The 72089-nt window shown below is 35.3% G+C and overlaps 1 protein-coding gene across 3 annotated transcripts; it reads left to right on the plus strand.

The window, feature by feature from the left end:
- The first annotated feature begins 3045 nt into the window (after window positions 1-3045).
- On the plus strand, window positions 3046-54470 carry DYNC1I2 (dynein cytoplasmic 1 intermediate chain 2). 3 transcript variants are annotated; one of them, XM_046659165.1, is made up of 17 exons: window positions 3046-3203; window positions 4523-4639; window positions 7159-7276; window positions 17172-17262; window positions 22743-22802; window positions 24981-25096; window positions 35549-35644; window positions 35858-36020; window positions 36127-36226; window positions 36715-36840; window positions 37736-37882; window positions 38232-38345; window positions 38651-38784; window positions 39973-40117; window positions 50843-50983; window positions 52435-52560; window positions 53830-54470. In XM_046659165.1, exons 2-17 carry the CDS (start codon window positions 4532-4534, stop codon window positions 53941-53943), a joined length of 1899 nt encoding a protein of 632 aa, XP_046515121.1. In that variant the 5' UTR covers window positions 3046-3203; window positions 4523-4531; the 3' UTR covers window positions 53944-54470. The 3 variants fall into 3 exon arrangements, with proteins under 3 accessions (XP_046515121.1, XP_046515123.1, XP_046515122.1); XM_046659166.1 differs by lacking the exon at window positions 3046-3203 and adding an exon at window positions 3315-3451; XM_046659167.1 differs by lacking the exon at window positions 22743-22802 and having other exon boundaries at window positions 3047-3203.
- The last annotated feature ends 17619 nt before the right edge of the window (window positions 54471-72089 follow it).

Consider the following 72089-nt stretch of genomic DNA (forward strand, 5'->3'; position numbering starts at 1 on the left):
AGTACATGACAAGTTTGGGACAATTTTGAACCAAATTTCCATCCAGGCACTGAAATCTCAGACTGAAAATCCACGTGATGGCCCATTTGTAATTGCACATTCTCAGAGGAGATTTGCCTCTTCATTAGCATCCCACTCAGTACCAAAGTTGCTAGGCACTTTTCAAGGAGTGGAGGTGGATTTCTTACGTCAAGGATGTACTGGGATGTTTCCATTTAAAATCCCAGTCTAGAGTAGGCCTTGGGCTTTTTCTCTTGTGATGTGACCCCTACAAGGCTGTGAACATTTAGCAAGTTAGGCAAATGCCCTCTAGGTTCCCACTTTCTTTTGTCCTAAGTATTCCTTACTTTCTTGCCAGCTCAGCGAAGCAAGAAGGAAGGTGTTTTTTCCTGCATCTTTAGTTTTCAGTGGGAAGGTCAGTTGGGGTACCTAGTCTGCTTTATTGCTGTGAAAGTCTTACACAATCTTAACATTTCTCCAATCTATCTATTTTGCTTAATTCTGACTGCTACCATCGGCTCATGCACATGTAATTTCTGGCTCCATCCAAAAGCCTTCCAATTGCATTCCCTGCTTCCAGTTTCTACCCTGTCTTTTCTCTCTATCTCCCATCCTTCCAACCAAGCTGTATCAATAAGGGTCTCAGCAGGAAACAAAATTCACCCATATAGCTCAAATGAAGATACTTTAATGAAAGGACCAGTTACAAAAGGGCTAGCAGAGGTAGGGGAGCAAATAAAAAGTTGATGAGGCTATCTACAGAGGAGATGCTAAAGAGACAAAGGGAGAAAATAAAGTTTCTAGAGCCCAGGGAATGGTAAAACCATGGAGGGGGAGCCACCTGGCAGGAGCTGTAGAGATGGAGGGATGAAGCTCCTGCTGGAGATGCAACATCAAAAGAGTGAAGGAATGGGGAAGAGATGCCCAATTTCACTTTCTACCTGCCTTGTAATAACCTTGCCTAAGCCTCTTTTGGGTCAAACCCAACCATTAGGCAGTCCTCAAAGAAGCTGAAGCCAATCCCCAGAGGCTCAGAGCTTGGCAGAGAGGGGCAGGAAATGAATCTGAGGGCCAAAGAGAAAATACCAACACATCAGCCTTTCTTCAGACCATGTTGAAATGTCAACTGTCTAATATGTTAGCTAACCTTATTATACCATCCTTCTACTTAAAATCTGTCAGTGGATTTACATCATCTTCGGGACTGAATCTAAATTATGATACATGATTTCATCTCTGCTTATGGCCTCATTCTCCAGTTCCTGTCATAGCCTCCAGCCATTCTCAATTATTTCCAGATTCTCCAGTTGTCTATGCTCTCACATGTCTGTACACTGGCCATATTCTTTCCTTTTCCTAAGGCAATTTTCTGCACCTCCTTTGCTTGGTTAACTTCTATTCAATCTTCTAGAATCAAAGACTTAGCTCTGGAATCATTTCCCCCCTGAAAGTTTTCTTTTCTAGAGTGTTCCATCACTTCCCTACTTAATCCCATCATAATATTTAGTTGAACTGAGTGTCCTGACTGACTTCCCGGCTTGAGAACAGAGATAATACATTTTAGCTCCTACTTACAGCACCCAGCACCATTCCTGACACATAGCAGGCAATCAATAACAATTTTTCAAATTAATAAATAGAAACAATTAGGAAAGAAGAAGGAAGGCAAAAAGGTAGTCTAGTTATAAAGCTCTGAATTTTAGGTTATAGGAAAAGTCTTAGAATTTGAAGGATTTTTCTTTCTCAAATTTATTTACGAGATATTTATCTTGTATATAGGCAGAGCAAGATAAGGAAAAGACTAGACACAGGTCCAAGGACTTAGAATTGAATCCTAAGGGTTAATCCTAGTCTTGGGCACTGTCCTTCTAGAATATAAGAAAGACATTGCTTTGATGTTAGCTTAATTCTTGCCAAATAATGCTTTAACTTATTTAAATAAAAATTTGTAAAAGTGTGTATCCACCTATAAATTTATCGTAAATTCATATTCCAATAATTTTTGCTTTCTTTGTATGTTAAAAAATCTAACAATTGTGGAAACCATTCTTGCTTGGTTTATATTTCAATAGTATAAAATGCTTTCTTTTCAAAAATTCTTTGAGAGAAAACCAAAAAGCTATCTACTACATTGCAACAAAATACTGGAGAATTATTTGCTATGCTGATTGACATATTCTTATTTATTTATTTATTGTAACAGTAATTATTTTATTTATAGGCTCAAATGAATATTCCATGATGAAATTTAAGAGATATAGGAATCAGAAGTTTTTATCATTAATTTTCATAACTGTAACACTCCAGCTAAGTTTACAACCACAAATTCTAGTAAAAAGTGAGTAAAGATTGGGGGCTGGCCCCGTGGCCGAGCGGTCGCGCTCCGCTGCAGGCGGCCCAGTGTTTCCTTGGTTCGAATCCTGGGCGCGGACATGACACTGCTCGTCGAATCACGCTGAGGCAGCGTCCCACATGCCACAACTAGAAGAACCCACAACAAAGAATATACAACTATGTACCGGGGGGCTTTGGGGAGAAAAAGGAAAAAATAAAATCTTTAAAAAAAAAAAGTGAGTAAAGATTTACAAATGTTTTTCTAATTAAAGACGATTTCTCAGATTTTTTGACAGAATGGTGTTACACTACATTTTCAAAATTTAGATTTTGTATTTTAGATTTTGCCTAAGATGGCCCATGAAACCTCTATAACACAATTTTTTCTAAAACTGACATATAGTCTAAAAAATACTCTTCATCAAATGTGCAGTGTAACACATAGGTTCACCACTGGAAAATAATTCTTAAAATTCGGCCAATGTAATAACACATACAACATGGTGAGTACTGAACAACGGACGAGAATACATTAAACAGAAGGGCTGAAATCTTCTGGTTGGAATCTTGAAGGAAGAGGGCCTCAAAGTGGGAAACCGTAATACTAGGATACACTACATGTCCCAGCATACCTTGCGAGTACAATTGACCACGACTCCCAGAATGCCTTGGTCTCCGCACGAAGGTTTCCTCGGAGCTGGGGCTTGTAGTTCTCCGTGGTCGTGTCAGTCTCTACGGCGAGGGCGGTGGTTGCTTATCCAGCCCGAGATATTAGGCGTAGTCTTCCAGTGTGGGGCAAAGCAGAAACACTTCGGGCTTCGGGTCTGGTTGGAGTTTTTGTCTCATCTCTTGGCTTCTGCTTTACACAGGTAAGTCACGGGGGGGGGCTATAATTTCCCGCCCCAGGACCCCATCCTTTCTTTCTGGGAGCGAACTCGTTCTGGTGAAGCTATTTGTCCCTAAGCTGTCGCCGTAGCAGCCGCCGCCCATCCCTCTTTGTGTGCTTCGGGAAGCCGCGGCACTAGTGGCGGCGACTGTTGGTGTTGGGGGCGAAGGAGAGGGACGTTACCGGCAAGTTGCGGGCGGGCGGACTCTTCTCCATCCCGTCACCTGACAGGTGCGTTGACTCTTTCTGCTCTGTCTCATGTCGGGACTCAAAGGACACCTTGGCAGTTTCTGCTGACTGCGCCGCCCTTCCCGGCTCGGGGAAGGAGTGGCGGGGAGAGCCGGGTGCAGTGGCTCTGGAAGGCCGGGGAGACGAGTCCACTCCCTTCCCTTCTTGACCCTCGGGAGGGGGCCCGAGGACCCTCGAGGCTTGTTCGGCGCCCGCTGGCCTCGGCTCCTGGGCGCCCTATCCTAGACCGCGCCCTCTTGGCCGTGACCCCAGAGGAGAAGGGACTCCTTTTCGCCTTGCTCCATTTCATAAATAAGAGTCGTTACTGCTTGTGTAGACAGTGTTTTCCCCTCACCGCGTGTATGCTGGGAAGTGCCCCAGCGCGGAGGTTGTAGCACAGAATTCCAGAGACTTTCCCTTCCATGGAGTTTTAAGAGACCATGTCAGTCAGGGAGCCTCCGGCCTCAGTGAGGATGAGCGGGCCGGGCAGCTGTGTGTAGTTCAGCCGGTCAGACTTTGTTGTTGGACTTTGACCCAAAATATGCTTAAACTTAGTATATTTGACAGTTAATGCTGGTGATTTTTGTGTTTTGCTTGTCCTTAATATAACGTAAATTAATGTAAATTACGGTTACATGGCAGTTTTCGAATTTACAAGAATTTTCTGCCTGACCGCATGTTGTTTCTATCAAATTTCTGGGAATGAATGCAAAACTCTGGGAATAGATTAGATCTGTGTTATTTAGCTTAAGAGCTTCTTAGTGCCAAACGGTGTCCTCTGTTTTAAGAGCCAGAGATATTGTGTTAAATTTAGGCATGTGAACATTAGAGAGTTTACTGTGTGCTAGCTACTGTGCTCAATTCTGAATATTTATTTCTTATATACCTTTGTTTATAATGTTTTTCAAGTCTTAGTAATATATATGCTTCCATTATTTTAAAGTAGTTTATATCTTTAGATGGCATTGAACTACATGGTCTCTTGAGACAATTCTCTTCTTGAAGACTAATTTTTTTAAAGAGTGCTGCTTTACCAGTATAATAATAATTATAAATGATTATATGCTTCTTCAGATCACAAACATGTCGGACAAAAGTGAATTAAAGGCAGAGTTGGAACGTAAGAAGCAGCGGTTGGCCCAAATCAGAGAGGAAAAGAAGAGAAAAGAAGAAGAAAGGAAGAAAAAGGAGGTACGTTTGATTTTTTCAAATAAACTTGATATAAAACAATTGGAAGTTATTTCAAGTACTTATACTTCTATGTAGTACTTTTAGAATACTTAAAAATCCAGCAGTTGTGACTGCAAATATAGCACTATAGGTGAATCTTACTGTAAAGAAACCAGGTATGTGAAAATGACAAAGCTAATAACTAAAATAAGATTTTTTTAATACTGAATAAAAATATCTCATATAGGTTGTGTTTCCAGGATTTGATTTATAAAAGTTCAGTTTACATATTTAGTCTTCTAGGAATATGTTTATTATATAAAGTAGGGAACATCTGCCTTGTAATAGCTCATAAAACATGGCATATAGATCATAAATTAGTTTGGATTTTTCACTTATTTATCTGAATATTTTACTAGTCTGAACTGAACAATAATTTGTCAGAATAGATAATGGCAAAGAGATATATATAATAGATTATCTAATTGATTAGAGGATTTGTTTTTATCTCCTTTATCATGAGTCAGTCATTGAAATATTTTTACTGCGTTTGGTACTACCATAAAGGTGGACAAGATACTTATGTCTTCTGATTTTTGGCATCACCATTTCATCATGTATGGCAAATATGCATTGACCTGAGCTGGAGATATTTTACTTGCTCCTGTCCTTATGAAAACTCTGTAGACAGATTTGTATTCTTTTACCACAGATACGTTTTAAATGGTCAGTGTAAGATAGTTTTGTCTTAAGCATGACATTAGTAACAAGTTTTTCTATGTGGTAACTTAAACAATAGCCAAGACTTCTAGAAATCTCTTAGAGAAAAAAAAATCACTAGCAAAAAAAGTTGAAGGTACAATTTATATGCAACATTACTATGATGCTGTAAAAGACTGTAATTGAAGGATTTTCTAGTTTATTCTGAACATTTCTGTGATACATTATTACAAGAGGGTTAGAGCTTTAAGTTTGCTCTTTGATTAAAAGCTAACTGATAGAGTCAAGGGTCAGACTGGCAGAGCCATTTTAAAGCCAAAGTAGTTTCCATAGCCCTAAATCTTTCAGTGCTGAGAGCAAATTTGATTTTGTTTTCTGAAGATGGCCATAAGTGGCCTCTAAGGGATATCTGTTACATCTAGTAATATCTAGTTTACAGTTTATGAAACATTGTAAGAGTAGTTTAATAGTACTAATGAGTCTACTAATATATTGTTATATATAGGTAAAGTGTGAACTTGATAATATAGCCTGTTTGGCTATTTTGATAAAATTTTCTGATGATTTCTTTAAGTTAAAATGGTATCATAGAATATTATGACTGACAAAATTCACTGCAGACAATTTTACGAGTAATAGTTGTCTAGTCGAAATAGGCATTTGAGGTGTGTATATAAAACTTTTCCCTTCAAGGCTTAAATTTCTCTTGAGAAGTTTGGGAGAGTATTGAGGCTAAGCTAGTTTAACTGGAAGATTTTTGCTAAAACTATAAATGGCTGAAATAAAAACTGACAGAAATTTCGATAACAAAAAATATTTTGTGCTACACCAAAGTGAATTTTAATTTTCCAAACCCAACCATGTTTTTATTATCATAAAAAAGACCTATAATTTAAAAAATAAAAATGAAAACCTTTCTCCAGATGAATTTTTGACAAACATCCTCTACATAAAGTTGCATAAATACAATGAAGACTTCATGTAGAAGTTTGAGGTACTTAAATTTTTTCAACAAATCAAATTGTCCATTTACTTAAACTTTGTTACCTCTTAACTAATTCCACCTTATTTTTTTCATAGTGTTGTGATATTTATATCTAAGCCTTTGTGCCACTGAGGGAGATGTCCACAATTCCTGACTGTGGATAGTAATTTCATGCTGTAGATAATTAGAAGTTGACGCTACTTTCTGAATTTATCTGTTAGGAAAATTTTTGTGGAAATTCCTTGATTACATATAAAAATGGATCAATTTAATACATATCATTTGGAGATTACTTAGTAGAACTCTATTGAGAATGATTTTCATTTGATGAGTATAATGTGTATTCAAAACTAAGTCCATCCCCCAAAATATATAGTGTTAGCAAATTATTTAAAATACGTTTATTTTGCTCCATTGAAAATTATATTAGCTGTGGGTTTGTCATATATGGCCTTTATTATGCTGAGGTATTTTCCTTCTATACCCAATTTATTCAGAGTTTTTATCATAAATGGATGCTGTATCTTGTCAAATGCTTTCTCTGCATCTATTGAGATGATCATGTGATTTTTATTCTTCATTTTGTTGATGTGGTGTATCACATTGATTGATTTGCGGATGTTGAACCATCCCTGGAATAAACCCCACTTGATCATGGTGTATGATCTTTTTAATGTATTGTTGTATTTGATTTGCTTGTATTTTGTTGAGGATTTTTGCATCGATGTTCATCAGTGATATTCACCTGTAATTTTCTTTTTTAAAATAGATTTATTTTGCAATTAGAAATGTTCATACCATATATAAACTTAAGTTTTTAACTTAAAAAATTTAGACTGATCAGAAGAAGGAAGCAGTCGCTCCTGTGCAAGAAGAATCAGATCTTGAAAAAAAAAGAAGAGAAGCTGAAGCATTGCTTCAAAGCATGGGGCTAACTCCAGAATCCCCCATTGGTAAGGATAAGAATATATCCATTGATAAGAGATAGGTGTATATTCTTTGCAGCTCAGATGTACCTGAGATGAGTGAGTTGACTTAATATACTTTGTATATTTTTCTTATTTGTGTCTCTTAAAAGTCATTAATCTTATAATTTATTTGGAATTATCTTGTTTCAGATGTGCTAAGACATGGTTATTTTGTTCAAAAGAGCTGCAAGATTAATTATATTTATTAACATATACTAAACAGCCAGTTGACTTTCTTGTTAAATCAGTAATTTATTTCAACAAACATTTGTTGAGCAAATTTTCTGTGCCATACTGTGTTAAGCTCAAAGTTGACTGTGATTCCTGATCTTAACTCTATATTCCTTTCTGTAGGTTAAAGAGCAGTATGATGAATCACAGTTCTAACAGTATATTAGCATTCAAAGGTATAGGAGTGGAAGGAGAAGCTTATTGCCTTCTGCTCTCAATGCTAATAAGGGAAATAGTATTGGTAGCTTATTTTGGCAGTAATTTGACTTAATTTTCTTCTTTTTCTGGGCTCTTCATTTTGATAGCAGTGCTAGACCAAAAAGCTGAAAAGTAGAGGTACTGAGAACAATCTAGTTACATATCAGAAAGCATTCAATGCTTACTTAAAATAATTCTGAGCTGGGTGCTGTTACATAGCATTTTAGTTTGACATGGCCTTTGTCATTTAGGGACCTAAAATTTCAAGGTTAGTTTGTGGGTTAATTCCATCTAGTCCAGGGGACAAATACTGGACATAGTAACTGCTATATGCCTGTTGTTGTGAAACTGCAACGTAACTGTTTTTCGAGCTGATGTTTCTAAAAGGTTTCACGATGAAAAAGCTGGTTAATGTCATGGTCTGCTTCATTGTTATGTCTTTCAGCTCATTTGCCTTTTCCTTATTGGTATAATTTGAAGCTTGAAATAATTAATTTTTATGTCCTTTTTTAAATAAGCTTATGTTGCATATTGCAATTTTAAAGGTAAATGAATCAGAATACTTTTGTTTAAAAAAAATATGCTAGTAACTAAACCAAGTTGCTTGTTAGTTGTATAGTTTTTGAGTGATCGTTTTTCCTGTGCCTTTGGCTTTTGTCTTTCTCCTGTAGGCTTTTTTTCCTTTTCTATTTTTTTTAGGGCTTTGGTTTCCCTGAATTCACTTGCTCATGTTTCTCAATTCATGGCCCACCTCCATCACTGGTTCTTGAAAGACTGTTCTTTATTTGTATGTGTATGTTTCTCCCTCATTCCCCATTTCCAGTTCCATCCTCCTTCCCAGTCTTGCATTAAGTACCCATTCTTGCATTTTTAATGTATGTCCTTTTGATCTGTCCTTCATGTGTTTACATTTTTCAAGGTTTCATATATCTTTGTGTATATGCTTTGTACACATAAATGGCGTGCTGTGTATCTCATTCTGTGTATTCCTTTTTGTCAAGCAGCATTGCATTTGAGATCTACCCATGTTGCTACTTATAGATCTAGTTATTTTTGACTGATTTATAATATTCCATCATATACCATATTTTACTTATCCATTCGCCAGTGATAGGCACTTAGATTGCTTCTCTCTCTGCTTTGCTATTGAAAGCAACACTGCAAAGAATATGTTCTTTCCCCTTGAGGACTGTGGAAAAGTTTCTCTGGGGTGCATTCCCAAAAATTGACTTACTGTGTTATTGTGTATAGGTTTACTTACATTTATTAGGTTCTACATACCACTCTCAAGAATGACTATAAAAGTTTACTCTCCTACTACCAGTGCATGAGAAAGTAACTATTTTGTGATATCCACATCATAACTTGATATTATCTAACTTTCTAATTTTTGCCAACTTGATGAATATAAAGTGATATGTCACAGTGTTTTGATATACATTAATCTGTTCACAGCAAGGTTGACTGTTTCTTCATATATCTATTAGCCATTTATATTTTCCCTTCTGTGAATTCTATATTCATATTCTTTGCCTATTTACTATTGGGGTTCTTTATCTTGCTGTAGGATTCCTTGTATATTTTAGGGAGGATTTCTTTGTGTGTTTTAGTCTTTTTTTTTTTTTTTTTTTTTTAGTGAGGAAGATTGGCCCTGAGCTAACATCTGTGCCAGTCTTCCTCTGTTTTGTATGTGGGGTGCCACCATAGCGTGGCTTGATGAGTGACATGTAGGTCTGTGCCTGGGATCTGAACCTGTGAACCCCGGGCTGCCAAAGCAGAATGTATGAACTTAACCACTATGCCAGCAGGCTGGGCCCTGTCTTAGTCTTTTTAAAAATACCTTCTCCCAGTCTATTACCTGTTAACTCTGTTTATAGTATCCTTCATTGAACAGAATCCTTCATTTTGATATGTTCAAATCCTTCATTTTGATAATGGTGATCTCTAGCAATTATAACCCTTTTTTTGTGTGTGCTTTTTGGTTTCTGAAAGAAATCCTTTCCTACTTTGAGGACACAAATATATTCTCCTACATTTTTTCTATTAGGTTTTATAGTTTTAGCCTTCGCCTTTAGATATTTGGGTTATATTTTTGAACACAGTGTGAAGTAGGCTTCCAATGTAATTTTTCTCCATGTAGTTAGCTAATTTTCTCAGTACCATTTATTAAGTAGTCCGCCTTTTCCCCCACTGATATCTGATGTCAACTTTGTCATACAATCAGTTCCCGTATATTCATGGGCGTTTCTGGGCGCTGTGTTTTCACTGTTGATCTATTTGTCTGATTCTATGCTGTTAACCGACAGTTTAATCACCATGGCTTTGTGTTATATCCTAATTTCTGATGTAGAAAATCACCCCCTTTTTCAAAATAGCCCTAGCTTCACAAAATTTTTCTTCTCCTCAAAAAGAAAATTAGTTTATCCCTCCAAAATCTTGTAGCACCATACATTGCTTTAGTTATATGATTTTAGTCTAAGTCTGGAAAATTGTCCGTACATACTACTTTTGCCCTTTATTATGGACTTGCTGAAGAGAGTGGGCCAGTTGGTCTCTAGAATGTCCCACTTCCTGGCTTTGTCTGATGGTTTTCTTACATTTAGCTTTTGTTCCTCTGACCCTTGTGTTTCCTTTAAACTGGAAATTAGATTGAGAAAGCTTGATTAGCTTCAGGTTGAACATCTTTGACAGGAATATCTCACAGATGATTCTGTGTACTTCATGTTGCGTCACATCAGTAGCACACGTGTCAGGTTGTTGAGCTGTTAGTGACGCCAAGATTGATTACTGTGTTCTGATTGTGACAGCCAGCTTTCTCCAACATAATTACAAGTTTTTTCTTCTTAACAATTAGCAAGTAATATCTGGAGGTGATACTTTGGCATCACATGAATATTTATTTCTCCATCAACTTTTCACCAAATAGCTTTAATACATATTTATTGATGTTCCTCATCTTAATCAGTTATTTAATTAAGAAAATTGTTTTTGTAATTCCATCATTCCTTCTACATTTATTGGCTGGAATTCTGTAAAGGGGAGCTTTTCCTAGCAACTAGGCTATTTGGTTACCCTAAATGCATTTCTTTTTAGAAAAGCAGAAGACATACATAATTTTTTTCACTTTAATTATTAATAGTCCTGTCCAGGGGTGGCAGATGTTTTTTTTGTGGGTATTTTTAAAGTAGATTAGCTAATAATTTATTTAGGATATTTGTATATGTACTCAAAAGTGAAATTTGCCTGTAATTTTCTTGTACTCTCCATGTTCAGTGACAGTCGTGGTTGTGGTTTAAAGATAAACTGGACAGTTTTCCCTTTTGCTATTTTGTAGAACAGCTTGTGAAAGATAGGTGTTATCTGTTCTTTAAAAACTTGGTAGGGTTCAACTGTAAAACTCCGGGGATTATGATTTTTTTTTCCCCAGGAAATGGTGGAAAGCAGAGGTTATTCATCATTTCAGGTTTTTTAAAAAACTACTCAGGTTTTCTATTTCTTCTTGTATCAGTTTTATGTTTTTTAAGCAATAATAAACATTTATCTCTCACAGTTTCTGCTGGTCAGGAATTTGGTAGTGGCTTAACTGAGTGATTCTGGCTCTGTTCTCTTATGGAGTTGAAGTCAAGATGTCAGTCAGAGCTGTAGTCCTCTGAAGGCTTGATAGAGCTAGCAGGTTTGCTTTCAAGGTGGCTCATTCACATGGCTGGCAGGTTGGTGTTGGTTGGTAGTAGGAGGCCTTAGTTCCTATCCACATGGGCCCCTCCACGGAACTGCTTGAGTATTCTTGCAGCATGTCAGCTGGGTTTTCCCAGAGTGAGCAATCTGAGAGAAAGAGAGTCAGCAGGAAGCTATCCTTTTTATGACTTAAGCATTGAAAATCACAGAGCATCACTTCAGCCACATTCTGTCAATTGGAAGAGAGTCTTTAAGTCCAGCCCACATTCACAAAGGATTTGAACATTCTTTAAAACTACTAAAATATTTACAGCAAACTTACAGATCTCTTCATATCTTGAGATGAACATTTGTGTTTTTTTTTCCTTTTAATGTATTAACATGATTTATATTGGTAGGTTTTTTAATGTAAAAGCATGCTTACCTTCTGGAATAAATTCAAGTTAATTATGAGCTAATGTTTTTCTCATACATTGCTGGATTTGTTTGCTGATATTTTATTTAGGAATTCTTCATCTATACTCATAAAAGAGTCAGGCCTGTAATGTTTTTTCCTTTTACTATGTCTTGTCTGGTTTTATTGTAGTGGTTATATTAGCCTCATTAAACGAGTTGTGTGGTTTTCCACCATCTTCTGTTCTGATAGATGCCTAAAGATCTTTCCAGGATTTATTTAAAATTAGGCCTGAAGGATACAAGATACAGATGAGGGCAGTGGCTGTCAAAATTTCTTGAATGTAACCCATAATAAAAAATACGTTTTATATTATGACCCAGGATGGATACTTGTTTTTTATTTCACTACAGAATGTATTTATTAAACATTTTTAAATTGTAGAAGTATAAAAACACTGCTAGAATATTAAAGAGGATTTATTAAAAACATCAATCTATTGTTTTCCTAAAATGGACTTTTTTCTTTTTTTTATTCTACTGAAAAGAATTTGTCTTTTAAAAAAGATATAGCTAGTAAAACCTCTCTTGGCTTCTCTTTGCTGGTAGATTATTTGGTCATTTGACTGCTTTTTATCAGAGTTGCTTGAGAGCAGGGACAATATATTACATTTTTATCCCTGGTGCCCAGCAAAGGTTAGACACTTAAATGTTTGTTCAATGATTATTAGGTCATATGTCTTTCTACCTGGTAAGGCCAAATAAAAGCCATATGCTTTAAAAGCAACAACAACAAAATCTGATCTTTAGATTTTAGGAAATATGTAGTGGAAATTGAAATGTGAATATTTCATAAAAGAGGTATGGCTTGATTTCTTTTTTTTTTAAACTAAATTTATGTGGCCAGTCTTAAGAAAGTTAATTTTAGGCACAACTTCAAGACATGTTACATCAAATATGGAGTTCCTAAACACTGATGATAAAAAAAAAGTGAATTTCGTTTTGTATGTCTAACTACTGCTTTAACCATCTTGTAGAGAGATGAAAACAGATATTACCAATTACTCTGTAGCATAAGTCTGTATCATTAGGGTAACAGTACCTTGATTAGTGTGGTAGTTTATTACCTGGATTTTCTTTTATTAGGAAGAAACAAAAGAAATTTGCTAGTCCAAATAAGTATTGCTTTACTTATTTCACACTCTCTCCTGATAACTTTTGAATATTTTAAATCTGATTTTTTTCCAGTTTTACTGAGAAATAATTGACATACATCACTATAAATTTAAGGTGTACAGCATGATAGTTTGATTTACATATATTATGAAATGATTACCATAGTAGGTTTAGTTAACATCCATCATCTCATATAGATACAATAAAAAGAAAAGAAAAAAATTTCCTCCTTGTGATGAGAACTCTTAGGATCTACTCTCTTAACAACTTTGCTGTATATCACACAGCAGTGTTAACTCTAGTTGTCATGTTGTACATTACATTCCTAGTACTTTCTTATAACTGGTGAATCTGGTTTTTAGATAGAATGCTTTCCCTATCCAAGTCATTTTTTCAGTTTTGCCTAATTTAAAACAGTCGTTCCTTATAGTATTTTAATACTACAAAATTTTATTTTTATTTAATAATTTCATTAAAAAAATTTATCTGGTACTCTGAATTACACTGAAGAGAGTAAAGGAAATGAAACAATTAGGGGAGATTAGTAGAGGATATTTGAACTTCATTATCAGGAGAAGGGGCCATAGAAAAGGAAGAAATTAGTATTTCAGAGAGTTAAGGTTTAAAGCAACACCTTTCAGGACAAAAAGAGTAAGGTATGAAAAACGAGTATTTAAATATTAATATTCCAAACTAGGAGCACTTGTATCCACAAGGGGGCATTATTGTAACACAGACTGTGTTGAAGGACCAAGTATCATAATTGAGCTAGAAGAGGCCTCACAACTTTGGGTTATCTTAGGAGCTCACTCCTTCCATTTCGATCACTTCTACCAACATTCCCACTCCCTACATACACTTTCCTTGGCTGTGCGCTTTTTCTAGGTCCTTCCGGGTAAAAAAAAGCCCCTTCTTGCTGGAGGTTTTCTTCTACATGAAAAATAATTGGGCTGTGTGCCAATCCTTCATCTCAGACTTCTGTATAGTCTCGAGTGGTTGACTTGAACTTAATTCTAATTCTAAATCTAGGTCCATTCCCATGTCCTTTGCAGCTTAAAAACATTCTGTTTTTTTCTTCACAGGCCAAAAGGCGGCAATGTTAGTTTTATATCCTTGGAAGGCCAAGATCTAAGCTGGCAGGAAGGGCCTTCTTGATTGGCCTTTTATCCTATAGAATGAGAGTCACAGCCTCTCAGTATTACTTACATGATCAGTGAATGCTCTGGGTATATTTGTTTGTCAGTTTACTTGATATTTTTCTCCCTTGGTTCTCAAAGAAGGAAATAGCTATCTTTGCTCTAAACTTCTAAAAAGCTTAAATTCGTTCACATACTCACATGTTTGTATTAAATCTTTTATCTTTGTACTATTTAAAGCCTTGTTTTAGGCTATTTTATATACAGAACTGTGGAGTAAAGATAATCTGATTGAATTGCTGTTCTTAGTAAGCAAATAATATCTCACTTACTTGACGGAAGCGAATTAGTAACAGCTTATGTTATTTTCAAAGTTGATTGGACTCTTAAACCATCTTTAAAAATGAATTCTAGAATTGAGTCTTTTCTGAGATTGTGAGAGGGTATGAGTTCAGTTTTTTTAACCTCCCTGAATGCATGCATTTATTTGTTCTTGGTGGTCATTTGTTAGAGTCTGGGAGTATAGTGGCATTGCCTTTGTGTGCAGTTACTGTATTCTTTCATTTTTCTAGACTAACTGGGTTAAAATATGGTAGTCACCAAATAATGTCACCATTCCCTTTTTTCCTATTAACATTTCTCCTTTTTCAGTGATAGTAATTTTCTTATTCCAGGTTTGTCCCTTCTGTGGTATACATTATTTATTATTGTAAGATGAAGTTGGTGGGCGAGATAATAATTTTGAGTCTTTTGTGAGTCCTCTCCATCAGCTGGCTTGAAAACTGTCTTTTGGCAGGAAGAATATAGCTCTGGGATGGAGATTTTTATCTAATTATAAATTTGAAGTCATAGTGATTTATTTTGCTTCTGGCTGAGAAACTGTGATAATTTGGTAGAATCACTCTGTGATTTATTTTTTATTTCTGAAACTTTTATTTCAGAAATGGCTATGTTAGTGTATTTACTTATGTATGTATAATTACTGTTTAACCTATTTCCGTGAAGAATTTGAGGTAACATTTTTTTTAAATGTAGTCTTAACCAAGTAAGATACTCTTGAACTTGAGTGGGATCATTGATAGTTCAAATGACCAGAAAGGGGAATAAAGGTATTAAACTGGAAAAGGATTTTATAGTTCACCATGAATTAATTAGATGTGTAGAAATATTACTATTTTCCTCTAATATTTCTAATATTATGTACTGAGAAAAATTATTTTCCTAAGCATGAAGTATGTAATTTAAAGAATATAAAATTTCTTCTTTGAAAATTTTTCATGTGAAAGTAGTGTAGTCCCTCACTATAATTTAAGAAACACATATTTCTGCTTACAGCACAATAGGCAAACCACGGTTAGATGTTACTTGTTATTCTTCTATTACTTGGCACTTAGGCTAGGGGAAGGCTCACAGTGAGAGGTGGACAAAAAGATGTGGAAGTGTAGCCTAAGAGAAGTTAGGAGACATTCATGTTCTTTCACTTCACATACAAGTCATGTTTAGCTACTTTGAGTTACACACGCAGCACGTAGCACAGGCCTATGCACTTGAGAACTGTATGAAGGTGATCTGGTTTTGTCATTGTTTCTGAGAGTTTAATCACAAAATTAGAAACACTGGATTATGTTTTTATAGTCCTTTGGAATTTAAGCAAGAATTAACCACTGTATCTCAGGAGACAAACATCCTAGCTATGGTTTTTTTTCTTCTAAGCTTATTATTGGTTACCAGTAGAATTTGCCATTGAAAAAATAAGGATGATCAGTTTCATACCTGTGTTTAAGATGTAATTCATCATATTATACCTTTACATTTTGTTAGATTAGCAAGCCCACTGTTTTTACTGTAGTGTGTATAATCATTTAAACATAATTATAAGGGTTCAGTGAATGTGACTTCCAAAGACACAGGCTTTTAATTAAATACATACTTCTTTCGATTAGTTCTTCTATAACTAGGAACTTAACCTTTTTTTCAGTAGACTAGTAAAAGAAGGGCTTGCAGCTCAACATAAAATATATTGGTCACTTAATATTGTACATTAAAAAAATTATTTTAAAAAGATACTTGGGATTGGGGACATTTATGGTAAAGTTTAACCAGAAGATGGCAGTGATGCTCCTCCTATACTCCCTGCAATGGTAATCAAAAAGTTTTACAAATGTAATAGCATGAAATATGCATGATCAACTGTTAGTATATAATATTAAAAGTGACGATTTAGGAGAAAGCATTTGCTGTTTGTTTTATATACTATGAAAAATGTGTATTTTTCTATAAGAAGGGATTAAGAATATTTTGGGTGTCTGTATCTTTGTCTGTACACTTCAGTTTTTTCTGAATACTGGGGTAAGGAAGTTACCATAAGTCTTGCCTTATTTAAGTTGCATGCATCACTTTATGTTATGCATCATGTCTAGAAGGCATGCCGTTTTATGGACTGTTTGCATTTTTCACCCAAATTGCTGGAAACTAATGGCATTTTAAAGGAGTCATTCCTTTAACTACAAATATTTCTCTAAATTGGCCCCTTTTTGGTGGGAGGAAAATGAAATCATTGAAGATATAATTTTTGAAAGAAAAAATTGTTAGACAAAAGTTAACATTTTAAAATAAATCTCGGACAGTCAGAGAGTACATGACTTTTGAAGCATATTTCAGAATTTTGATTTTGACAGCAATTATAAATAATACTTACAATCAAGTGATCTTAAAAGTGAGAAGTTAGAAAGGGGAGAAGGAATGCTCTCCTTTAAAGATTAGTACCCACATTTGGTGTTGGCTGAGATGAAGATGCATCCTTCCATAATCTTGCTTTTTTTTTTTTTTTAAATATAAAGCCCAAGTGCATTTTGCCAGAGAAATTGCATGAATCGTCAGCATGCATTGTTAACTTTGTCTTTCTCCTCTTCTTTCTACTGTTCATTTTCATTCATGTATTTTTGTTTTTTGGTTTGCCATTATTTTTTCTTTTTTGTTAATTACTTCATGTTAAATTACTTTTGAAACGTCATAAGCTGAGCAACCTCTCCGTGTAGTAACAGCGGATACCTGTCTATTTCACTATTTAGTCCCTCCTCCTATGTCTCCATCCTCCAAATCTGTGAGCACCCCAAGCGAAGCTGGAAGCCAAGACTCTGGAGATGGTGCAGTGGGATCTAGGTACCGTAATTTTCTTTTAATATTTTAATGATAGAATGTATTTAGTGCCCAGATACTGTTGATGCTTTAGAGGGACTCCATATAGTTATGCTGAGTTAGTTCTAACATTTTGAAATCTAAATGGCATAGAAGTTCTTTGTTGTAAATGGGGGGAAATTGTTTTGCTTTGTTTTGTTTTACAGTATTTTATCTGTCACATTTGATTAACTTAGTATCGAATAGTTAACTGATTTTATGCTAATTAATTTATATTAAAAATAGAGGTGTTAGTTCATTTAAATTTTTTCTGTTTATATAAATTTCATACTGGTTATTAAGTGAATGTTTTGGGTATAAATAGTGTAAAAAACTTCTCTGTGGTGCTTATTTCCCCATGCAGTAGTTGAAAACCTAAACAATTCAGTTGAACAGCCCAATTGTGCCCTATTAAGTCACTTGTTCTAATTAAGATAGAAAAGAATAATGCATAAAGTATCAAGAATAAGGAATAATTGCGGAGGAAATGTTACGAATACTTACTGCCTCCAGGGCGTTATACAAAGTGAAATAAGTCAGACAGAGAAAGACAAATACTGTATGATCTCACTTATATGTGGAAACTGAAAAAAAGCAAGCTCATAAATGCAGACAACAGATTGGTGGTTGCCAGAGGTGGGGGTTTGGGGGTGGGCTAAATGGGTGAAGGGGGTCAAAAGGTACAAACTTTCAGTTATAAAATAAGTCATGGGGATGTAATGTACAGCATGGTGACTATAGTTAATACTACTTGATTGCATATTTGAAAGTTGCTAAGAGAGTAGATCTTAAAAGTTCTCATTACAAGAAAAAAATCTATAACTGTGTAGTGATGGATGTTAACTAGGCGTATCGTGGTGATCGTTTCAAAATATATACAAATATCGAATCATTATGTTGTACACCTGAAACTAATATAATATTATATGTCAGTTATGCCACAATTAAAAGAACGGTAATACTTAGTGCCAAGTTTTCCTGAACTCGCATCTTCTTTATAAAACTGTATTTCACGTTTGTTTTAGGATACTGTACACATGTTGGGACTTGCTTTTCAAAAGTTTATTAGGGTTTCAGGTTCTTCCCGAAGATTGTATTGGGAAAAGTATTATTACTTATTCTTTTTGTCATACCTTCACGCAATAATCCGAAGTCTTGATTTAACAGGATCAGTTTTTGACTTCTTGTGACAGTTGAATGAGATTAAACATAATTAGTTAAAATCTTTATTCAGAATCCTTACTTTGGTCCAGGACGTTAAATGTCCTCCTCTGGAAGATCACTTAACACACTTTTTAAAAAGAAATACACTGAGAAGTCTTATCTTCTTTGTGCCTGAACCCCTCTCATTGAAGTGACAAGGAAGTAATGAGTATCTAAAAGGCAGGGCAATAAAAAAGAAGCAAGGGAGATAGAGAATCTATAAACTCACTGCTTTAATCGGTTCCTGAATAATCAGGTCCTCGTTAACAATTAGAAGGCACAAAAGGCTCACCAGTTTGAATTCAAGTTGTGCTTTCCAAAACTTTTCTGTATATAGAACCAAATTGCACATCTCAGCAATACTGTCGTTTAAAGTAAATGACATAACTCTATCATTTAAGAAAAATCAGAACTTTCTTTTTAGAAATCATGCTACCTTATAAAATAGTATGTATTATAGATTAAGGCTAAATTCATTTAATCTAAATTTATTTTTAACATTAAACTTACTTGTTTCATACTTCCTACTTCCGTATTTTTATACAAATATGTTAAATATTCCTTTGCTAATAAGCAAGTAGTATTTTCAGGAGAAGGGTTTTTTCTTCCTACAGTATTACCATAGTAAAAATATTTCCCAAAATAAAAAAGTATTATATTTATTAAATTTCTTTATTTGATGATATATATTATTCTTATGTAGACTCTATACTGTATTTATTCCAAACTCAGTGTTCTTGATTTCGAATAGGAGAGATTGTTTTAATTCAGTGCCAGTAAGTTTGCTTTCAAAAATACTATGTACTACCTGCTTGGTTTTTTAAATTAATATGAATTAAAACATGTCCTCCTGAGTTTCATTGGAAAATCTAGAGATTCTTAGAGATGCATTGGAATATTGTAAATTGGTACAGGGAGTAAATACTGTAAAGAAAAATATTTATATATAGAACACTTATCTATTGAATTGCCAATTTAATGTTAAATACTATAGATTACCACAGAAAATAAAAGGTTCCTGATCCTTTATGGAACTTACATTCTAGTAATTACGTGATTAATTTGAAGATACTCATTGTATTGAAAAGTTCTAAGCATAATGTGCTAACTTGTGTTTAAAGTGTAGATTTTTAATGAAAAGTTGTAAAACAAGAAAACAGGTATTTAAATATCTTTAGGAGTGTTTGTTCTTATTGGAGAATGAATACAAAATTGGTTTCCTCTAAGTTTAACAGGAGAGGAAAAAATCCTCTCTTTGAATGAGATGACCTTATTATATCTTTTTAATCTTACATTTAATCTACATTGTCTTCTTTGAGACTTTTTTTTTTTTTTTAAAGATTGGCACCTGAGCTAACATCTGTTCCCAATCTCTTTTTTTCTCTTCTTCTTCTTCTCCCCAAAGCCCCCCAGTACATAGTTGTATATTCTAATTGTAGGTCCCTCTAGTTCTGCCATGTGGGATGCCATCCCAGCATGGCTTGATGAGCAGTGCTAGGTCTGTACCCAGGATCTGAACTGGCGAAACCCTGAGCCGCCAAAGCAGAGTGTGCGAACTCAACCACTTGGCTATGGGGCTGGCCCCCACAGACTCATTTTTAATCATTAATTTTCAAGAGGGCTGAGTATGTTCATTTATATACAGACACACACACATATACACATAATAAGAGTAGGAAACCATGAATCCTACTTAATCATCTCCAAATTCCATAGTGAAGAGATAATTAATATTGTTGATTAATTGGTGCTGTTGGCAGTGAAAAACAGCATTGCTGAATATATGGCTTTTTAAAAAGAATGCTGGAGGGCTGCCCCAGTGGCATAGTTGTTGAGTTCGCATGCTCCACTTCAGCGGCCCAGGGTTCGCAGGTTCAGATCCCAGACGTGGACCTAGCAGCCCTCATCAAGCCATGTAGTGGCAGCATCTCACACATAATGGAGGGAGACTGGCACAGATGTTAGCTCAGCAACAATCTTCCTCAAGCAAGAAGAGGAAGATTGGCAACAGATGTTAGCTCAGGGCCAATCTTCCTCACACATACAAAAAGAATGCTGAGGTCCGAGAATGAAACAGAATGAACTGTGAAATGAGCAGACATGGTCATAATGAAAGAATAAAGAGAAAAAGAAGTATCACAGGAAAATCTGTGTAGATGTGTGAGATGTATGAACCTATACACTCAACTTCATTAGTTGGCCAAGACAGTCTAAGATTAGTACACTCTGGGAGTAGGAAAAGATATATAGACATTACCAAATAGGATCTCAAAACATGTCTGAATCACTATTTCCTTTCCTTTTATTTTATTTTAATTTTTTGTGAGGGAAATTGGCCCTGAGTTAACATCTCTTGCCAATCTTCCCCTTTTTGCTTGAGGAAGATTGTTGCTGAGCTAACATCTGTGCCAGTCTTCCTCCATTTTGTGTGAGATGCTGCCACAGTGTGGCTTGATGAGTAGTGCTAGGTCTGCCATTCGGGATCCAAACCTGTGAATGCTGGGCCACCAAAGCGGAGCACAGGAACTTAACCACTACGCCACCGGGCCAGCCCCTGAATCACTATTTCTAAATGCCAAAAATTTATGTTAGGCCTGGTGGTAATTTATGAGTAAATATCAAAAGCCATGAAAAGTGATATTTCTCTAATTTTGCAGATTATAAAGTTGCATTTCATTAAGTTTCTAGTTCACTTTCTCAGTCACTTCTGTTATCTCTAAAATTTAGGTGACAGTTGCTTAATTGGGTAATCCATGCCTCTTGTTCCTTTTTTCCGTTCTTGATCAGTTTATCTCTCAGGGTTTTGGATTACATTGGAATTTTACTTTATATGTCTGCAGATGCTTTTAATAAATATAATCCCATATGTTGTGCAATGGATTTTCAGTACTGGCTGTATTTTGAGGTAAAATTTTATTTGATTTTAGACTAAAATGACATCCTCAACAAGGAGCTCTATGTCACTGATAACAGCTAGAGCTCTCATAATGTAAAGGCTGTGGACAGAACGTTCCTTGGAGAGCATCTCGTAAGAACTGCTTCTGGTTTAACAAAGCCTAAGTTTGTTGCTGTTCATTGCTTAGTACAAAGTAAATCTTCACTATGGCCTCATCTTTATTTACATGCGCACAATCTTGTTAAGCCCTGAGATCTTTCTTTATATTTTTAAAGTGAAGGATTTCTCTCGTTCAATTCCTCTGATTGTTTTTGCTGATAAATTGTACAGGCAAGTAAAGTATAGAAATCATTTGTTTTATTTAAATATTACAGCAGTTTTAGTGTTGTACATTATAACTTATGTGTAATATAAGTGAAAAACAAATACATTTGACAAAAATGGTAGCACTGAATATATTGTGCATAACTTTGTAATAGGGACTATGAACATCATGTAGTACTGTACATAATTATCTTATATATTGCTAACCTCCAAGAATGCCGGTGCGATAAAGTACCTTTTGTTCTAGTAATGACTAGACTTGGCTTAAATGGAAAAGATCCCATGTAAATTATTTACCCAGGAGGCAAGTCTAAAACACACTGAATATTTATTTGGGATTGCTATTCTCCAAAAGTTTAGTTAGTTTAGGCAAATCCTTTGAACATAAAATATTTTTCCTGGGAAAAATCTATTTTTTCTAGAGACAGAAATCTTTAGTTGTTCTCAAACAGATTACATGTGAGCCCAGGGCAGTGCTTAACCTATAAATTACGTAAGGGTCACATTTTGGAAACTTTAGCTATTTTGTATCCCAGTGGAATAGTCTTTGGTTTTCTTACCAAAAGGCTTATGTGTTGACTCATTTCCTTTACCAATATGACAATTTCCTGCACATATTCATTGCTTTGGGCAAGATTATAATATGTTAACCAAGATGTTTTTACTAATGTTTTTTTATTAGGAAACTGAAAATTTTAACTACTTTTATAGCTTAGCTTGTTATCATCCAGAAATAATGTATTATTTGAATTGTTGGATGCTTTGGCTGTTCTTAGCTATTATTAAGCTGTATTACTTTCCCATAACCTGAAAATACTGTCTGTTAACTATTCTGGGTTGTATGTTTGCATCTTTAACCATTTTATGCTTATTGCATGCACTAGAGCATTGAGTGATGATACTTGTTTTTTTCATACTAACCAGAACATGTGGTTTTTAATTGTGAACAGTACTTTAGCTTTAGCTATTCATAGAATGTATTTGCTTGACTAACTTATGACCTTTTTTGCTAATGCTTCATGGTTGTCCTACAACCATTTAGGACGCTGCATTGGGATACAGATCCATCAGTTCTTCAGCTTCACTCAGATTCCGATTTGGGGTATTGAATAGATTTATTATCTTCCCTCTTTTATAATTAATCTGATTCTTTGTGAAACTGTACTGATTTTATTTTCCTTAAATTTCTAATACACAGTATTTAGTTAGGAAAAGAGTTATATTTTGCTGTGACACCTCATTTATCCTCTATCATTAGTGAAAGAAATACTCTATGTATCTGATAATCTAGGTACCCTAAGTCTACCCATTTAAGTGTCCAAATTCCTTTTATTATTTCTGTGTTTTTGATGTAGGTTTTTCTAAGATGAGTTACAAACTTCCCAGACTTTTTCTAATACATACTCTACATGATACTGAACCTTTTCTGGGTTACTTGATATGAATATTAATTTGTTTCCCTATATTAAAATTCACTGATGATTTCTAAGGTTTTGAGAGGAACAGAGCTGTTGGTCTCTACACTGTGGCCCCAGATAGCTATTGATTTATTCATTAATTCATTTATTCACTCATTTATTCTAGTCTCCAATGCACATTATGTTTGCTGCTGCCATCGTACTTGACTTAGATAGCTCTTTTCTCGTGATATTTTGCAGCTCCTAAAACATATGATAGCTACCTTTTGAAATTATGTCTACAGTAAGAGTAAATAAGCCTTGAGTTAGGGCATTTAAGAAAAGTATATGAGCTTCTTGTACATTAACTGGAAGGCCTCTCAATTGGCTGCCCTGAGGCTCCTCTGACCCCGAACTGCTTCCTTATTCTCAGTAAAAGTGGCTTTTGGATAAGTGAGGTATTACTTCTCTACCCTTCTACCTCTGAATCTTGGAATATTTCGTTTATTTGTTCTAATATTGTGATTTTTATCTGTTAGAACCTATATTCACTCAAGTTAGTAACTTGTTCCTAATGTTGTTGGCTTGACCTTTTTTTTCCAGATATGAGTGATTTACTTTTCATATGATTTACATCTTAAAAATCAGAAAATAAAGTTTCTTATTTCAAATTTTATTCTTTGAATACTAGATTACTTCATATGTACTTAAGTTTTTTCATTTAATTCTTTGATTTTTTTTTAAGGCTAAATATTCTTAAAGTGGAAAACACATTAAAAATTTCTTATGGGCCCACATTTGGGACCTTAGAGATAATTAATTTTTTGAATTAAATTAAAAAACTAATTTTATTATACTTGTTTGTTCAAGATTTTTAAAAGGATGTTTATATTATATAAGAAAAAAATGATTGTATTATCAATGAGATATATATATATATATTTCAGATATCCTACTTGATATTCTGGAAGTTACAGCAGTGTCTTTGTTAGATAGCCTTTTAAGACAGCTTCATAATTGAGAACTTATTTGGGGGTTTGGAAGCACACTTTATTTGGTTTAGAATTTAAACATCCAATATAATAATGAAAAAAACATCCCCCAGATAGCTAATAAAAGATGTTTTTCTTTTGGTCTATTTTTTTCAGCCACAACTCTCTTCTGTTTGTCAAAAAAGAATGTATTCCCTCTATTTATAACAGAATTGAGTTCAGTAGTTTTATAGTATTCAAAAGATCTATTGCTTTAGCTTAAGTATAAAATATCTGTACTGTAGTTTGTCCACATATGAATCAAGGACAATACTGAGCTTGCAGAGATTAGAGATTTAAAAGTTAAAATTTCATTTTAAAATATAAATTGACTTTATGATTCTCAATTTCTCAAAAATATAAGTAGAGTAAAAGATTTTCAACGGAAACTTACTTTTCAGTCTTAAAGCTGAAATCTTCTGATGGTGAAGGGAACAAAACATGATCTGAGTGAGATCCAAATCTGACTCTTCAAAAAAGTCCACAATCATGTCCTTGCTAAAAACACTTCTCATTATCAGCCATAATCAGCAGTCCACTCTGAAATTCATGTCCTCTTGTTCTTTTATTACCCACACATTTGCTCTAAGAAACTAAATTATTTGTGTTTTTAAAGTGAAAATAAACACCTGGAATGATTTAGATATATCTTTTGTTTTTGCTACCTTCTAATTCTTTTGTTAAGATAAAGCCAGTTCATTGCTCATCTAAATTTCTTGAGTAAAACAGGGGTTTAAATTACAATGTTGGATACACAATGTTTAATTCTTACTTTTCCATAATAACATGGTTTGATGTAGTTAAAATGTATCATTTGTTGTATTTAAAAACATTTGTGTTCACTTTATTTAGACGAGGACCTATTAAACTCGGAATGGCTAAAATTACACAAGTTGACTTTCCTCCTCGAGAAATCGTCACATATACAAAGGAAACTCAGACTCCAGTTATGGCTCAGCCCAAAGAAGGTGAATATCTGTCCTTAATATAATTGTCATTCAACCCTCATATTAAATTACTGGATTCTTTCTTATTTTTTTTCTATCCATTTTTGTTTTTGGGCATATTCTCTTAGAGAAACATCATAAAACTAATGCTTTAGGGTTTCTGTATTTATGTATTTGTTTTTTAGAGTTTTAAAACTTTTTCTTTTAGAAGTTCAAAGTAGAAGCTGTATGTATGGTTTTTAATTTTGTTGAGGAATTTAAGTCTTTCAGTCTTCATTTTGTCATTAATATGTACTGCTTTAGAAGCAGAAAAGCTTACGAATGTTCTATTTCTTTGTCATTGAGCGTAATTCTTCCCTAAAAGAGAGTGTATCTCACAGTAAATGAAATCGTATAAATTATTTTCTGTAGAGTATACTTTATTCTGATATGCTGTTATTGTTATCCATATTAATGAACAGATCTAACTAATTCTTAAACTTTCTCTTTTATCATCTAAGAGCTCTACTATGTTGATTTTATAGTAGCCTTTAATCGGTGTGTAATGAAGAGAAGTACACCAAGCATTGTATTGAATGTGGAGTCCTTTGATTCTTAAACGAACCAGAAGGAGTTACATTGGGGACTAATTTTTAAAAATCTCATTAGATAGCTAATGTAAGGATTCAAGCATAGAGTTAATATGATAGTTCTTGTTTTTCCCAATGAAGTTAATAAATTTATGTCACACATAAAAGAGGTTTACATAAGATCTATATAACAGATCCACAGTTTTTTATCTGAACCATTTGAAGCCTTATATGTATTAGAAATCAATTTTTCATATTTCAGAAAATTAATAAAGTGTATGAACTATATGTAAACATTCCAGCAGGATCTTGGACGTTAAGATTTCGGCAGCAAAAGATATGGATATTCAAGCTAAGTGAGACAAATAATGATTATAAATAGCTTTACCTCTGGTCTTGTCAGGAATTACGACCAAATGAGTTACGGATTTTAGAGCTGTTGATATTTTGGAATTGTGGGCCCATAATAAATTATCCTTTTAGCAGTCTGTGCATAAGGAACATTTGTTCTCCTTAGCCAGGAAAACTGATTCCTATTTAATTATAGAATATCAAACATAAAAACTTGATCAAATGTTTAAATTAATTTATTTTGAAAATTTCAGTTAAATTACCATGTTTCTCCATTAAGGAAAAACAAAAGTAATATTCATTGCAGAAAACCCAGAAAATACAGGTAAAGAAAAGGAGGAAAAATCTTTGAAATCAATAGCTATTACCAAAGAAAATCTTTAAATTTTCATGTTTTGTATACCTCAGAAGAAAATTAGGATTATAACTATTTACAACTTTTTTTGACTTAGTAGTAGATCATCATATGCACTTTTTTGTATTTTTATTTATGTATTTTATGTATTTTTTTTAAAAAATTTTATTTATTTATTTTGAGAAACATTAGCTCTGAGCTAACATCTGCCACAGTCCTCCTCTTTTGCTGAGGAAGACTGGCCCTGAGCTAACATCCGTGCCCATCTTCCTCCACTTTATATGTGGGATGCCTACCACAGCATGGCTTGCCAAGCGGTGCCATATCCATACCCCGGATCCGAACCGGCCAACCCCTGGCCACTGAAGTGGAATGTACGCACTTAACCACTGCGCCACTGATCTGACCGAATCATATACGCTTTTAACAACTCTCCTTTCCCTGCCCACTAAGGAAGGAAATGGAAATAAATACCTTAAACTTTTCCTTTCACTTTCATTGTTTCCAAAAGGAATTGATATTATCATACATATGATTACCCTTTGAACAATTTGAGGAAATCAGGGTAACATTTGTATCCAAGTATTTTTTTACTTGACCATGTAAATGTTCATTTCTATGGATAGATTTTTTTCATTCCCATGTCTCCATTGCTTGGTAAGATGGCTTTCTTTCACAGCTGCAAAATCCTCATCTTGCCAGAAAAAAAGCGACTGATGGTAAACTTGTTTGAGATATAAGCAACTTAAGAAAAGTAGAAAGAAAAGATAAAGTGTTGAACTATCAGTATGGAGAACACTAATATTACAGGATTCCATACTTTCTGGAAAATAGTATTACCTGGTGTATTAATTAATTCAAATGTTATAATGTCTGTCTTTTGGGGGGTACATTATTAGATATGTTATCTCAGAAAGTGAGCAAAATAGCCAAGATGAGGGCACAATGACTCATATAAAAAATAAATTAGGCTTTTTTTCTTCATCTATTAATTTGGAGATTTATTTTTAGTTATACCATCACACTTATGAAATGCATTTTGGATTGTGTGAAATGTAAAGTGTTCTGAAGCTATTTTGGGTAATGCCTATTATAATATATCTGTAATTATATGAAGTTTAAGTGAAGAATTCCATTTTTAAAAAATTTTTCTAATTATTGTAGTGTTATATCATAGACAATTTAGAAAATACAGAGAAGATATAAAGAGGAAATGTCTCTGATACCACTGTGTAATAGCTATTGTTAATATTTTGTTTCCAGTTTTTAATGTCTTCAAAAATTCTATATACGTTTATGTATGTGTATGTATATATACACACAACACGATTTTATATCGTACTTGAAATTTGCATTTTCAGTTGCTTATTTTTGAGATGCATATAGATTTTAAAATGTGAATATGTAACTTACTGATTTTGCACTAATTTGAAATTTGGCTGCATAATATAAGATTGATATTTTAAAAAAATTTTTCTCACTTTTATTTTCCAAGTAATTAAAAAATTAAAAAGATCATGATTTGTTAGATAAGCTGATGACCCAGAAGCACAAGAATAAACTATTGTTTTCAGTTTGAAATTATTTGGGGCAAGGCTTTTAGCATCATCATACTTCAGTGTCTTTGCCAAATTTTCCAAGAGTGTAGGATAGGGACTACTTCCTCATTACTGAATGCCTAATCTGAATAGTGCCTGGCATGTAGTAAGTACTCAATAAATATTTGGTGAAGGAATTAATTGCTTTTACCTACTCAGGAGAATGATTTTGCTTACTTGAGGTGTTTATTTTCACGTGTTTACTCTGGATGTAACTACTAGGAAAATAGGTCATTTTCAAGTGTTATTGCCAGAATATAATTATTGATGAAGTTGAGTGAAAAAGTATGATTAGTCTCAGTTCTTGGTTTTAATATGATTATGTCATATTCTAATCATTATTTGCTCTTAGACCCATAGATGAAATCATTATAGATTCTCCTTTATAGCCTTCTTGAATTTCGTGATGACATACAATGTAGATACAAACTTGTGCTATTATTTTTTGTTGTGTGTATCCCTCTGCATGCCATGAACAAAACTGAACCTGTTAGTATCTTTGAAATAGATTATTTTAGCTATTCATTTGTAACAGTTCTTCAAACTTCATGTTTAAATTAATGACCGAAAAGTTTAACAGTGAAGAGTGCCTACCACATATCAGGTATAGGATGAGGCACTTTATCTCTAATCCTCTCGCTAAAACCCTGAGAGTTAAGTGTTTTTTACTAGTTCTGTTTACCCAAGAAGACACTGAAGCTGAAAGATAGAGTTTAGCAAAGGTCAAGTAGCTAGTAGCTAAGATTCTAAACCAAGTCTCGCTGATTTTAAGGTGTGCTTTTTCTCTTGTGCTGCCACTGAGGCAACGTTTTCATGCTTTTTGGTAGTAACCTATGATAAGAAATTCAATTTCTATTACAATCCAGTACAAACTTGGATGCAGGTGTATAACAGAAACAAATTTTATGACATAGCGCCTTCCCTTCTTTTACTATATTTCATTTCTTTAAATGTGGACCATGACACACTAAATTTATTGATTTAGATCTGTAGTTTGAAAAACACTTCATTAAAGGATAGCGTGGTTTAGTTAACTTATTTATTGGTGTATTTTTATCAGGATAATATCGTTTTATAGTGATTTTCTAAGAGTAGTGAACAAACAGCTTTGATCTTCATGGTGTTAAATAGAATTTTCCTGGGGCCAGCCCTGTGACTGAGTGGTTGAGTTCACGAGCTCTGCTTCAGCGGCCCAGGGTTTCACCAGTTCAGATCCTGGGCACAGACCTAGCACTGCTCATCAAGCCATGCTGAGGTGGTGTGCCACATAGCAGAACTAGAAAGATCTACAACTAGAATATACAACTATGTACTGGAGGGGTTTTGGGGGGAAGAAGAAAAAAAAAGATTGACAACAGGTGTTAGCTTAGGGCGAATCTTTAAAAAAAAAAAAGTTTTTCTTATCCTCACTAATGGAAGGTGAAAGTGACAAGATGGGTGAACTGAGCCCAGTTTCTAATAGTGTGTATGCATCAGCACCACTCCTTTTAAAATTTTCCTGTGTAGATTAGACTTAGAGGTTAATTTTATAAAGGTCCATGTTTATTCATTTGCAACCTAACAAATATTCACTGATTTTTTAGTTTGTTGAGTATGTGCTGTATTTGAAAGTACTAAATTATCCTTTCTTTGGTCTTAGTTTTAGTTTCAGGTTGAGGTATGTAAGTGAAGGAGAATGAGAGACGTATCCCAATCCATGGAGCCATCTTTAGTTTTTGGAATTATTTATAAAAATGAGATCATTTCCTTTCTATACCATTACAATTATTTTCATGTCTAGGGCTCTTACATTTTCTTTTCCCAATTTGTGGAAGTTTTAGAAAAAGGGAAAGAAAAACCCCCTGAAATGAAGGTTTTATAATGTCAACACTTTTTGCTTAACCATACTTGTATTTATCCATTGCTTTACTACAGTGGTTCTCAAACTTAGCCTGGTTGGTTCCCATTTAAGAATTATGTAACAAATTCCAAAACTCACTATGAGACAAAATTGCCGAAATCACGATTTGAGAGTGACAGTAAATTAAACTTTGGTAGGCAGTGTGATCAGTGCAGAAGTAATGTGAGTTACCAAATTGAAGATGAAAATTTGTCTTAGACTTAACTCTGACCTTTTTTTTTTTTAATGGCTGAATCTATTCTTTTAAGAAGCAGTAGTTTTTATTCTGCCTTGTTTTTCTTTTCCCCCATTCTAGTCATCTTCTTGCTTTCAAGTTTACTCTCTGAGTTGGTAGTACTGTGTGTGAACTGAGGTGCTTTGCTGTCTTAAAGCACCTACTGTGAATGAAATTGACTAGGAACATGTGACCTCAGTCAATTTTGCTCTCGGCAGGTGAAAAACTTCTCATGGCGGGAGCATGGTGCCTGTGGATGTATTTCTGGAAAAGTTATTCTTCCCTTCCCTTTAAAAGTTTTTACCTCTTTTGAAAATGGCATTATTTTTTCTTATCCACCTCTTCAGTATGGATTTTTTGGTGGTTGCTATTTTTAGAAACAGATTTTTAAAGAGGAAGAAATCCTAAGGGTCATCTAATCTAATCAGTTTGTTTACACCTGAGGAAACTACAGCCCAGGGAAGTTAATTGATGAGCCTATGGTCACAATGTGAGAGAGTATCAGGGCTACAACCAGAACCTGGCTTTTGATTTCCAGGGACTGTTGTTTTTCTTACACCATTTCACTGTCTTATCTGTGTGGAGTTTTGTAATTATTTTTGGTATTGGTTGGATAGCCAGATATTTTTTTCTCAGGTACATGTTGATTAGCATTTATAATGCGTAGAAAAGTATTATATGTAAATAGCTCCCAATTTTTTATTGCATGATCTTTACATCTGGAATCCATACTTCCCACGTAGGCTAAATTTGTAGGCCTTCTGGTTAGTATTACCCTTGTCTGAAATGGATTTTTAAAAAAATTCTGGAATGAATAACGCATTTAATAAATTAGTTGTAACCCTCAGAGAGTCTGTGAGAATATAAATATAATTGAAAATTGAAGCATTTGTTCTTAATCTTGATTGAAAGACTTTAATCAGCATATCTGAAATTATGGCCTCAGAAAAATGTAATATTTATGAGATCACAGATAAGAGGATCTATGTAAATGATGCCAATACTGTCTAAATAAAATCTGAATTTTATATAAAAAAAGACAATGTAGAGAGGGAAATTCTGTGTTAAAGTAAACGGTATAATTAAAATATTACTCCTTTCTATTTGTCCCCCAAATTAACATTAGATCTGTATTCAAAATATTTCCCAATTAAAATTCTGCTATATATTTTCCCATGTTGAAGATCTGAATTATTAAGGAAATCCAAGTGATTTTGCATCTTATTCTAGATGTTTAAAAAATAAAAGAAGTGGGTTCTGTTGATAACATTCATGAAGCTTCCCAACATAAATTCTGTTAATATTGATTTAAAGAGTAAGGTATAAGAATATGAAATTATGGACACATTGATTAAAATGAAGTGATTCAAAATGATGTTGATCCAGAAAAGAAAAGATGATTTTGAAAATATTAAAAGAAAATCATTTATGTCTAACCTGCATTTTTAAACTAATGATTAAAGCATTTCCTTTTAATATTCTCATTTTATGAGAGATGTCTGTGAAGTTATTCATAAGTTGAATTTTTATAAATTAAATCATATTTTTATATGTAACAAATTTCCTAATTTTAGAACTCAAGGGCAACTTTCTTTGTACCATGAATAATCAGACTACTTTGTAAATTAGGAATTCTTCGTAGGATATTAAAGTCTCTTAAAATAGGGTATACCAGTTTAATGAAACTACATAATAAATTTATAGGCAACAAATGTGTTTCGTAAACAACCTTAATGCACTAATGATGGGATTTGTTTTTCACTTCATATTGAGAATTAATTGTGATAAATGATAGATTAAAAAAAGTATCAATATTTAGTGAGGATTTTCTTGGATCTTGTGTATTACCTATTAAATGTATTGTAATATTTTAAAATAATTCAAAGCATACCTTGTAGCTTATTCTTAGCTTAGATGACATATAGATGAGAAAACTTGCTCTGAAGACTCCTTCCTTCAGCTTAACAAAAGCCACCCATTTCACAGATGATTTAACTTTGATTAACCTACTCCATTGTAACAGATTATTCTGACAACTGGAATTTCATTCTTTGGTGTTATTTCTAGGTGCAGCTTAATTTACAGAACAGCTTTTCTTTCCATCTCACCAAAATACATCACAATTTTGATGTTAACTCAAAGTAAAAATTCAATGGTTCATTAAACCTAGTCTTAGCATTCATTGACAAGAGATTTGTCATTTTAAAAGTAACTGCTACTTTTATGCATTCTTTACTGCTCAGTTTATAACCTTAGATTCCCTGTCAGAGAAAGCATGGAGTTAACCACTTAGCATATTGCAATGAATATTCATCAATAAATTGATGTGACATGGCAGTCCCATTTTTCAGTCTTCCTGCTCTGTTGCAGTCTTTTTCAGTTTTAAATATATTATAGCTTATCATGTAATAGGGACTAGCTTAGAAAATCTTTAGAATTGTAACACTGTATTTTTGGTCATGTTAATAGTCCTTTAGTATTTATCATATTAGTTTTTAATAAGAGAAGTGTATTTGTTTCAGAGGAACATTCTCTAATCTGATGTTACTGATGTTAGGCATTTTTGCCTAATACTTGGTATATATAGATAATTGTTTAAGATCAGCTTTATAATAAAAATACTATGTTTTGCAGTTTCTAAAAACAGCATTTCTTAGAATGCTGTTCTTTTGTTTTTATGTTCCTTGAAATTTTATCTAGCTTAATCACTTTTATGAAGCTTGGGTTTAAGTACCTATTCATAGTTTTTAAGTCAGTTTTTAATCCATGTGTAAAAAGGTATGTACATTCATTCTAAAATAAAATCCTGAAAATGTGTATTTAAATAGTTGATACTCATTATTCAGCTACAACTAAAATAATCTATATGGGCAAATAAGGCATGGGAAATGCCATTTAGTAGGCAAATATAGATCACTGTCTAACATACTTCATCTACATTTTAAATTTGAAAAGGAAAAGAGTGTCTATAAACAAGATCTTTTCTGTTAAATATGTAGATTATGAGGTCACTTAGCACTAAAGTACTGACCATATGCATTATGACAGGAATTTGACACCTGTCATTGGAAATGGTACTTAGAAGCCGTATAATGCAACAAACTTGAGGGAAGAGAATATGATGTGTGTAGGAGGCTGTAATTTATAGTTCACAATGCTTAAGAATAACCTGTCCAGGGTGACTCAAAATCCCTATCTTTGATTTTAAGATTTGCATACAGTGAACCCTACTAGTACACAAAATTGATTAGGATGACTGATAGTATTAGCAGAAAATCGGAAAATGTATATGTTCTCAGACTTAATTTTTAATTGAAGTAAATATCTTATTATTCTAAAAGTCAACTTTTAAGTTGAATATAATTAAGTTATTACATTACACATGCAGGTGACTTTATGGTAGAATTTCATCCTGATGTTTGAGCAGTATTGTAAGAATTGTTACCAGTTATACTGTTTTCAGATTAATAATCCGTTGTATATGAGAATTCATCTAAAAAGAAGTACCGTCTTTCTGTTTCTCTGTGTGATTATTTTGCCCAAAAAAAGCTTTCATTTTTTTTTTTAAGTAGCACAAAAGCTGTAATTGGCATGCTTTGTAAGGAAGTGTCAATGTGCAAGAGAGTGGCGATCGCTAAGAATTCTTTTACGTGTTCTTTCCCCTTTGCACCACCGCCTCCTCAGCGGGGTCACTGAGATCACTAGCTTTTCTTGAAATGGCCATTTTCACTGGCAGGTGCATTATACCCTGTATTTTCAGATTGTTTTTCCATTCTGAATGTTTGGCAGGTTGATTGCTCTGGCTGCATTGACGGAGAAAGGGCTGACAAATGCGGTTGGGCTGGCTGAAAAGACAGTGATTACTGTTTTCCTTTGTGGCTGATTGAGGCCCTTGAAAGGAAAAATTTTAACCTTCACCATTTGGTTCAAAAGTATGAGCATATATTGAAATCATTCGTGCCATTTATCCTAGTTCTGTAAACTTGTCAGAACGTAAAAATCGCTCACTTTCAAGTAATGTAGGATTGGCATATGTCATTATCATTTTGATTAAGTTGGAGGTTGTATCATTGTGTGCATTATACAGTGTCATTTAAAGCTTTCTTTCCTACAGGTACAGTTATATTTTTATTGCTTAGACTATAGAGTTAGAAAGATTTTCATAGCTCTCCAAACCTAACACCATGTGTGTGGTTTGGCAGCTGGTGTGGCCTACAAGCTGCATTTTGTTTGCAGGGTAAAGGCTTATCTGTAGGCCTCCTAGAGTGCGGGTAATTGCACAGGCTCGCCATTGGGGAGAGACAGGATTGGAAGCAGTGAAGCGGAAGAATGTTACGCCATCCCATTGCCACCTTGTAGCAGAAAGACACAATCCCAGCAGTGCCATCTGGTTGTTGCTATCTAGTCAGCTGGCCTGGCTGCTGGGACCATGACTTGGCAGCTGGTTCTCATCCTTGACCATTCTTTTGTGTACATTGTATGTATGTGTGTTTTAGATAATTTTGAACATGGGTGGGGGAAATGACTATTACTAACAAGTGAAGTCCCCCTTATTGAATAGGCTCTCATTACTTGAGATGCACTCTGCTGCAGACGCCTGCTGCCATTGCCTTATAGACAAATGACACTTCTGTTTAGCCAATAAAAATAAGCATTTTCTTCATAAAAATCCATCTCAGTATGTAGTGAAAGAGAAGGTAGGCAGAGTTGTATGTTCTATAACATTTTCAAATAAGTGATTTTAAGTTATTTCCTGGTTTGGGAATGTAAGAGGAGATTTAGTAATTAAAAAAGTATTATTATGAACATTGTACCTTATCTCAATATACGTTTTTATTCAAGTTAAGAAAACATTATTTTAGGTGCTTATTGCCACATCTTATAACAGTAGATAATAAGACTTACATTTAAAATGACAGAATAGAAAATGTGGTCTCATAGCTATTATCTTTAAAATCTGTCTCTCAAATAGCAACCTGAGAGTTAATGTAAGCCGTCTTTATGCCATATGAAGACCCATTAAACACTGATGGTTTCAGATCACAAGTAAGCAGCCAGCTCTGTGGGCTATTTTAGACATTTGATTTTCTTCATTCTACAGCATTAATGTGTCAGCACGCTACGTAAAACTGTGCAGGAGTTGCATGTTGTTCTATCTGGAATGATAAATGCTTGCAAGCTTTTCGAGATTTCTGTGAGGAAGTCATCCTAGTTGCTTATTTATCTTATTTCAGTTTATGTAGCTACAGAATTTGGTATGACTGTTGATGAGGCGTCACATGGTATGTATAAAAACTAAGAGGTTACACTAAATTCTTTATTTAAAATTGTGTTGATAAAATTCCTATTATTTGTACTTATTCTGTCTTATCAGTGGTTTACTTTTGCTTTTATCTAAAGAGTTGTGATGTCTTCTGAAATATTACTTCAAAAGTTTTCAGTTATTTTCACAAAAATATTTTTTGTGTTTTGTTCTGTTTTCTCAGATGAAGAGGAAGAAGATGACGTAGTGACTCCTAAACCACCTATTGAACCTGAAGAAGAGAAGACTTTAAAGAAAGATGAAGAAAACGATAGTAAAGGTATCTTAAAGAATTTAACTTTAAAAAACTTTTTTGATTCCTATTAAGATTTATTTTACTATTTAGATGTTAAAGTAAAATAAAACGCTGTAAAGCAAAGAGGTGAATCTGGTTGAAAAAGAATGTGTGGCATTCGTTGATCCAAACTGTGATAGTGAGTTGACACAGTTTGACTGACAGAAATCAGACTTAAGAGAAACATTTGTTTTCTAGCTCCCCCTCATGAGCTCACTGAAGAAGAAAAGCAACAAATCTTGCACTCTGAGGAATTTTTAAGTTTCTTTGACCATTCTACAAGAATTGTAGAAAGAGCTCTTTCTGAGCAGATTAACATCTTCTTTGACTACAGTGGAAGAGATTTGGAAGACAAAGAAGGGTAATGTTTAATTGCTAAAATAATGATTCAGCAATGTTAAATTTCTTTAAGATTAAGAGTGAGAAATTGTAACACTATCGTTTTTGGGTTTGATCTTTTTCTGTAGAGAGATTCAAGCAGGTGCTAAACTGTCATTAAATCGGCAATTTTTTGATGAACGTTGGTCAAAGCATCGGGTTGTTAGTTGTTTGGATTGGTCATCTCAGGTAAATTTTAACAAAATTGGCTGCTATTGACTCATTTTTGAATTATAATTAGCAGGTAAGTTTAATTATGGAAACTTTGTGTAATTAAATTAATATATATCATTTAAAATAATGGATGATGATTTTAATGTTATCTATATTCATTATGTCTCATGCACTTTGGAAGAAAGGATTGGAAACATTATTTATATTTAAAACTCAAGATTTTATTCATGCCACAACCCAGTTTTATTGATTAAAATTGCTCACTAAATGCTTTGGATAAAATTGCAATGTGTATTTTTAATACAATGTTTTACTGTTAAATAACTGTGCTAATTTAAAGTGTACTAACATCCCAGTGAGCATAACCGTAGAGATTCTTTCTTGGTGAAATGTTAGGTATTTGTATTTTCAGAATAATTTGATAATGACAGTTGAGTAACTAGGAATGCAAAACAGTTCTTATTATGCATAGCTTTTTCTTCCCACTTGATTCATACGAGCAGTATCCTGAGTTACTCGTGGCTTCCTATAATAACAATGAGGATGCTCCTCATGAGCCTGATGGTGTGGCCCTTGTATGGAATATGAAATACAAAAAAACTACTCCAGAGTATGTGTTTCACTGCCAGGTAAGATGGTCTTTTAACAGTCTTCCCCAAGTTTAAGAATTCATTAATGAATTTAGACAAGTGCCTTTTTTCTTTTCTTGTCAACATAATGATTTCATTGGAGTGGCATCTACTAAGCCACCCCATATTTGCAAACAGATGTTAACAGAAAACTGAAGACTTCTCAGTTCAACATAATCTGCCTTTTGTAACTTTTCTGACATCTCTTATAATGTTTAATCACACCTAAAGCCCTTTGCAGTTGTGATTTTCTGTTATTGTGATTGATTGTATAAAAGGAATCTTTTATAAAATGTCTCTTCTACAGGGAGTTTCTCAGGAACTTATTTGCTGAATATACAATTAGATGGTTGGCCCACTGAATTACTTATACGTGGCCTGAGGAGTTGGAGCTAGATGGTTTTAAGTAGAAACATATGTTTGAAGTAGGAAACAGATGCAGATTTTTAAGGTGGATTTAGTGGAAGTTTAGAATTTGCAAGTGTTTTCTCATTGCATAAGTTATAATCTTTTAATAATATATAATCTGAAAAAACACTTCACTGAGTCAAAACTAGCATATACTCTGTCAGATTATTGTCAGAGACTAATGCAGAGCCAATCATCTTTTGATTAAATACTATAATCAAATGAAATAATTTTTTGCTTTCTTTGATAAATTCCTTAAACATATTTATATAAATAGTCATTACATTTGACTTTTAAGCAAAAAATATTCTAAAGATATATTTTTGTATTCTGAAACAAATTGAAATTTTAAAATCTATTTACTTGTTTTTATAACCTCTAATACCTCACAATAGAGGAGGAAATATTTTGGATACAGATTTATTTTTATAACTTGTCAGGCTTCTTCCCTTTGAACCTTAAGTATAAAAATTTTACTTATTTTTAGTCAGCTGTGATGTCGGCTACATTTGCAAAATTTCATCCAAATCTGGTTGTTGGTGGTACATATTCAGGCCAAATTGTGCTGTGGGATAACCGTAGCAATAAAAGAACTCCAGTGCAAAGAACTCCACTGTCAGCTGCTGCACACACAGTAAGTAAAGAGGTTATTTCCATTAGACTTCTGTGCTCCTTCGCCATTAAATAGTTAATAGTGTCCATCAGAGTACTCTCAGAATGTGTTTCCTTTGATATAAGAATTCCTCATTATTTAGCAACCAAGAACAAAGGCCTTTTTCTGTGTTTTTGGAAACCCGTTTTAGTAGAAACTCATTTCTAAGACAAACTTTTATTAATCAACAGAGTAGCATCAAACTTCACATTAAAAATACCCTTAAGATATGAGACTCTTGTATGAAACAATGCCTGTGATTATACAGTAAAAATTGTTTCATTTTATGGTAAACTAATCCCAGAAAACTTTCTCTAATCTCTTTCTTTAGCATCCTGTATATTGTGTAAATGTCGTTGGGACACAAAATGCTCACAATCTGATTAGCATCTCTACTGATGGAAAAATTTGTTCATGGAGTCTGGACATGCTTTCCCATCCACAGGTAGGTTAAACTTGGAAAACTCTGAAATTTTGCGGCAAATGTTATTTTTTAAGTCTATGTAAACCCCAGCTTATGTTTTTCATAAATATTTTATAATAGTTTTGTGGTAACAGTTTATAAACCTAAATGTGTTAAAATACAGTTTGTGTGTATACTTTTATTTTCAAACCTGCTTCATTTAGTCAAAATAAATTTGTTAGTAGCATAATAAAATAATTGTTTACAAATCAATTAAAACTAGAAGTTTCTCTTAAAAATTAAAAATTGAAAGTTTGCAAAATAATTTCCTCAATTTTTTGGTGTAGGATAGCATGGAATTAGTTCATAAACAGTCGAAGGCAGTAGCTGTGACATCTATGTCCTTCCCTGTTGGAGATGTCAACAACTTTGTTGTTGGGAGTGAAGAAGGTTCTGTGTACACAGCGTGCCGCCATGGCAGGTAAATCTAAACTGGAATTTGCAATTATTTAAAATTCTCCCTTGAATAATCTCATTAAAACAAACTGCCTCTTATTTGAGTAGAAATCTGTCCTAGAACCACTCGTTATTTGTGACCAATTATTTGAATTCAGGTATATAAAATTAAAATTTAAATACTTTTTAAAAATGTTATTTTTAATCATTATGTGTTCTAGATTTTGAGGGTTGTGGATTTGTATGTATGCATATGCTTACAGAAATTTGTGGTAGGAAGTAACATTCAGCAATTACAAATGCAGTATTCAGGGGCCCGCCTGGTAGTGTAGTGGTTAAGTTTGAGCACTCCACTTCAGCGGCCTGGGGTTCTCAGGTTTGGATCCCAGGTATGGACCTACACGCTGCTCTTCAAACCGTGCTATGGCAGTGTCCCAAATACAAAATAGAGGAAGATTGGCAAAGATGTTAGCTCAGGGACAATCTTCCTTAAGCAAAAAGAGGAGGATCAGCAACAGATGTTACCTCAGGGCCAATCTTCCTCACCAAAAAACAAAACAAAATGAAACAAAAAGCCCACAAATACGATATGCACATGCCACATACTGACCTTTAAAGTTGTAAATAGGATTTTCAGCTGTTTTCCCGTTTCGATTTATTTGGTCTTTGAGCTTTAGTTCTGTCCTCCTGATAATTGTACAGTAATGTCACATACACGTTTTAAATTGACTACTATTTCTCCTGCTGTTCAATCTGTTTTGAAATTGTCTAGCTGTACCTTATCAATTGCTTCCTTAAAAAACATTGAGCGTCTGGATTTCATCTCAAATATCAGATCACCTTCACTTCCAAGCTTTTGATTTAAAAGTAGCCCATATTTTCTCTCTTACGTGTAGCAGCCCTTTGTCTCTATTCTACCACCTCAGATATTGAACTTTCAAGTTCTGTCATCAACAGCATGATACTCATGGTTTCAAAATGTACTTACTAGTACTATTATTAGTTTATTAGTAATAAACTAATAATTATCATTAGTAATATTATCAAATCTGGATAGAGTAACACTCAACATAAGTTATTCTGACGTGTTATGAGCACAGTTAAGTTTGTTGAAATTATGTCAAAGTCTGATATATAAAGCCATAATAAAATTTTATTTATAAGTGGTCTACTTAGAAGAGATTTCCCTAACATTTTCACTTTTATGAAATAGCAAAGCTGGAATCAGTGAGATGTTTGAAGGACATCAAGGACCAATCACTGGCATCCATTGTCATGCAGCTGTTGGAGCAGTGGATTTCTCACATCTTTTTGTCACTTCGTCATTTGACTGGACAGTAAAACTTTGGACAACTAAGGTATCTAAAAACAGATGTCTGCTCATTTGCTCAGGTTTTTGACACAAGGTGGTGCTCTAGTACCACATAGGACAGAAAGCTTTCTAATGGCTTAGAGTGATTTACTGATAACTCGAACCTGATAAGAAGTTACACAGAGCATGAGTGAGCTACCAGAGGTTGTAGTTTTCATAAAAGTGTGCTGACAAATATGGTAACCCCACATATAACCAAAGACCAGTCTATTCACTACTTCAAGCTTTTCAAGTACACAACTATTTATCCTGTGTTGGGGAAAAAGCATAACACCTCAGGTAACTGTCATACAGCCCAACATAAAAGCCATACATTGCTCTTTGGAGAGCTTTTAGAGACTTGTTCAGAACTACAGTGGCTTACAGAGCTGATGGAAAATCTGGGTAGAGTAAAATCTGTCTTATCTGGAGAAAAGACAGATAAAAACTGATGTACAATAAGTCCTTTACAGTAAGACTGTACATAATAAACTCGAATCATTAAGCAAGTATTGTGTAAAGGCATGGACACCTATATATTTTGCTTTCGACAATAAATAGTTTGTTTTGGTTTTAATAAGCTTTAGTTATTCGAAAAACCCACTTGTGTTATAAAGTGCTTCCTCATCCTCCAGCAATTCCAGATAAATGTGACTTTGCCCTTCCTCACTGAAAGTCTCGAGGCAAATCCAGGTAGAGAACATTACTTCCTGTGATAGGCCTTGTACTTTCATTTGACCTCACTTTAAAATTAGAGCTCCTTGACTTTGCTGTCTACCTTTTCTGCAGTATTGCATTGTTGCTGGCAAAGTTTCGTATTTGAAATATCAGATTCTAAGTTAAATTTTATGCTGTATTTTTTCATGTTTCCATCTGCCTTATCCTATATGTTAACCTTTTGAGTAATGCATCATAAGACAAAGTTAGGAGATCTTACTTGATTCTTTAATTTCATTGAGAAAAACTAGTGGTCTTTAGAGATGTTCTTCACTATTCCAGTGAACTGATATTTATTTGTCAAATGCTGGCCTCAGAAATCTGGGATGAACTCACTGTTCACTCTTGTCCTTTCTTAATGCCTTTTTTCAGTCTAATATGAAATAAGTTAGAAAACTTTGACTCTAAAAGCTTGCCTTTTAAAATTGAACATTTTCAGGTTTGGCATTAGAAGGCATAAAGATAGCACTTACTTAAGTCTAATGAAGGAAACATATAGAAAAGTGCTTAACACAGTGTCTAGCATGTAATAGGCACTTAACACTGTTCAGTTCCTCCTTTTCCTTTCCATGGGGGTCAGACAGAGCTAAATGCGTTTAGTCAATCATCTGTTCTCTTTCTTGGATTATTCTTGAATTTTTGAGAGCTTTTAATGAGATTTATACAGTGGGAAAAAGTAGAGGAAGAAGATTCACACAATCACAAGCAAAGAAGTACATCAGCTAGCTAGTAAAACCAAAGCGAGATGTAGAATTGGAAACATGAAGCCCACTGTTTCTCTGTTTCTCTGATGAGCTTTCACCTTAACAGTCCTTTAATACAGACGCACGACACATTACATCTTTGTTAGGTTGTTGGCCAGCTTCCTTTTCCAGTAATTGAAAAGACTCTCTTATCTATTTGTAGGTTTATTATTATTTTTAATATCTCAGGGATTCAGTTTGCCACCCTTCTCTTAGCTTTAAATTTGAGGATTCCATCCTTACATATATTACCAACAGGACTGAAAAATGAAGAGTTGTCTTACCTAAACAAGAACAGAACTTATATCTGTGATAGAAGACTGATTGATGCTTGCCTTTGTGGTACTACACAGCTGATTGATTGGTGGTTGATAGTTTTTGTTTCTGTATTTTGCTGTATTTCAACTTAGAACTGCCTTCTGAATAAGAATGACAGGCAGGCATATCTCTCTTTGCTAATTGAGGTAGGCATTGCTTTCTTCCGTGAGCTTCATATAGAAGACTCATTTATTTATTCAACCATGATACGTGCCTCTCCCCTCTCCCCCACACATACATCTCTCTCCAATGTTAGTGGCTAAAGGATGGGCCGACACAGAACAGGGTATTTTTATACGTGCCCAAGGGCCCTCTAAAACTTTATCAGGAGAATTACCTTTACAATTTGTTCTAACTTTTCTGCACACAGATAGTTCTACTCTGTGAAGGATAGAACGGCAACAATCTGCTGAGTAAATTTTTTTTTTATTTGGCCATATCATGGCTCCCAATGTCATTGTCTTGATTTGGATTTATACTACATGGTTAATTATGTTGCTGGTATTTATTTCTACCCTGCCAAAAAACTTGATAGAGGGCCGGCCCCGTGGCCAAGTGCTTAGGTCTGTGTGCTCCGCTGCAGGCGGCCCAGTGTTTCGTTGGTTCGAATCCTGGGCGCGGACATGGCACTGCTCATCAAGCCACGCTGAGGCAGCGTCCCACATGCCACAACCAGAAGGACCCACAATGAAGAATATACAACTATGTACTGGGGGGCTTTGGGGAGAAAAAGGGAAAAAAAATTAAATCTTTAAAAAAACAAAAAAAACTTCATAGAGCTTCTGTGCTCTCCAATACAGTGGTAATGAATAATAGGCAAGATTTTAAAATAATGTCTTTTTAAAAACATTGCTCCAGGGGCCAGCCCTGTGGCTGAGTGGTTAAGTTCGTGTACTCTGCTTTGGCGGCCCAAGGTTTCACTGGCTCAGATCCTGGGTGCAGATGTAGCATCACTCATCAAGCCGTGCTGAGGCAGCGTCCCACATAGCAGAACTAGAAGGACCTACAACTAGAATATACAACTATGTACTGGGCGGCTGTGGGGAGAGGAGGAAGAAGAAGAAGGAAAAAAAGATTGGCAAGAGCTGTTAGCTCAGGGCCAATCTTTAAATAAATTAATTAATTAAAAAAATAAAAACTAAAAACATTGTTCCACATCCATTTTAAGCTTTTTAAACTAGAATGTTCACATTCATGAATTTAATAGACTTTAAATGTTTTTCTTCTCTGGCCCTACTTTTTAAGTGTTTTCTGACTCTGGGAATTGAGCACCCATAAACTGGAAGAATGAATCATTAGATATTGCTGTATCTTTGGGTCCTTTAAGATCTGGCTCTGCTCCAATAGCAAACAAATTTCCTTCTTTTTCTGCCTTTCAATATGTCCTCTAAAAATTCCTAGAAATCTCAATTAGGCACTGTCTCAAATTTAGTGTAAAGTAATCTACTTCTGTAGTCAGCTTGTAATTCTTGCCTAGTCAGGATTTTATAAGGCAGTGCCAGAGTTCTGGGTTGTCAAATTGTTTTCATTACTTTTTTGAACTCATTTTTAGTAAAAAAGATAAAGATAGATGATTTTCCACATTTTGGTGAAGTTTAAACCAGCCAAGACATTGCTTCTAATATGTTTGGAGGACACTCTTACCTTTTCAAAATACCAAATTTGAAAATTCACAACGAAAGCACTTTGGCAGGCCTGAAAAATGATAGGAACACTGTATAAGGAGTGAAATCTTCTTGAAAGTAACCTGAAGTTTCCATAAGAGCTTGATTAGGGGTAGACCTGGTAAATTAGCTTAATGTTCCACCACATTTAACCATACTCGTTACAGATTACTCTGAAAAGAATTATTTATTTGAGGGACAAAATGTTTTAATGCATGCATAGTATATTCTAGTCTCAGAACAAATGCCTACCAGAACCATATTTACTATAAAATGACAAAATTAAGATCATTAATGTGATAATTTCTTAGAATAGGTAGAGTTCAGACTTTTGTAGTCCATACACACCTTAAAATTTTTTCACAGTCTCTCATGTCTTAAATTCCCTCCTTATTTTAACAGCTTACCTATTTAACTGTCAGAGAATACAGCATTAAAACAGGGTTAAAGAGATTTTACTAATGCTTGGAAAAGCAACTATGCACATATTAGACAAGTTGAAATAAAAAAATGCTTTGAAGTTGGGGTGTTTCTTGGGGAAGACTGGCTGACCATTGGGATCCAGACTTCCATGGCAGCATTTACCACAGAACTTGCTGCTGGCCAGTGTCCAGCCTGTCCTTTGCATGTTCAGAAACTCAGTTTTGTCAGAGTTGATTAGCCAGGGAGTGCTGACTGGAACTAACAGGCTCCTGAGACACTGATACATTGGAGAAGGCCAATTTATTAATTTACAGTGAGAAACAACTGCCAGAAGGCCCTGATACTCATGCTGGCCTGACCAGCTCATTGTTTCCCTGTAGACAACCCACATGGGAAGCCAAATTATAATCAGAAGATTGCTTGGTGAGCAAGGAAGTGGAACAAAAGAAGTTTTCTCATTTGAATGTTTAATGGCATCAAGCACAGATAGCCTGATTCATTCATCTTCGCGTGGAGATAGCCTTGCCCTGGGTGGTAATTCTCAGAATCCGTTGGCTGCAACACTCTCTCTCTCCTGGACAATGCTTGAATTGGGCACTATTTTCATTTTTCCTGTAAGACTCTGCTTCTTTGTATTTCCATTGCTTCTAACAGACACATTTCTTCTCAAAAGGTTAGTATCTTCAGTCAGGTTATATAGGAAGGTATTTCTGACATTGGGATCATTTCTTTTTAAAGAGAATCTGTTTATTTCTGTTCTGATCTAAGTGAGGACATAGTTATTTCCCAGTTCTCTGGAGAGCATCGCACTATGTTCATGTATTTACTGTAGGGACTCTTTTGGCTCTTAATCTAGAACTCCCCAGTTACCCCAGAAAAATACGTAATTACTATGTTAGTTTCTTAGGATTGCTGTAACCTTGCCACAAGCTGGATGGCTTAAAACAACAGAAATTTATTCTCTCACATTTCTCAAGGCTAGAAGTCCAAAATCAAGATGTTGTCAAGGTTGGTTACTTTTGGAGTCTTTGAGGGAGAATCTGTTCCACGCCTCTTTCCTAGCTTCTGCTGGTTGCCACCAATCTTGGTGCTTCTTGGCTTGCAGCCGCATCACTCCAGTCTCTGCCTCTGTCATCACATGGTATCTCCCTGTCTGTGTCTGTCCAAGTTTTTTCTTCTTGTTAGACAATAGTCATGCTAGATTTAGGGCCTACTCTAATGCAGTAGAGTGCAGTTGATTACATCTGCAAAGACCTTGTTTCCAAATATCACTATATTTACAGGTTCCAGGTAGACATGAATTGGGGGGGGAGGACACTATTCAACACAACACATAACCTTAAAGAACTCAGAAAAAACTATGGCTTGTCCCTTGACCATACAGTGTTTATTCTCACCACTGTACCAGAATGAGTTACCTGTACTTATTCAAATGCTATCATTCATTCAAAGAAGCCGTTTGTTTTGATTCATTCGTTTGGCAAATATGTTTGCAAGCCTTTTATTTGTAAGAGTTTTAGAGCCATGGTGACCCTTTAGACATTATCTAGCTCGGTGGTTCTTAGTTTTAGTCATGTTAGAATTACCTGGGCAATTTTTGAAACTTTTGGTGCTCACCTAGCACCCCAGACTAATTGAAGAAGAATATCTAAGGGGGAGACCCAGGCAACAGCATATTGTAAAAAATTCACCAGGGTTAAGGGGATTACGATGTAGAGTCAAGGTTCAGAACTACTGATATGAAAACTTTGTTTTATAAATAAGGAAATAAGGGCCTAGGATGATGAAGTGACTTTTCCAAAGCTTTAAAGCTAGTTATTGGTAGCCCTGAGACAAGAGTCCAAGTGCTGTGCCCTTTCCAACTCTTCTCCGCTGCCTCTCTGCCGCTTAAGCAGAAGTTCTCTTTAAATTAAGAAAAAGTATTACTGTTAAAAAGTACTTTAAATGATCCATTTGGGATTTTAATTTGCAGTATCATATATAAAATTAACATTATGAAGCAATATTTGGTGTTAAGTATGTGCTTTCTTTTTCTGAGGGGAAAAGATTGTTAATCTTTGGATGACTATATTTCTTAAATTTGAAAAAAGTTATAAAAGGTCTATAATCACATTTAAAAAATTTGGGAACATGTTGCCATTTATTGTGTTTTTATTTTTAATGTAATATTATACCCAGTTATAGTGCATCCTACTTCTTTCTCTGGCTGCATTATAGTCTGCTGAGTAGATGAAACATTTTATCTAATCGTTTCCTGAGATATGTAACAATCTTCTTTTTCATCATAAATATGTTTTAATCTAACTTTGCATATAACTTTTTTCATATTTTATTAAAATGGAATCATATAATATGTACTTATTTGTATCTGGCTTTTTTTGCTCAACATTATGTTTGTGAGATTCATTCATATTGTTGAGTGTAGCTGAGGATCGTTCATTCTCTTGACTCTATACTATTCCATTATGTAAATATACCATAATTTATTTATCCACTCTATTGCTGATGGTAATTGGGTTGATTCCAGTTTGGGGCTGTTATGAATAGTCTTGCTACGAGCATAGTTTTAGATGTCTTTTGATGGACATATGCACTCATTTCTGTTGGGCATCTACCTAGGAGTGAAATACTTAGCCGTACGTTATGCATACATTTGGCTTTAGTGGATCCTGCCAAGCAGTTTCCCAAAATGGTTTTACCAGTTTATAATCCACCAGTAGCATATGAAAGTTCCCCTTGCTCTGCATTGTTGCCAATACTTGGTATTTTTTGCCTTTTTTCATTTTCATCATTCTGATAGGTATAGTTGCATTGCACTGTGGTTTTAATTTGCATTATCTTGAGACTAATGAGGTTAAGCACCTTACCATGTGTTTATTGGCCATTTTGTGAAGTGCTGATTCAAATATTTTGCCCATTTTTCTATCGATAATCCCTTCTTTAGAAGATTATGTAGACCAATACGTACTCTTACAGTGTCGAGCATGTGAAAGTGATTGTGAACAACTTCTGTTCTAAGTCTTCGGTGGGGGACCATAAAATTGCCTGAAAATGGGATGTTCTTAAAGTATACAATCATCTCAGGAGTAATAGACCTTAGCACAGTGGTTTTTAATCATTGGTGTGCATCAGCATTGCTAGTGGAGCAACATCAGAAACACTGACAAAGTGCATTGAACACGGGGCCCTGCATCTGGATTTTTAAAAAGCTCTGCAGGTGATTGTGATGCACATCCTAAATTGAAAACCACTACCTCAGATTGAGACTTCATTTGGCATTGTTGCCAAGAAGAGTTACAGGAAAACAGTGATCTTAAGAGGAAAAACACCTCTTAGTTTCTGTTTTTAGCTTACTTTTGTTTTCTTAATTACAAACAAACATTTGTGGCTATTAAGATAATCAAGCTGTTGATATTTGCTATGATATCTGAAAATTTTAAATTCATATTTTTAAATTTTTTATTGTGGAAAATTCTAAGTAGGTATAAAAGCAGAGAGAAGAATATAATGAAGCCATTGTACCCATTACCTCGCTTCCACAGTTATCAGCACGTGACCAATCTTGTTTGATTTATTCCTACATACACTCCTGGATTATTTTAAAGCAAACTCAGACATATTATTTCATCTATAGATATTCAGTATGTACCTCTAAAAAATCTTTAAAAGTCTTTTACAAAAAGCCATCATAACTAGCATATCATTATTGCACCCCCGAAAACAAACAGTGATTTCTTAAATTTCGTCAAATAGCCAATCAATGTTCAATTTTTAAAATTTTTTAACTATTTCTTTATTTGAAGCAGGATCAAACTGATGTCTGTATATCTGCGATTGATATATCTTTTGAGCCCCTCTCTTAAAATAGAGTTTTCTTCCCACTCTCCTTTGCTTGCTTTGTTGTTGTTGAGGAAGAAACCAGGTTAGTTGTCCTGTTAGAGTTTCTCACAGTCTGGATTTTACATTCTTATGGTCTTGTTTATATTGTTGAGTATAGTTGTAGACTGTTTACACTTCTCTAGAGAGAAGCTTACCCTCATGAGTCTTTATGTTGACATCTCTTCAGTCTTTTTGGTCATCTGAAGCTCATTCTGTAGTAAATTCCTCAGGAGGTGTTGTGGGTGCATTACTCCCATATTCACAAGAGTCTGGTTATGAAGATCAGTTTGGCTGTATATAAAATCCACAGTTTACATTTTTTCCTTTGATTACCTTAAATATGTTACTCTGTTGTCTTTAAGCAAAAAGCGTTATTAAAAAGTCAGGTGACAATCTGATTTTCTTTTCTTTTCCTGTGACTTGGTCTTCTTTAAAACCTACGAGTGATCAAATGATTTTTTTCTTTTTCTTTAAAGGATCAATTGGCCTAGATACACAGAATATTCTTTAATATGTAGTGTCAGGCTGTCTTTTGTTTTAGGAGCGTTCTCTTGAATTATTATTTTTGCTATTTGTTCTGTAGTTTGCTTTGGTTTTCTTCTTCAGGACCTGCCATTCTAGGTATATCTTTGTTATCTTCTTTGTCTATCACTTTTTTAAAAATTCACTTTATCTCTTTTTTCTTTAAGTAACAGTGTTATTGAGATATAATTCATACACCATCAAATTCACCCTTTTAAAGTGTACAGTTCATTGATTCTTAGTATTTTCACAGAGATGTGCACTGTCACTATCTAATTTTAGAACATTTTCAAATTCCAGAAAGAAACCTTGTGCCCATTAGCAGTCACTCCTTTTTCTCCTCTCTCAGCTCCTGGAAACCACTAATCTACTTTCTATTTCTGTGGAACTTCCTATTACGGAACAGTTCATGGACATTTCATGGAATCATACAATATGTGACTGGCTTCTTTAACTTCTCAAGGTTCATCCTTATTGTAGCATGTATCGATACTTCATTCCTTTTATGGCTGAATCCTATCCCATTGTATGGATATATCACTTTTTGTTTATCCATTCACTAGTTGATGAACATTTGGTTCTTTCTACTTTGGGGCTACTATGAATAATGCTGCTGTGAACACTCCTGTTAAAGGTTTTGTGTGTGTGTATGTTTTCATTTCTCTTGGGTATATACCTAGGAGTAGAATTGTTGGGTCATATGTTAACTCTAGCATTTTGAGGAACTGCCAAACTGTTTTTCAAAGCTTCTGCACCAATTTACATTCCCAACAGCAATGTTTGAGGGTTCTGATTTCTCATATCCTCACCCACACCTGTCATTATCTGTCCTTTTATTATAGCCGTCCTAGTGTTATGAAATATCTCATTGTGGTTTTGATATGCATTCCCCTGGTGGATAATCATATTGAGCATCTTTTCAAGTGCTTATTTGCTGTTTGTAGATCTTCTTTAGAGAAATGTGTATTCTAATCCTTTGCCCAATTTTTAGTTGGGTTATTTGCGTTTTTGTTAATGAGTTGTAGGAGTTCTAGATACAAGTCACTTATCAATATATGATTTCCAAATATTTTCTCTCATTCTGTAGGTTGTCTTTTCACTTTCTTGAGGGTATTGTTTGAGCACAGGAGTATTTTATTTTGATATAGCCCCATTTATCTACTTTTTCTTTTATCGCTTATGCTTTTGGTTTTGAATACAAGCAAGAAACCATTGCTGAGTCCAAGGTCACAATGATTTACTCCTATGCTTTCTCCTAAGAAGTTTATAGTTTTACCTCTTATATTTATATCTTTAATACATTTTGACTTAATTTCTGTGTATGGTGCGAGGAAGGAGGGGTCCGACTTCATTCTTTTGCATGCACATATCCAATTGTCCCAGCATCATTTGTTGAAAAAAAATTCTTTTCTCATTTATTGTCATAACACCCTTATCGAAGATCTGCCACAATAACTTTGTTTGTGATTTGACTTAGATCCTTTTTGGTTGCTTATTGTCTATTAGTGAAATGAGCTTTTCTCTACTTCTAGGAGGGAGAGAGTGGGCAAGGATAGCTTTCCAGTTTCATAATCTAGGTTAAGCTCTTCTATGTTTTTTGCGAAGTGAATATATATCTGTATCCATCTGTCTCGTACTTTCTGAGACGTGCCTTTTCTTTTCTCTCCACCACTTTTATCTGAACCTTCTCTTTCCTTTGTCCTATTGTGCCGTATTCCATAACTTGGATTCTACTCCCAGCGGTTTCTCTTTGGTGAGACTTTGTCTTGAAAGGGAGCTTTGGTTTATTAACTTTTAGAGTTTACAGGGCTCAGACTGCACCATTAAACCTTACTTATATCACATTGAAGTCTGCTTGCATTTATTTATAAATGGGATTTGTCAAACTCCCTCCCAGTTCCTACTGCTGTTCTCAGACTGGCCCCTACACTGTCCAGTGAGCATTCGCCGTTGACTATGAGGCTCTTCTTTGCTGTTTTCCAGGTGTCAGAAGCCCTTGTACCTTCCCACAGTCTTCCCGCACAGATGCTCATACTGTGCAGTCTTGTAGTAGTCAGAGGTTTGTTGCCACCCACTTACATTTGGAGTTTTGTCTCCTGATTTTGTTGTAGATGCTGTCTGTGAATCTTTACTTTTCTATCATCATTGCTTTGTCTGGGCTTATTGGGAGATTTAGCGGAAATTCAAAAAGTACACTGCCATTGCTATCATCTTCCCAGAATCCTCTTATTGACAAATGTTTTTAAAGTACATTCTATTCCCTTTCTTGAACAGTATGATGTCTACAAGTTAAAAAAAAAAAATTCAACCCAATAGTTGATTATTAGTTCATAACTCTGGGTAATTCTGTAGTGAAACAAATTATAGGAACTTTTTCTAGGCTGAGTTAAATATCGTAAAATTTTATCATACTTGTTGAATGTATGTCATATTTTGACAGTGCTAAGAATCAACTTTTCTTTTCAGAATAACAAGCCTTTGTACTCATTTGAAGATAATTCAGACTATGTTTATGATGTTATGTGGTCACCCACCCACCCAGCCTTGTTTGCCTGTGTGGATGGCATGGGGAGGCTGGATTTGTGGAATCTCAACAATGACACCGAGGTGAGCAGGAAAATAACAAAAATTGCACTGAAAAATAGAAAATTGGAGATTTATTGAATAATTTGTGAAATTCCTTTTATCCCAAAGAATGTGAAAGGGCCCCGTGATTGTATCTTTATCACAAAGAAACCAAATCAGCTTTGTACCCTAAATAATAAACAGCATGCTGTGCGGTACTGAAGGGAGAAATAATGTTGCCAAGAGCACTGGGGCATTTCCTTTTACTTCTGAAAAGCACTATCATGTCTCTAATGTCCTGGCAAAGTCTCATTCATAAGGCAACTGGGATATTTTTCATTCATAGTCTAGAAAGCAGATAGTTTCAGGCTGTTGAAATATGTTAACCTTAATTCTGAATTACTAAATTATCTCTTAGCCTTGATAGAGCTGTATGTCATCCATAAACATTAGTCTTAGCCTGACTTGTTTGAATGAAGGAAAAATGTATCTTGATGACTTGTGCTATAAAGGATTGAAAACAGTGTTACGGTTACTATAAAATGAATATAGAAACCGTCAAATTTCCTAATTGTTAATACTAAAATCACTTATTGACAGTGAAATTTAACTGCAGCTATTATTTATTTTTAGCCAAGTGTATTTTTACCAGCTTAGAGAGGCTTAAAATTCTTAGAATTAGCAGTTTTATCATTAACAGTAATTTTTCTCTGTAACAATTTTGGCATTCTGGAGAGTTAAATTAATCATTTGGGGATGACTGGCATCAATTAGAAGGATTATTTTTTAATCAGATTTCAAAAATTTTAAAAATTTTATTGTGCTTCTAGACTGAGTCAAACATTTAATGTTAGCTCTGTGTGTGGCAAATAAATCTCTTTCTCCTCAGCATAGGAGAGGTGCAGTCAGATTCCAAGGGGCTGGTGCCATTGTGTTGGTGCCATCGTCCTGCCCTGCTCTAGACAGCTCGTGTGAACAAGAGGCTTTGGAAAGACTCATACTGTACCTTCAGTATGAACTGTTTCTAGAAACTGTGAATTAAATCACAGGTTTCAGCTGACAGAGTTGCAAGCTACAAATGTAATTCCTGTCTTCTAAAATTGAACCATAATCTATTTATGAGGGCTTTTGAAATGTTTCTTTAAAAGGGGGTTTCAGCCATCTGTTTTCAAACAGCTTGATTTCTTAAAGAAGTTAAAACAACAAAGAGTCCTCTATTAAAGGGAAGATCTTTCAAAATGATGTATCCAGTCATGTGAGAATTTCTTATATAAGGACTTAAGTTATTTTCCCAAACCATTTTCAAGGATTGACCATAATGTCATTTATCATATATCACTGAATGGGAAGAGAGTTGGGAAAATTCTTTATGTATTTTCGTCTTTGTTTTAAAAACTGTAGCCAGATTGGAAGAAAGAAGAATTACTGTTTTACATGTTTATAGAAATCTTGATGAAACTTTTAACACTGCACTATATTTTAAATGACTATAGGTACCAACTGCCAGCATTTCCGTGGAGGGTAATCCTGCACTTAATCGTGTAAGATGGACCCATTCAGGAAGAGAGATTGCCGTGGGTGATTCGGAAGGACAGATTGTTATATATGATGTGGGAGAGGTATGGGGTTCACTGCCTATAATTTGACACATCTATTTAGCTTTCACAGCCTTGTAGTGATGGTATCTTCTAGGCTAAAATTAGTCTTTGAGGTTCAGGAAGTGTATAAACCATATGATTGTAAAGGTAAAACTTACTTTCCACCACAGAAGTGAGTCTTGAGATTAATTTTTCTCTAAACTGGATGTCCTGTGTCCCCATGCAAGGGTTGGCTGTATACAGTGCCCAGGAGTGATTTCCTCCTTTTTATCCCTGGGTAGCACCTTCTTCATTCTTTCTTTTGTTATGCCTTATGATTCCCCATCATCTCTGGACACCCCCACAGCCTCTAACAATTGGATCTAGAGGGAAGTAGATGGAATCATTTAGAACAGCCACTTGAACTATCCACAGAGATGGAATTGCTTTGCATCTGCAGTGTCCAATATGGTAGCCACTAGCTACAGATGGCTATTGAACACTTGGGTTGTGTAGCCACAGCTGTGGCTAGTACAACTGAAGAACTGAATTTTAGGTTTTATTTGATTTTAAGTAATATAAACGTAAATAGTCATATGTGGATGGTAGTTACCATATTGGATATCACTGTCCGATCTAATCTAATCTAACCTGGTGGATTTAGAAGTAGACACATCCATTTGCCACACTGAATGGTCTGTGCCCTAATTTAGCAGTTCGGATTCCTCCAATATTATAATGATTGTTATAAAAAATATTTGGTCATCGGACTGCTTCAGTGAGGCAAAAGCATACAAACCTCTTTTCCCCTTTTGCTATTGGTACATCACTAAAGTGCGAAGAAGTAGCATACCGTCTGATGAAAGGAGTAAGATATCAAGAAAGGTTATCTTATGCTCCAAACAAAAATAAATACTTATAAGAAACCAGCTTTTATGAACCATGCTTCAAAAACTATTTCATACCAGGAATGGTGCAAGAAGCAAAAATTTTTAAGGAATTCTTCCCCACCTGGAAAATACACGAGATGGTGCACAGGAGTTATATTTACAGAGCATAATTGTTATTCTCTCTTGCACTGATGGTGGTAATAGAAAAATCATTTCTGAGGCTGTCACAACACACTTCACAAACACTATCTTTTGTTTCAACATGTTGTAAATTATTGTTATAGTCACTGTAATTATGGAAAGGCCATTCAGGTCAATTATTAGTTTTTAAGGGAAAAATTACTTGAAAACAAACTAAATAATATTAGGTAAGATGGTCTTTTATTTCATTATACATAAAACCTTGTTTTTCTTTTAACAGCAGATTGCTGTCCCCCGAAATGATGAATGGGCACGGTTCGGCAGAACACTCGCAGAAATTAATGCAAACAGGGCTGATGCAGAGGAGGAAGCAGCTGCCCGAATACCTGCTTAGCTCCTGAAAAGGGGATATGTAGCCTTAGTGGATTTGGGGAAGACTCTCAGTAGATCCTAAGACCATTTGCATGCTTCTGTCTAAATGATAGTTCAAAGGAAATTTTGTGGATTAAACCGTGGACTTAATGCAGCAAGCAAATCTTACAATGTCCCTTTTTATATAACATGCATCTCGTTTTGGATTTGCGTCACTTTTAATACAGCTGATTGACTTTACAGAATGCAGCCTTTTCTGAATTCTTATACACAGGTGTATATTTGGTATTAGTTATTCTTTTGAATTCTTTTCAACTTATTAACACTCTATACAGTTATTTCTAAAGCACAGATTAAATAAGTTCTGCATATTTTTAAATAATCACAAGTCCCTCTTATATTTAATGTTCTCACTAACCATAATATGTAGGAATGTTGTTTATTCTTAGCCATAGCATGCATACATCTATACAAGTTCCACTCTAATATCCTGTTTCTTCTTTGTAATTCATGTGATAGCTATCTATAAATAAAAACAAATATGCTTAACTTTTCAAATGTTCATTTTGATTTACTCCTTGCAATTTTAATTTTTCTCTTTTATAAAGTATCTTTTTTTTCATATCTTTCTTTAAGCTCCTGTTGAAATCAGCCACCTCAAATCTCATAAAACTTGGTGCCTTAACTATACCATACAGTATACTGTAGATCTCCCAGTGCATTGTGAACTGATGTTTAGATTATGTGTCAGTGAAAAAATTTCTCCTAGGTTAACTTTTGCTTTACTCTCTTATTTTCTTCCCATCTAAGATATATTTAGTATAAAGAATAAACAGAAAGCTGCCTTTTATTTTCACTGATTGAGATTACTATGTATGTGAGCTCTCTGAGACTAAAACCTTTGAGAGAAATTGATTTCAGGATTGCAATAGCCATGAAAGAAAAGTGCTCAAAGGAATTTTGTCATTGAATCAACTCTACATCTTGAGATCTGTTACCACAAACTTGTCTACAAGTCTGAAAGGTAAATGATAAATATCTAAGAATTATTGTTGAAATCAACCTTTTTCAGGATTAGAGGAAAGGATGATGATGAGATCTTGATTTTATCTACTTTAAATTGTCCATTTCCTTGATCTTGACCTTTTGTCCTAAAGTTTCTGTCATTTATTCAACAGAACATGAATTAGGAAGGAAGAATAGAAATCAGAATTTGAACATTTTTGTTTAATTTTTTAAAATAATTCTAACAAAGATCTTTTGGGAGCTAAATTTCCAAATAATAAGACTTCTTAACTGTGAGTATTGTATAGTTTAAGGAATAACTGACCAGGAATATTAGACCCAAACTCTAGTTCTAGTTCTGGCATTCATAAGAAGTGTGATTTCAGCCAAGTCTTTCCATCTGTTTATGCCTCCTTCTTTTTAGCTAGGAATTAAGTTTGGATTAGATGATTTCTAAATTTCCTTCCAGCTCTGAAATTATTAATTGTAATTACTTCAGGCTTTTCTCCATTTTTATATATTCAGTTTTCATAAATTAATAACCCATATTTGCCTATTATATACCAAAGGTAAGTTCTTGATAGCAGCAGGCAAATATCTCTGGTTATTTCATGGTAGCAATGTCTGTGAGTCAAAAGTTCAGTTTCAGCAGGGTCACACTGCCTTTGTATAGAAAAATTCTTGTAATCATTGTAATAGTTATTTTTGCCCTCAGTGTATCAAAATGAATAGGAAAGGGGAAAACATAATTATGACTAAGGTTGCAGATCCAGAGATGTGGCAAATCAGATGCTCATTGGACTCAATTTGATGTGTTCAATGGTCAAAGAATAAAATTGGTAAGTATTTGCAAAAATACTTATCACCAAAGAGTTTTTGCTTTTGGGGAATAACTTCTCCCTCTTCTCTCCAAAAAATGCAGTGTGGATCTTTGCCCATTTAACTTTAGTCTGCGTTTTTAGGAACACACGAATTTAATGTGAGGAATTGCCTTTTAAGGTTGACTATGTAGTACCAAAAGAGAAAGTACTGAGACTATCAATGTTGTGTAAAATCTTCTAACAGATTAAGCTGACTAGAAAAGTGTAGCACAGCTCTTTACATTTTTGGAATTGAAAACCTTATAATTTTGAAAAACATCCAGTTATGGAAATTGTACTTTCTTTGTTACCAGTTACACTTTTTTTCTGAATAGAAAACAAGCCATAGCTTTCTGGCTAATTTCTTACTTGTGTTTATTGTTTGGTTATTCTCTTTTTCAGTGAAAGGTTAAAGACTTTTGGTAACCCTTGTTTGTGTTGAGGAAGAATATTCAGTTTTTCAGACAATAATTAACTTGGAATAAATCTCAGAAATAATCATTTTTTTCGTATCATTTAAACCAAAAAACCAAAAATTCATTGGTAGAAGTGTCTTCCTGTTTATAGATCCAGTTCCCTACAAAGTTTACAGATTCTCTAATAAATTATTGTTGTAATAATTGCTGAGATACTGCATCTTGAAGGAATGGATGACTTAAAATTTAGGAAGAGGAACTAAAGGAAAGTAATGGTAGTGATGATCCTTGTCTTGCGACATTGTAAAAATGTTGATTCATTGTGATTTGTCCTAGTACTGATAGACTGTAACCTCTACTGCTTGAACCATTTGGAAAGCAAGGGCTTGAATGAATGAATGAATGAAAATCCAGTGTGAAGCATATGATTTTTCATCTTTCATTCTATTGGGCAATGCATTTTTAAATGTCTTTTTCACAACCCCAGTATTTTAACATTGGCATTGTGATATTTTCTAAATGGAAAAAGCTGTACAGTTAGGTGTATATCAAAGAGAATGGAGCTCCAGTTACAGCTCTAGCTGTTCAACGGCTGGGAGAACCGAGTTGTTTCAAACATGACATAGCATACAAGGTGGTGGTGTTGTGGCTGAATCTTGGGCGTAAGTCTGGGGTAAAAACGCATCAGGTTTGCCTTGTTTGATGATTTAGTGATGAGATTCCCATTGAGATTTTTTTTTCTCAAGCTACATTGAGGCAAGAATGGAGTGATTGCTTTTCTGCTACTACTATCTTGCTGATTGCTAGGCAAATAGGGGACCTCATAGGTTTGGGGAAAATGCCTGGGAATCTTTTTTTGACTCATTAAAAAGTGCTGGGAAATTATTTACTTAGAGATCTCGTTTACAGATTCTGGGGGCTTCTAGTGGCTACCAAAGAATTGGAAAGTTGCCCCAAAGGCAAGAAGAAAAGAACACCCACGTTCAATATTTCTTTTGAAGTAGAGGATTACAATTAAGAACATTCTTTTAACCAATTTACTCAATCTTACTGCCCCCAAAAGGTAATAATTTGCTTGTACTTAGTGTACTGTATTTTTAAAATCCTTTTCACATATAAGAAAAAGGTTTTAGAAAAAGATCCTACAATCCTAACCAGAATGCCAACTGGAAGACTTTGAATAGTCATCACATTGTAATGCTTTTCTCAATAGGCTGATGCTCTCAGACCTTTTGTTGAACTTTAGATGTACAGATTCTCCTTCTGCCTGCCATGTTCACAATTTCCCAACTTCTTAAAGTTCAAATGGATTTCAGGTATTTAAGTTTTCAGTATGTAGCTTCTAGCCACTGATAGTTTCAACACAGCCAATCAGAAATCTTTTACAAACTTTTCTAAAATTACAGTATTTTGTGTTGTTAGTTTCATAGCAGGAATCTCAGTTTTGACTTCTTAATATTCCATTACCAGTTCCCAGTCAGAGGATGAAACAGCTTGCATTCAGGTAAGCTTTCAGAAAGGTCTGTTTCACTTTGTGAGGTCATTTATTCAGGTCTCTGGTAATGTATTATCCTGCCTCTCTTTAATGTACTTGATTTGGTCGGAAAGCTGTGGGGCAGTGATTGGGTAGGGTGTGGAACACACCTACGTGGTGCTGAGCATGCAGAGACCTGACTCTCTGACTCTGGAAATCAGCTATACCACCGGTAAGGCTTTGATGGCAAGTAATTTTATCTTTTGTGAATTTTTGTACTAGATTTTTTTAAAAACTTTTTTTCTGAACAAAGCAATGGAAATGCTTTGGAACAAAATCTCTTATACTTAAGGGTGGCCTGGTATACAAGAAAAAGAACACTGGGCTCAAAAGTCCCAAGTTCTATTCTTGATACTCCCATTACCAGTAATGTTACCTGAGACAAGGATTAGTATCTCATCTGTTAAGTGAGGAAAATATTTGCTTTCTGTGAAGATTACATGAGTTATTGTGTATGTGAAGACTTTTGTGAATTATAAAGTACCACACAAATAGGAGATTTTAATTCTTTTTGATTTCTTTTTTTTAAGAATACAAGAAAGGAGAGAGACCATTTTGTGTAGCCATCTGTGCACTGTAACAAGAGCTCATCTTCTAAGGATTAAGTGGCTTAGTGTTTAACAGAAATTTTTTTTTTTAATTCTAAGAAATCACATCACAATTTGAACCCTCAGATGTTTAGGAGTAGCAGTGAACTGAGGGAAAAATACTAATATACTTTTCCTAGGAATGTTCTCTTATTACATTCTATGGAAAAATTATAAGTTACGCTAGTAGAAAAAAATGACCCACTCTGAATTTCCAGCCTGAACTCAGCTGTTGCTCTTATGTTAGCTATGTGTAGAACATGCATTGTGCTATCTGCTGCATTAGAAAAGAGGAGGTGGAACCCCGTTTTCAAATCAGTGAGAAAATAAACTTGGTTCAAGACTGCCCAATTACATTATAGCAGAACTAGAATCAGTCACTTCCACAAAAATCTGGGGAACAGCAGTTATTCAAATGTTACAACTTATGTAGTACTCTTCCTTCTTCCCTAGGATCAGTCCCTTGGAAATAATACATACTCATTGTAGGAAGATGATCACTAGAAGGAGGAGCTTCAGTCCTTGGGGACCTGTGTGTAGCTGTCAGGCTTAGAGGAAGCCCTAAGATTTGTCCTGCAGGAATAGCTTTTATCTAACTCACATCTGGATTGGCAGATCTCTGTTGACTCACTGTACCCAAAATTTGATTTCCAGAAGTAAGTCAAAACCTGACTTGTTAATGAAAACCAATTGAGCAAGAACTTGGTAACATGACTAAGCCCTTCCTCACAGGCCTCATTTCCAATATTTGATAGAGTCATGAATTTGTCAGTACTTTGAGGGTCATTAGATGGATTTGAAGGAAACTTAATCTTCTAAAGGCAAAAGAAATGGCCTTAGCCCTCCTGAAACTCAGGATCTACTTGCGTAGAATTTGTATCAATTGAGAAAAAGGACTTTTGTATTTTGTGTTGCAGATCACATAAGGAGTAAGGTGTGATTCGTGGAAGACTGCGCCCTGGGCTTCCCTGTTCCTCATCTTAGGCCAGTCCTTCATCTCTAGCCCTTCGTCCTCTCTGTTGTAAACTGAATGCTGCAGTAATATCAGTGTTACAAGAGAATAACTGAAATAATACATGCACTGAAAAAATACATGCACATAGATCAAAAGCCCTAAAAGGCAATTGAATTATCAACATGATGTACTTGAGTTGAAATTATATCAACTGAGAGGAAACAATTGACTACAGAATCCTAATGTTTGGTTGGTAGATAAACCCCTTAAAAACCTGGTGGTCCTGAGATTTGTATTGCTAGTTCAAAGTGTCTCGGACTTAGAGTCAACTTGTGTTGAAACTCAGTTAACCATACCTTTGAATAAATATGGCTTCACCCCTATAAGCTTACTTCCTCATCTACAGCTTCACAGGGCTGTTATAGAATTAAACCAGAATACATGTGAAAATGAAGCACTATAAAAATATGAGGCAGTACTTTTATGGGAGGTGATGAGTAAGTAACCTGCAACAGGTTCAATAACTGCTCTTCAGTAGCTCCTACAAGTTTACAGCTTCTATCTCTTGCTGTTAGAGGTTAAAAACAAGCTCTTACAAATTCAGAGATCTCTGCCGACACTTCTGCTTTACCACACAAGGCTTTCTGGCTTGATCAGTTAGGATTCCCTTCTAATCTAATCTTTGTTTTTTGCTTCCTCTACTGAGAGGGACCACAACAACCAGTATGAAATAAGTTTCAAAGAAATAGAATTGGGAAGATCTACTCAAAGATCTTCCATCAACACTTAATGTATGTCTCTTGTTTCCAAAGTTTATCGTTTCCTCTGCCTTATAAAGAACTGGTCTTTGTACATTCTGACCATGTAGTATTAATAACTGGTAGCATTTATTGAGTGTTTGCTAAATGATTATATATACAGTCATGTGCTGCATAATGATGTTTTGGTCAACAATGGACAAACAATAATGAGACAGCAGTGGTCCCATAAGATCAGTACCACATAGCCAAGGTGTGTAATAAGCTACACCATCTAGGTTTGTGTAAGTTCACTCTATGATGTTCACACAATGACAAAATTGCCAAACAAAGCGTTTCTCAGAACGTATCGTCATCGGCAAGCAACACATGACAGTATATACATACATATACATATTCTCATTTATCCTAGCTCCCCTATAATGTGGGAACTATTCTGATTACTAATTTACAAAAACACACAAATTTGAACCAATTTCTGTGGGCCTGATTTGAAGGTAGTTTCCATAGTGTAAATGTTCCCACATGGCCAATAGCAAACCTCCAATGTAATGTCACTGAACATGGAGTTGGGAAGATAGACATATAATGAGTTCTCACTGATCTAGTGCAAACCAGATCCAGCATATCACTGGGTTTGGGGACATTAAGTGACTCACAATCTAGGAACTAAACCCAGGCGGTCTGATTTTAGAGCTGTGTTGTTAACCACTATACTACTTTGCCGTTATGATTTTATCAACCAATAGGTCAGTTTTTTATTCAGATAAGGCTACATACAGTGCCACATGCTTAAAACACCATAAAGCAACTCTGTAAGAGGAATTAGGATTAATCTTCTGGCTTCTAGGAACCTACAAAGTGACAGTAGAACTTTCCATTGTTCTGGTTGACTCAAACTGCTGCAAGAAGCAGGTTAGACACAGGAATGTAAGTTTCCACTGGCTGAAGAAGATGGCAGTAGTATCCTTCCCTACAACTGTGCAGGACTCCCTTGTAGCATCTCTGTTAGCAAGGACTCTACCTGAAACCCATTTAGAAATCCGTACCTTTGTCCTTCCTAGGCCCTCCTCTAACATTTACAGGCCTTGAGGTGATAGGTCAAAATATCTCAATGTTACAAAATCAAGCTAATGAGGTGATAGGTCAAAATATCTCAATGTTACAAAATCAAGCTAACAAGCTATTAAATTATGTTTACAACATGCACATACAGCTTGGATTTTAGAATTTTCAGACTTCTCAGAATTCCATCTCAGAAGGTGGCAGCCAGGGGAGAACCAGCCAACAACCCCATTCCTCTCTTCTTCCATCAGCTCCGTCTGTTCTGTGACAGGCCTCAGAGGAACACTTGTGGATTCTTCAGCTTGCATGCCTAAGTTATGTGCCCCTGAAAATAGGCATCTCTTGGCCACCCTTTCGATTTAGTAGAGTGTTTTGGGGAAGATGGACCTGGTTGAAGAGGCTCATGCAGGCCCTGGAAGCTGAGCTGTTTATGCAGGAAATTTGAGTCCCAGGTACCTTGAACATCATCTAAAATGGAACAAAATGGGCTCCAGGTGGGTATTTCCTATTGGCCCTGCAGACTCTGCACCTTGGAAAGGGGCGCAGCTACCGGAAGACCTAGACATAGAGTTCTTGATTTAAGAGGCCCCCTAAAATGAGGCAGCTAAGGATAGTGCTGGGCCTTTTCTCCTAAAATCAACTGAGTGGTTTTTTTTTTTTTTATTGAAGTATTATTAATATATAAGTTTAAGGTGTGCAACATGTTAATTTGATACATTTATATATTGCAATATATAAGTAGCATGTAGCATGACAGAGGTGTAGCATTATAATAGCTTTCCATTATATATATATATATACCACAACTTCTTTATCCATTCATCTGTTGATGGACTCTCAGGTTGTTTCCATATCTTGGCTATTGTGAATAATGTTGCGATAAACATAGGAGTGCCTGTATCTCTTTGATATCCTGTTTTCATTTCCTTTGGATATATACCCATAAGTGGAATTGCTGGATCATATGGTAGTTCTATTTTTAATTTTTTGAGGAGCCTCCATACTGTTTTCCATAATGGTTACACCAATTATGCACTTACCTATGGACATCTGGATGTCTTCTTTGAAAAAGTGTCTGTTTAGTTCTTAGGCCGTTCTTTTTCCCCCAAGGAAGATTCTCCCTGGACTAACATCTGTTGCCAATCTTCCTCTTTTTGTATGTGAGCTGCTGCCACAGCATCACCACTGACAGATGAGTGGTGTAGGTCCACATCCTGGAACCAAACCTGGGTCACCAAAGCAGAGCGTGCTGAACTTAACCACCAGGGCACAAGGCCTGGCCCACCTCTGCCCATTTTTTATTGGATTATTTTTATTGGATTTGGATTTTCATTATTGAGTTGTATGACTTCTTTATATATTTTGGATATTAACCCCTTATCTGACATATGGTTTGCCAATATTGTCTCCCATTCCACAGGTTGCCTTTTCCATTTTATTATTGTTTCTTTGGTTCTGCAGAAGCCATTTAGTTTGACTGTAGTCCCACCTGTTGATTTTTGTTTCTGTTGCTTGTGCTTTTAGTGTCATATCCAAAATATTGCAAAGACCAGTATCAAGGAGCTTTTTCTCTATGTTTTCTTCTAGGAGTTTTATGGTATTAGGTCTTATGTTTGTCTTTAATCCATTGAGAGTTAATTTTTTTGAGTAAAGTAGGGGTCTAATTTTCATTTTTCTTCATGGGGTTATCCAGTTTTCCCAACACCATTTGTTGAAGAGACTGTCCTTTCTACATTGAGTGTTGTTGCCTCCCCTATCAAATATTAGTGGACTGTATATACAGGGGTTTATTTCTGGGCTCTTTATTCTGTTCCATTAGTCCATGTGTCTGCTTTATGCTAGTACCATACTGTTTTAATTACTATAGCTTTGTAGTATACTTTGAATTCAGGGAGTGTGATGCCTCTGGCTTTTTTCTTTCTCAGGATTGCTTTGGCTATTCAGGGTCTTTTGTGGTCCCATACGAATTTTAGGATTGTTTTCTCTATTTCTGTGAAAAATGCCATTGGAATTTTAATAAGGATTGTAGATGGCTTTGGGTAGTATAGATATTTTAACAATATTAATTCTGATCCATGAACATGGGATGTCTTTCCCTTTGTGACTTCATTTTTTTTCATCAGGGTCTTGCAGTTTTCATTGTACAGATCTTCTTCACTTCGTTGATTAAATTTGTTCTTAAGTATTTTTTTTATTTATTTTTAATGACACCTGAGCTAACATCTGTTGCCAATCTTTTTTTTTCCTTCTTTTTCTCCCCAAACCCGCCCCCCCTCCCCCACCGACCCAGTACATAGTTGTATATTCCAGTTGTAGGTTCTTCTGTTATGCTGTATGGGACACTGCCTCAGCATGGCTTGATGAGTGGTGCTAGATCTGCACCCAGGATCTGAACTGGCGAAACCCTGGGACCACTGAAGCAGAGCGCACGAACTTAACCACTTGGCCATGGGGCTGGCCCCCAGTATTTTATTGGTTTTGATGCTATTGTAAGTGGGATAGTTTTATTTCTTTTTCAGGTGTTTTGTTGTTACGTTTCATTGTATAGAAACGTAACTGAGTCTGTATGTTGATTTTATATCCTGCAACTTTGAGCCTGTGTGTCCTTTAAGCTAAAGTGAGTCTTTAGTACGCAGCATATAGTTGGGTCTTGTTTGTTTGTTTTTATCCATCCAGCTACTCTGTTCCTTTTGATTTGGTGAATTCACTCTATTTGTATTTAGAGTTATTACTGATATGTACAGACTTATTATTAATGCCATCTTATTAATTGCTTTCTGATTGTTTTGTATTTCTATTGCTTTTTCCCCCCTCTTTTTCTGCTTACCTTTGTAAATTGGTGATTTTCCATGGTGGTGTCTTCTGTTTCCCCTTTCATTATCTTTCATGAATCTGCTCTAGGCTTTTGCTTTGTAGTTACCATGAGGCTTACATAAAACATCTCATAGATAAATCAGTCCATTTTAAACTGACAGCAACTTAATTTCAGTCACCAACAAAGAGTCACCCTTTTGCTCATCCTTTTATATTTTTGATGTCATTACTTACCTCTTTTTATATTGTCTTCATTAACAAATTATAGTATCTATAATGATTTTTAATGTCTTCTCCTTTAACCTTTATACTATAGTTAAGTGGTTAACAAACCATCCTATTACAGAATTAGAGTTTTCTGACTGTATATTTAACTTTACCAGTGTCTTGTATACTTGCTTATGTTTTCATGTCACTGATTAGCATCCTTTCACTTCAGTTTGAGCTCCTTTCAGCATTTCTTGCAAGGCAGATCTAGTGGTGATGAATCCCTTAGCTTTTGTTTGTTCCCCTTCATATCTGAAGGATAACTTTGCTGGATAAAGTATTCTTGGCCAGCAGTTTTGTTCTTTCAACACTGAATATGTCATCCCACTCTCTCCTGAACTGTAAGGTTTCTGCTGAGAAATCTGCTGGTAGCCTAATGAGGATTCCTTTGTAGGTTACAATCTTTTTTTCCCTCACTGCTTTTATGATTCTCTCTTTAACTTAATTTTTAAACAGTTTCATTATAATGTGTCTTAGAGGTCTTTTTGCAATGAGACCATAGGGTGACTTGTTAGCTTCATGAACTTGGATGTCCAGATCTCTCCCCAGGTTTGGGAAGTTCTCAACTATTATTTCTTAAATAAATTTCCTGCCCCCTTCTCCCTCTTTTTTCCCTCTGGAATGCTGACTATTCTAATATTTGTTCTTTTGATGGAATCTCATAGATCCCGTAGTCTTTCCTCACTCTTTTTCATTCTTTTTTCTGCTATGTTATTTCAAAATTCCTGTCCTCTAGATCACTTATTCTGTATTCCATTTGCTATATTCTGCTGCAGGTGCTCTCTGTTGAATTTTTCATTTCATTCATTGAACTCTTCAGCTCCAGAATTTGTTTGGTTCTTTTTGATTTCCATCCCTTGGGTAAATATCTCATTTTGTTCATGTATTTTTTGTCCTCTTATTGAATTATCTTTCTGAGTTTTCTTATAGCCCATTGAGTTTCTTCAAAACAGCTATTTTGATTATCAGCTATACTGCAAAATTCCGTACCTTTGAGCTTGTTATTGGAAAATTATTATTTTTTAGTGATGTTTCCTTGAGTTTTCATGTCCCTTGTAGTTTGGCATTGCTGCTTTCACATTTGAAGTAGCTGACATCTCCTTAAATCTTTACTAGTTGCCTTCAGGTGGGGTATGCTGTTGGTTGATGCTGTTATATCTGGGGTTTTCTCTGCCTTTATATAGGTATACGTGCTGCACTCTTCTTGCGGCAAAATTCTTAAGCTTTTATGTCTTCTCTGGTTCTTACCACTCATCAGACTGGCTACTGGAAACTTCTCTTGTTTTCCAGAAGGTGGTGCGATAGCTCAAGTTTGTAGTTTCGCCCTTGCCCACCTGTCCTGGTCTGTTTTTGTGATAGCGTTTACTGGACTTGCTCTTGCAACTGCACTCAGAATGACTGTAAGGAGCTGGCCACAGAGTGAAGGGAGCATTTGAGGCGTTGGGGGTACCTGTGGACTCAGTGGGGTGATCCTTGCATGAGGCACTCCCAGAGGCTCATGGGCAGACTTCCTGCTGAAGTCCAAACACCGTCAGCAGGAACCACCTTCCTTTAATATTCTTATCTGCCTCTTTCCCAGTCTCTCTCCAAGTCATGGGGTCCTGTCTCAGTATTCTGGGTGTTGCTGGAGAGAAATGGGATTCTCCAGCTGTGTAATGGGATAGCCAGGCACTCACTCACTACTCTCCTTTCCCCCATGGAAGTGATTGCCACTGCTGGATAGTTCATCCCTGAGTATTGCTGTGGCGGTGCGGGGACAGCCCTGGGAAAGTTCCTCTTACCATCTGCAGTGCAGCCAATCTTGTGTTTTTTTTCTTCTCCTCTGATGGTATGCTGGAAACTCCCCTTGGGAAGCCTGGATTTCTGCAAATTCTCTCTTATCCATGTGTATCTGCTCAGGTCCACACTCTCCAGGCTTTTTCCCGACCACGGCAAGAGAAGTTGGGGCAGTTTCACTGGTTCCACAGCCTGTACCAAGGTCTGTCTTCCTATTACTGGATGCACAGGTAGGCAAGACTCCTCCTGGGTCCCTTGGCATATGATGCTCATTCCCACAACAGCACTTTTGTTTGTAGATGGATGTCTAATTTGTTGTTTAAAAAGGAGGAACATCTTACACCGCCATGATGCTGACCAACTGAGTAGTTTTTAAGATAGCTCTATTATCCCTAATCTTTCAATGCAAATAAAACTGGTTATCACTGACCTATTTTATGACCCTTAAGATTATTCACTGCTAGGAATTGCTCATTAGTATTGATAAGTTCATCACAAAATTGTGCATGTTAGGAAGCAGTGAAAAGAGCTGCTATTTCAGTAATTGCTTGTAAACAATACTTTCTGTGAATAGCTAGTAGTACAGCACATTTTGTAACTACAGGACAATCCCAGGAGCCACTACAACACTAGTTCTGTTCAAGGAAATTAATTGGAACAAAGGCTATGAAAGAGTTTTTGTTCTGTTTGCTTAAAGTGGTATTAGATTGGATCAAAATGGCAGATGCAACAGAAGCATCTTTCTCTCTCAACCCTAAATCCCATAAGGTGCTAAAGCAGAAGAAAAATAAATATGCTACAGCACTGAAAAATGAGAGGGCTAGCAATGGAATAAAAATTTTGAGGAATGCCAGAAAGATAGAAAGCAGGTGAGATCAAAGCTATGGGCAAATAAGAGGAAATCACAAGAAAACAAGTAAAGACTACTGCAAACAGAGGTATGGGTTGGAAGTCAGAATCAACAGTTGCAAAGAGCAGGAAGATGCCCATGGGTACTGTGCAGGTGATTCGGTAGGGAGCTGATTCAGAATAGCTAAGCAAGTCCCGTCGCCCAACCATGGGCCAGGGAGCAGGCAGCAGGATTGTCTATACCCAGCCTATAACATAACCATGAGTGAAGCCACTGGAGCTAGAGAAGTAGGGCAGTGCGCCCCAGGTACTTGCTTACCCAAAATCAAAATATTGGCATATCCTCACCTGGCAGCACAGCCCACCCTGCCCATCACAGGCTTTGATAAATAGAACTTCCACAAAAAGAGGATCTCAAATACAAAAATGAGCAACTAAATAAGCAACTAAACAAATTACAACTATGAATCACCAAAATATTTCAAGAAAGCCAATAATATGAAAAGCCAAAACAACTTCAAAAATAAAAAATCCACAGAAGAAGACAATAAGTAAAGTGTATTAATATCCCAAGGGCACAGAAGAGGATATGATAGCCATTAAATTTACAAACAAAAAAAACACAGGCTATTGAATATAGAGGGATACAGCTGAAGAGGAAAGCTTTGAGCAGGATGATGGCAAGGTGAGTCTCCCATTACTCAACCTGGAAGTATAGATGGAGAAAGTATCAGGGAAAGCCAAAAGATACACAGATAGGTCCATAAATTCCAGTATATAACTAAACAGAAAGGAAATAAGGAATGTAGAGAGACAAATAGAGTAGAATAGATTTCTCTGGTCTGAAAAGTCAGGACTAAAAGGATTTGTCCACATTCAGCATAGAACCAGATGAATTTTTTAAAAGGCAAAGTTTTGAAATACTAATGATATAGGACAATCCTAAAAGCTAGCAGAGGCCAAAAATTATGTACAAGTTAACACTATTGGCATCAGGCCTCTCTTTGCTAATCATGTATAAAGACAACACAAGAACCGAGAATTCTAGACTTGCAGTTTCCATTCCTGCATATCAGAAACTTAGAAGTTGCCACTCTGCCCTAACAACAAGTAAAAAGCTCAACAAGCTGAAAATAACTCATCCTAGATCCGTAAGGGAAGTAAGCTCACAGGGTAAACTCTAGGGCAAGATTAGACTGACAGGCAAATCAGAGAATCACAGCATTCTGGAGCGTTAACCTCCGTCGGAACCAGTGCAGGGTAGGGAAACCTGAAAGGTAATTGATAAAAGGCTGGAGGTGCAGGGTAGACAACTCAGAGTTAAACACTCCAGGGGGACCCAGTCATGTGGGGAGGGGAGGAGGACACTTTTTTTTTTAGGAGTTTTACTTCCTAGGTCTCTACCAGTTCCTCACAGTGAATGTCTGAGAATAATCCCCTCATGGTTCCAGCAGGAGGAGGAGAAAAGCAACCATTTTGAAATATGCCAGAGCATTCTGTTTTACCTAATAAGGTCTGCCCTCAGGAGAAACTATTTAACCAGAGCCTAACTTGCTGGGGTTTTATCAGAGCCTGAGTGACCTGGGAGAAGGGAAACACCCAACTCCCTCCTACTCTAGCCATTCCGTCCCACCGGGGCGGGGGGGGGGGGGGGGGCCTGAGAGCATGTGTAATTCACACTCCAGAGGCATACACTCACTAGAAGACTGAGATCTAATCACAGAGTATAAAATGCTTCTCCCCTACACCTCACCACCACATTACTAAAGGCATTTACAGCAATTCCTTTGCCTGGTTTTCCATGCCCAGTTATCAGGAAAAAATTACACACTAAAAGTCAAAAAACACAGTTGGAAGAGAACAGAGCAAACCAAAATTATGTGATATGGCACATATGTCATATGGCAGGGATGTTGGAATTATCAGACTGGGAATTTATAACTGTGATTTCACATGTTAAGGGCTCTGATAGAGACAGCGTGCAAGAACAAATGACCACTGTAAGCAAACAGACGGAAATTCTCAAAAAGAACCAAAAAGAAATGCTAAAGATAAAAACACTATAACAAATGAAGAATGCCTTTCATGGGCTTATTAGTAGACTGGACATGGCTGCAGAAAGAATCTCTGAGGATATCTTAGTAGAAACCTCCCAAACTGATAAAGAGGAAAAAGACTGAAAAAACAGGCTATCCAAGAACTATGGGACAACTACAAAACATGTAACATATGCGTAATGAGAATACCACAAGGAGAAGAAATAAAACAAATACTTAACAGTGACTGAGAATATTTCCAAATTAATGTCAGACACCAAACCACAGATCCATTAAACTTAGAGAACATCAAGGAGGTTAAATGCAAAATAATAATATAAAAAATAAATAAAAACCTACACCTAGGCATATAGTTTTAAAACTACAGAAAATCAAAGATAAAGAAAATTCCTCAAAGAAATAAGAGGAAATAAACACCTTACCTATAGATGAGCAAAGATAAGAGTAACATCCAACTTCTCAGAAACCATGAAAGTAAGAAGAGGACTGAAATATTTAAAGTGTTGAGAGAAAAAAACAAACCAACCTAGAATTCTGTACCCTGTGAAATTATCCTTCAAAAGTGAAGGAGAAATAAAGATTTTTTCCAAACAAAAACTGAGGGAATTTGTTGACAGTAGACCTGCCTTACAAAAAATGTTAAAATAATTTCTTTAGAGAAACAAATGATACAGGTCAGAAACTGTGATCTACATAAAGAAAGGAAGTGCATCAGAGAAAGAATAAGTGAAAGTAAAATAAAACCCTTTTCTTATTCTTGATCTAACAGGTTCAAAATAACACTATTCAACTATGTATGCTTGTGTGTGTGTGTGTGTATGCTTATGTACAAGTGAAATGAATGACAGTAATGATACAAGGGATGAGAGGGAGGAATTAGGATTATTTGGTTATTTTAAGGTACTCTCACTACCCATGAAGTGGTATAGTATTACTTGAAAGTGGACCTGGATTAGTTGTAAATTTATATTGCAAACTCTAGGGCAACCTCCTAAAAGAAAGTAAGGTAGGTAGTATAACTGATGTGCTAAGAAAGGAACAAAGTTAGAGGACTAACACTACCTGACTTCAAGACTTACACTATAAAGCTACAGTAATCAAGACAGTGTGGTATTGGTGAAAGAACAGACAAACAGATCAATGTAACAGAATAGAGAGTCCAGAAATAGACCCACATAAATGTAGTCAGTTGATCTTTTACAAAGGAGCAAAGGCAATACAATAGAGCAAGATAGTCTTTTCAACAAATGGTGCTGGAACTAATGTCCACATGCAAAAAAATGAATCTAGACACAGACCTTATACCCTTCACAAAAATTAACTCAAAGTAGGTCATAGACTTAAAGCACAACTGTGAAAGTCCCGGAAGATAACACCGGAGAGAACCTAAGTGACCTTGGGGATAGTGGTGACTTTTTAGATACAACAACAAAGGCACAATCTGTGAAAGAAATAATTGTTAAGCTAGACTTCATTACAATTAAAAACTTGTGCTCTGTGAGAGACAATGTCAAGAGAATGAGAAGATAAGCTACAGACTGGGTAAAAGTATTTGCAAAAAGGCATATCTGACAAAGGACTATGATCCAAAGTACACAAAGAACACTTAAAACTCAACAACAAAAACAATCAAATTAAAAAAGGGGCCAAAGACCTTAATAAACACCTCACCAAAGAAGATATATCAATGGCAAATAAGCATCTGAAAAGATGCTCCACATGATGTGTCACCAGGGAAATGCCAATTAAAACAACAATGAGATACCACTATACACCTATTAGAATGGTCAAAATCTGGAACACTGACAACACCAAAGGCTGATGAGGATGTCAGGTAACAAGAACGCCCATTCCTTGCTGGTGGGAATGCAAAAATGCCCTTTGGAAGACAGTTTGGTGGTTTCTTACAAAACTAAACATACCATTACCACATGATCCAGCAATCATGCTCCTTGGTATTTACTCAAAGGAACTGAAAACTTACGTCCACCCAAAAACTTGCACATGGATGTTTATAGCTCAGCTTTATTCATAATTTCCAAAACTTGGAAGCAACCAAGATGTCCTTCAGTAAGGTGAATGGATGACTGTGGTATGTCCAGACAATGGAATATTATTTAGTGCTAAGAAGAAATGAGTGCTCAAGCCATGAGAAGATGAGGAATCTTAATTGTATATTACTAAGTGAACAAAACCAATCTGAACAGGCTACAGACTATGGTGATCCTGGAAAAGGAAAAACAATGGAAACAAAAGCATCAGTGGTTGCCAAGTATTGCGGGGAGGGAATAGATGAACAGGTGGAGCCTAGAGGATTTTTAGGGCAGTGAAAATACTCTGTGATACTATAATGATGGCTACATGTCATTATACATTTGTCCAAACCCGTAGAATGTACGATATCAAGATGTAATGTAAACTATGGACATTGAGTGATTCTGATGTGCAAAGGAGGTTCATCAAGTGTAACAAATGTACCTCTCTGGTGGGGAATGTTGATAATGGGGGAGGCTATGTATGTGTGGCAACGGGGTATACGGGAAATCTCTATACTGCCTCCTAATTTTGTTGTGAATCTAAAACTAGTCTTTAAAAAAATTAAGTATTTTTTAAAATAGTAAAAACAAACAAAGAAAGTAAAATGGTACACTACAATGTATCTATCTGACACAAAAGAAAGTGGTAAAGAAAGAAGAGAGGAACAAAAAAAATAAGTGAGACATATAGGAAACAAAACTGAACTATCAAAACTAATAAGGGAGTTCAGCAAGGTCATAGAATATAAGATCAATATAGAAAATCAATTATATTTCTGTATACTAATAGTGAACAATCTGAAAACAAAATAATTAAAACAATTCCAGGGGCCAGCCCGGTGGCACAGCGGTAAAGTGCACACATTCCACTTCAATGGCCCAGGGTTCGCCAGTTTGAATCCCGGGTGCAGACATGGCATTGCTTGGCAAGCCATGCTGTGGTAGGTGTCCCACATATAAAGTAGAGGAAGGCACGGATGTTAGCTCAGGGCCAGTCTTCCTCAGCAAAAAGAGGAGGATTGGCAGCAATTAGCTATGGCTAATCTTCCTGAAAAAAAATCCATTCATAAAAACATCATAAACAATAAAATACTCAGGAATAAACTTAAAAGAAGTACCAGACCTCCACAGTGAAAACTACAAAACATGGCTGAAATTTTAAAAGATCTAAATAGTCAGAGAAAGACTC

Source organism: Equus quagga, chromosome 4 (assembly GCF_021613505.1).
Source record: "Equus quagga isolate Etosha38 chromosome 4, UCLA_HA_Equagga_1.0, whole genome shotgun sequence".
Taxonomy (NCBI): Eukaryota; Metazoa; Chordata; class Mammalia; order Perissodactyla; family Equidae; genus Equus; species Equus quagga.

Bases quoted from the DNA above. Each gene is read 5' to 3' on its own strand.
- DYNC1I2 (XM_046659165.1), top strand. From the start codon at position 4,532: ATGTCGGACAAAAGTGAATTAAAGGCAGAGTTGGAACGTAAGAAGCAG. The intron at 7,277-17,171 runs GTAAGGATAAGA...TTCACTATTTAG, and splicing joins AACTCCAGAATCCCCCATTG to TCCCTCCTCCTATGTCTCCA. The intron at 38,346-38,650 runs GTAGGTTAAACT...TTTTTGGTGTAG, and splicing joins ACATGCTTTCCCATCCACAG to GATAGCATGGAATTAGTTCA.